Consider the following 69,085-nt stretch of genomic DNA (forward strand, 5'->3'; position numbering starts at 1 on the left):
CAGAAAGCACCGGTCTTTCTTGGTTTGATTAGAGGGATTTTCCAAAAAGGAGAAAAGGGTCTTTTGTCCAAATATCCAACTGTACTGTCTGATGAGCACTCATTTAAAAAACATATTAGAAAGAATATTGCTTATGATTAAAAGTTTTACAAAGCACAAAAGTCCTTCAGTCAGCATGAACATTAGCCAGTGACACTCAAGAATTGTTTCTGTGATATCTGCTATCTAGTTCTGGATTCTTCTTTCATTGTGTGTACTCAAACATGTGGCACTGGATTTTGGAGAGTAATTTGTTTCCTTAGAGCAAGTATTGCTGAACTGAAAAAGCAGGACAAAGGCAGAGTTTCTATAGGTGAGGCTGTAGGCCCGTTTTCAATAAATCAGTCTTGAAAGTGCTAAGGAAGAGACTTTATAAAATCATAAGATATAAGAGTTGAAACAGCCCTTAAGAATTTTAGAGTTCAACCCCTCCTTTTATAAAGGAGGAAACGAAGTCCAGAGAAAGAATGTGAATTGACCAAAGTCCTTCCCTTAGTGATGGAATTGGCACCAGAATGTGAGCCTCCATTCTCAGGCAAGTAGTAGAAGAAATTCCAAGAGTATTGACCTCAGACACCACTCAGGAAAAGTAGTCCCATCAAAGTGAAGGGAGGCAGTGGTGATGTGAGATGTAATTAATAGTTCATTTAGCCTGTGCTGACAATGAGAACTGGATGGTAATTTGCTCTGCATGTAGAAAACATGTGCATAGGATGACAGTGGTAAGGAATCAATGATTGTGGTAATTCATGAGCAAAGCACTGGAGAAAGAAAATGTAAGAAAAGAACTAAAGGCTTAATTCAGGTTATTGGTATAAAAATTAAACCTGGGATCTCTGGATTAGTATTTCCTGAGATGCTGTTTATTTCATAAATAGAACATAAGAACTAGAACAAGAACCAGAAATAGCATATAAAGAAGGCAATATTGCAAAGAAAGAGATTTAGATGCATAGAACATGCTGTGGATTTAGGGGAAGCTGCAGAAGGAAAGATAACACCTAGATAGAAAGCAATGGCTTCCCCTCTAACACTACCCTGGGATTACATTATTGGCACTAAAATAATGTAAAGTCATAGAAAAATGTTTAGGTTAGGATAAATGTTAGAAGAGTTCTCAAATGAACTCGTGTCCGGGAGGAAATATTATGGCACACATAAGAAGGGAATTGGGACTTTGGTCTCCCTATCAAATTGGAAAAGAACAGAGTCTTGAAGAATAAGACTGTATGCAAAGGATATAAAGCTAAAATTTAACTAGCTGTGATTCGATTTTTTCTAATAGGAGTCTGGAATCATAGTTAAGCTGAGTAAATGATTAAGTAAATTTTGTTCAGTAGAATATGATATGATTACTAAAGTGATACGTATGAAGACTTTGGAAATACATTAAAAATTTAAGACCTAAGGTAAGTGAAAAAAACATGTATCATAGGGTGATTGTGATAATCGATATGGAAATAATTTTAAATGATAAAGTGTATTTATACTATGTAATATATAGAAAATTTATTTTTTCATTGGGATAAAGATTAAGAATCAAATAATCAAGATTAATGTCACAGAACACATGTAGCTGTTGTTTTAAGAAGAGTGGTTTATGGGCCTAAATTTTTATAAAGTGGTTCCAATAATGGGCATTAAAAAATATGGTTAAATCAGATTCTTGGCTAAAATTGAGAACCCATGTATAAGGTAAACTTCAAAGGTTTGGTAGAAGGAACTTAATGAATAAAATATGATTTTACTATACCATAAAATCTTTACAAAGAATGATGGTTTATCAATAGGAAACACACAGGAAAAATATACACTGTAATTGTGTAATGGGCTTATTGAAAGTGAAGGAACTGTGGAATTTTTTTAGTGAAACTTCTTTAAAGTATAGTAAAAAGATCAGAGAGCACTTGACTGGGAAAACAAAGTAGACTCCCAAACTCCAAATTAGTTTGGAAAGGCTGAGAAAAGTGACAAGATGTAAAATATTGGTTTTGTATGAGATAAATGGCAACTTCCAAAATCAGGTGATCAGAATCACAAGGAAAGAAATTCATGCATGTGTGTGTTCAGTTTTGCTGAGAGAAGTCTTCCTTCCTTGTCTTCTCAGTATCCTATCACAGTAAGTGCTCAGATAGAAGTTTTTGAATAGGAAGTCCTTTCCCCATTGCTTGTTTTTGTCAGTTTTGTTAAAGATCAGATAGCTGTAAGTGTGTGGCCTTATTTCTGGGTTCTCTATTCTGTTCCATTGGTCTATGTGTCTATTTTTGTACCAGTACCACGCTGTTTTTGGTTACTGTGTTCCTGTAGTATAGTTTGAAGTCAGGTAGTATGATGCCTCCAGCTTTCTCATTTTTGCTTAGGGTTGCTTGGTGCTGGGATAACTGGCTACCCATATGCAGAAGAAGATTGAAACTGGACCCCTTCCTTACACATTATACAAAAATTAACTCAAGGTGGATTAAAGACTTAAGTGTAAAACACAAAACTATAAAAACCCTGGAAGACAACCCAGGCAATACCATTCTGGACACAGGAATGAGCAAAGATGTCAAGGCAAAGATGCTGAAACAATTGCAACAAAAGCAAAAACTGACAAATAGGATTTAAGCAAACTAAAGAGCTTTTGCACAGCAAAATAAACTATCAACAAAGTGAACAGACAGAATGGGAGAAAATTTTTGCAAACTGTGCGTCTGATAAAGGTATAATATCCAGAATTTATAAGGAACTTAAGCAAAATTACAAGAAGAAAAACAACCCCATTAAAAAGTGGGCAAAGGACGTGAACAGACACTTTGCAAAACAATGCATACATGCAGCTAACAATCATATTAAAAAAGCTCTACATGACTGATCATTAGAGAAATAGAAATCAAAACCACAATGAGATACCATCTCATGCCAGTCAGAATGGCAAATATTAAAAAGCCAAAAAACAACAGATATTGGCAAAGTGGCGGAGAAAAAAGAACACTTATATACTGTTGGTAGGCATGTAAATTGATTCAGTTATTATGGAAGACAGTGTGGCAATTCCTCGAAGATGGAAAACAGAACTACCATTCGATCCAGAAATCCCATTACTGGGTATATACCCAAAGGAATATAAATCATTCTGCCATAAAGACTCATGCACATAAATGTTCACTGCAGCACTTTTTATAGTAGCAGAGACATGGAATCAACCTAAATGCCCATCAATGGTAGGCTGGATAAAGAAAATGTGGTACATATATACTGTAGAATACTATGCACCCATGAAAAAGAACAAGAACTATGCACCCATAAAAAAGTATAAGATCATCCTTTGCAAAAACATGAATGGAGCTGGAGGCCATTGTCCTTAGCAAGATAATGCAGGAAGGAACAGAAAACCAAATACCTCATGTTATCACTTGCAAATGGTAGCTAAACAATGAGAACACATGCACACATAAAGGGCAACAATGCACAGTATTGGACCTATTGGAGGGTAGAGGGTAGGAGGAGGGAGAGGATAAGGAAAAATAACTAATGGGTACTAGGCTTAATACCTGGGTGATAAAATAATCTGTACAACAAGCCCCCATGACACAAGTTTACCTATATAACAAACTTGCCCATGAACCCATGAACTTAAAATAAAAGTAAGATTAAAAAAAAGAAGAAGAAGAAGAAGTTTTTGGGTTGTCTTTCTCGTGCTACAAAAACCCTATGCAGTTTAAACATGACTAATGACATTCTCCTTTTTAATAATATTTCTCTAAGTCACAGATATCTCAACGTTCCAAGTTTCTAAATTACCCTTACAAGCTTCTTTCATTAGCACCTATTTTGCTTTGGGCTCTCCCAGAGGCAGATCTGGGTGTAAGTAGTCTACAGGGAAGGTGATGCCAGGAAGTACTGGTAGGGCCATGTGAAAGTGAGACAGGAAAAGAAGGAAACTGACAAAGTGTGGGTGCCCATGCTGGTTACCACTGAACACAGCTGCTGGCATTTAGCCTTACTGGGGACCTCTGAGGGATGGTGAAGAATCCACCTCATACTTATCTCAAAGGAGGGGCAGAGAAGTGGGAGTATTTTGCCACCAACTTCCCATTTGCCATTAGTTGAGAACTGCTTACGGGAGCATGACTCTCCAGCAGTTCTGACTTGTCCTGTGCTGGCCCAACATGCTCCCATAGTGAGGCAGAGAGTCCTAGAGTTTTCCATAAACAGCCTTAGGTGGGTGGGTAGAGGAGAATGCCAAGGGTCACTTATTTCTATCTATAGCATCTACTGCCACAGCTCCTTTCACAGAGACCAAAGGATATGTGCCAAGACACAGTCTCTGTGCTTCTGCTTTTCTTTCTTTATGTGCATTTATCAAGAGAAGTCATTGTATCACCCATCACTTCATTTAGCTTCTCTGTGCTGAAAATTTTTAGTCTGTATTTCATATTCTGTTTTCTCCCCCAAACCGTTCTCACATTCCTGGTTGTCAGTAGCATAAGTCCACTTGGATATCTCAATGTCAACCTTCAAAATCCCAAATCGTTTCTCGTTGTTCTTGGAAAATTTCCATCATTCAACAAATATTTTTTGAGCCCTAACTAGAATGCCAGGCATTGCCTCGGTAGTAGGGATATGCCAATCAATAAACTAGATTTGCCTTTACAGATTTTAATGTCTGAAGGCACATATAGGAATATAAGCAAATAAGCAGGTAATCCTAGATCAAAAAGCCCTGGGATATGGGGCAGGCTAGAGTGCTATGGGAGACAATGGAAGGGCCTACAACCTATGCATGAGGATTCAGGAAAGCTTCTTGAAAGAAGTGAAGCCCACAGTTCACAATTGCAAATATGTGGAACCAACCCAAGTTTCCATTGACTAATGAGTGACTAAAGAAAATGTGGTATGTATACACCATAAAATACTACTCAGCCATTAAAAGGAAAGAAAGAATGTGTTTTGCAACAACTTGGATGGAGCTGGAGGTCATTATTCTAAATGAAATAACAGAGGAGGGGAAAACCAAAAACCATATGTTCACACTTATAAGTGGGATCTAAGCTATGAGTATGCAAAGGCATACAGAGTGATATAATGAACTTTGGAGACTCAGAAGGGGGAGGGTGGAAAGGGGGCCAGGGATGAAAAACTACACATTAGATACAATATATGCTATTTGGGTGACAAGTGCACTAAAATCTCAGAATTCACCACTATATAATTCATCCATGTAACAAAAAACCACTTGTACCCCAAAAGCTACTGAATTTTTTTTTAAGGCCCAGAGTGAGACCAAAAACATAAACAAATCTAGTGATGGTTACCATGGTTATCTTCCCAAGACTTAGCACAGGGCCCAGAGCAGACTCAGTTCCCAATTAATGTTTGACAAATGCATGAATAAGGAAAAAACATTTTGGACAGAGAAAAAAATAGATAGAACCTTCCTATCTATTCAAGCAATAGTTCTGCCTCAGCTTCTCGAGTAGCTGGGACCACAGGTGCCTGCCACCATGCCTGGCTAATTTTTGTATTTTTAGTAGAGACAGCGTTTCGCCATGTTGGCCAGGCTGGTCTCAAACTCCTGACCTCAAGTGATCCACTTGCCTCAGCCTTCCAAAGTGTTGGGAGTACAGGCATGAGCCACTGCACCCAGCCTTAGAAGCACTCTTGCATGGATAAGAAATTGATTAATCTTCTGGGCTGAATAACAGAGTAGAGGAGAAATATTCAGTCCAATAGATAGAAATGTGACTGCAAAGTTGTAGCATCCACTGTGCACTCCCTTCTAACTCCAGTAACATTTTGAGCAGTTAAGTAGTAAAAGCACTTATCTAGTCTTGGGGAGTAGAGAAGGATCCCCAGGAAATGTGAGATCCAAACTGAGACCTGATGGATTCAGAAGATGTCCTAAAGAGCAGTGGCGATGACAGTGGCAGACAAGGAGGTGGAAGAACATCCCGGGCAAGGAAACAGCTCATTCAGGGACGAAAGCTCGGAGACTTGGCAAGTTCAGGTGGTAACGCAAGCAATTAAGTACTTCAGCCGGAAAGATGAGGCAAGAGGCTGAAGGATCCTGATATTTAGTCTTACAGTTCATGTTAAGATATTTGGGGTACATGGAATGAGGGGATCAGGTAGAATAAAGGGTAAGATGGTGAGAAAATCAGACTGGCCAGTCACCCACACAAGATTTCTCAAGGTTAACATATGTGTCCCCATGTTCTAGGCCTCATCCCTGGCTTCACAGTTTCAGAAAGTGGCTTCCATCAGCATAAGGACCATGGATTGTTTTCTAGTGGAGAGATTCACAGAAACAAAACTCCCAAGCAACTGTTTTTATAAATTGTATGGCTTTTCCAGTGACCAGTACCTTCATGTCTCCTACATGGAGCCTCTCCTGTTTTTTCCTAACCAGTATCTAGGCATCAGAAGGCTACTTCTCAATTTGGAATCAAAGAAAAGATACAAGGAAAGTATATTGAGAGAGGTTTCGCCCAATTTCATGCAAGGCTGTGACTCTTAACCCTGGCTGTACATTAGAATCACTTGGGGAGCTTTTTAAAATCACCGATTCCCCTTTGAGACCAATGATCAGGTTGGTGCAAAAGTAATTGCGGTTTTAATTAAAAGCAGTTGCACAAACTGCAATTCCTTTTGCACCAACCTGATAGATCAGAATCTCTGAGAGTGAGCCCCAGTTTATTTCTGTGAGCCTCTTCCATGATTCTAATGCTCAGCCACTGATCTCACCAGCAAAGCTCTCTCATCAGGTTAAGGCAGGGCCCAGATCAGTAGCCAGATCAAAACCGCAATTACTTTTACACTGATAATTGGTCTTGGAAAGGAATCAGTGACTTTAAAAAGCTCCCCAAGTGATTCTAATGTACAGCCAGGGTTAAGAGTCACAGCCTTGCATGAAATTGGGTGAAACCTCTCTCAATATACTTTCCTTGTATCTTTTATTTGATTCCAAATTGAGAAGTAGCCTTCTGATGCCTAGATACTGGTTAGGAAAAAACAGGAGAGGCTCCATGTAGGAGACATGAAGGTACTGGTCACTGGAAAAGCCATACAATTTATAAGAACGGTTGCTTGGGAGTTTTGTTTCTGTGAATCTCTCCACTAGAAAACAATTCGTGGTCCTTATGCTGATGGAAGCCACTTTCTGAAACTGTGAAGTCAGGGATCAGGCTTGGAACATGAGGACACATATGTTAACCTTGAGAAATCTTGTGTGGGTGACTAGCCAACCTGGATACACAATGCCAACTTTCTTGTCTCTGGCCCCAGGTTTTCTAGTTTCTGTTGCAAACCACCTCTGTTCCATTGAAATGTTCTGTTTTATTATAAAATGTTTCAAATATACAGGAAAATCAGAAGAACAATGATCAACTATAAGCCCACTACCAAACTTTGCCACATCTCATCATCTTGTACATGTGCTTCAGAATTTTTACAATAAAATAACAGCTACAAAGCCCCTAGTCCAATCCAAGTTCCCTCCTTCTACACTTAGAGATAAGCACTATCCATAAAGTGGCAATCATCCTTTCTGTGAATGTTTTATCATTTTACCAAAAGTAGATACATTTTAAAACAAATGCATTTTGTTAAAAATGTATGCAAAACAGTACTGTTTTGTATAGCTGTAATTTTTATATAAATGGCATCATCCTTCATGTATCCTGCAATTTGCCATCTTTGCTTCAGCACGACTTTGAGCGCCATGCTAATACATGTAGCTTTAATTCAATCATTTTCACTGATAAAATCATTAAAAATTGTATAAATGCTTGAGTTTCTCTTGGGTGTGTATAGAGGTGTAATTGTTGGGTCAATACATATATACATCTTTAAATTTACTAGATACGAACAAATTATTTTCCAAAGTAGTTCCAATTTTATGAAACTCCTTGATAATTCTCAGAATTCTATAAGACTCCCCCTTCTACAATATGTGAATGCTGGCAGAAATTGTTTATAAAGCAGCATATACAGACACAGAATATTGAGACAAGGAAAGGGACTAAAAGTAAGTTAGCCATTAAAGATGTTACACTAAGAGAAATAGTGTACTACATTATTGCATGATGAAACTGGAAACTGCCTTCCAACTCAGTGGAAGCATCCTTATTTTTCCAAACAGACCTCAGCAAAGATAAGTGGGAGAATTATGACAAAATTTACTGACAATTTAATGAATTTTCAACAGTTTAACATTAAACTGAAATGAGAGAGTGATACAATGTGAGAGTAAATAATAATCCAGTAGAAGAGAGATGTAAACAAACAACAACAATAACACCTTTTACTGAGCCCTGACGAAGAGCTTCTTTGTGAGATTATGTGCTTTTCCTCTTCCTAAAAGCTAAAGTAGAGACTGAAGTCCAGTCCAAATTAGGCTTCCCAGCACTGGGCTCTTTATGCCTGGAGGGAGGGCCCTGTTCTAGAAGTTATTCAAGGTGCTACAAAGTATATCAACAAATTTTCATAACTGCTATTAAGCTTTCAAAACCACCAGACAAAGAAATAGCAATGGATTGTAAATTCCCTAGAGAAAAACTACATGTCTAACTACTTTGAGCAAATCCACATTTTATTACTTATGGTATTTCTTATGCAAACTACTTTGGAGAAGTAAAATTGTTAGGATGTATGATGGACAATATACTGGGGAATTATTACCTGCAATTTAGGATGGCTGAAAACATTCACTATGTTAAAAGAGAAATAGTTACTAATAGAAGTAGTAAATATCTTTGGATACAATGGCTTCTTAATATTTTCATGCATTGTTTAACTTTGATGTATGAACTATTTTCTAAAACTTATGAAGGAAGAAAGATTTTCTTTCCTTTGATTGGCTATATACTGGCAGTGGAACTTGAAATGTCTACTGATGACCGCTTTAAATTGTATGTTATCTGGCAAGAATTTATAGACTTTCTGGGAGGTTAACAGTTGGGGAAGGAAGCCGATCTTATGTATCTCTGCTCCTATTAATTGGAATTAAAAGTGATATTGAATATGTGTAAATGTATTTCAGTATATTGACTCACTATTGTCTTGTGATCATAAGTTACAGACCCTTTCTGGACTTTGAGCTTTTCATATATTTGCTATATTTCCAAATATTAACTGTTACTGTTCTACTTCTATTTTGTGTGTGGCATTTTTATATAAATGGCATACACACACACACACACACTCACAGACAGACAGAGAGAGAGAGAAAAAAATCTCAAATTGTTTTGTGTTACCAATGATCTAGAAAGTTTGGAACTGTTTATAAAATAAAGGTTTTGTTACGTATATTTTTGCTGTTGTTTTTATTGCTTTTAAGTTTAGAGAATTTTTTTGTCACCTTCAAATCGTGTAAGCTAAAGTGAACATACTCATTTGGAGTCTTTCCCAATGTGTTAAACTTGCTTTAATAAGTTTATCAACTTTTAATGTATATTGTTACTCCTGTAACAAAGAAACTATATTTTTAGCTTGGTTAGTTGTGTAATTTGTCACATATTAATAAGTAACTTTACAGCTTATTAATTCTGAAGAAATTCAAAAGTACTTCACTTGATTACACTGTCTTATTTCCAGTATTGAGAATAATTCTTTCTAATGCCACTTAATACCCAAATTGAACTCCAACATATGAAAATCATTTTGCTTCCTCTCAGAATACCAAGTGCTCTTGTGCTTTAAAAATGCCTCTTCAAGTTCTTACTTTGGGCTGGGCATGATGGCATGAGTTTGAGGCCAGTCTCAACAACATAGCAAGATCCCATCTCTAAAAAAATTAATTTAATTAAAAAAATAAAATTTTACTTTGCAAAATTGTAAAATTTCACTTGGTAAACTTGTATGTACATTTCAATTAACTACCAATTATCTGGATATCTTGGCAGTGCCTTTTCTCAATCTTCAGTGACGAAGTTTTTAAAAACTTGATTGCTGATAAATTAGGGAAGGGAAAGTAATTTATTTTTACTAAAATACTATTCTAAGTGTTTCAGATTTAGTTTTGTGTCACCACTAAATTACATTAAGTTACATCACTAAAGTAAATTTGTTTATTAAAGTTCTTTTTAAACTGAAGTCTCCGTAAAGAAGGTCAACTATAGGACTTCTCCACACGTCAGGGAGAAGTAGAAATAAAGATGAAGAGACATGACTAATCCTGTGTCTTCTTGAAGCCAAAGATATTTGTTTAAATGAAGATTTGGATAAACTCCAAGAGAAACAAAAGGGCTATTAAGAAAAGGTAGGGAATTCTGGAAGGAGTGTGAAAGGACACCCTCTTCCACTACTTACTGGCCCCTCACTGTTCCTCAGAATCACGGCCACCTCTGGAGGCAGACATAGGATGCCCCTGATGACAGCAATCCGTCTCTGTTCCCAAAGGGTATTCTGCATCCCTTAAAACAGTGAGGGTTCAAGTCTTTGTTTCAGTACCTCATAAACACAAAATCTGAAATAAGTAAAATATGATACGCAAATCCATGAATTTTGCAGGAAGACAGGTCCAAATGGAAGGAAAATCTTTTTCTGCTTTGACTGGAAGGAATGAAAACAGAAATGGTGATGAAATGCCTGCAAAGCATTAGGCAGTCTGGAAAGTCCCTGCAAATGTCCCTGTCCCCCATCCTCCAGACCACCCCACACCATTATCACGACTAGCAACACGACCAAGTCACAGAGATGTCTGACCATTTTTGTGGACTGCTCATTGATTAGCATTATGTGACAGAAGTACTCTGAGGCAGCTTACTGCTTACTGTAGAGGGTGCTGGTTTTCAACGAAGATAGTCAAGTGGTTTGGAAGGGGAAGGGATTATCTTAGCTGGAATCTAGACACTGATTCTACTCATTCTGATACTACATTAATTCTGCTTTGCAAAGGGGAAAGAATATTCTTCTTATGTGACTTCTGAATGAACTTCTTTCACTATTGAGGGCCCAACATCCCACACACCCCAGGCCAGTGCGGAAACCCCCTAAAGGAAGCAGTTCCTCTTCTGCTTTTTGGATAACTGACCAGATTTTCTTCCAGGAAATCTCTAGGATTGATTTTGTTTTTTTACATATGACTTTTGTGTTGTATTCAAGATACCCAAATTCTAAATAATGTAAGTTTAATTAGATTGCAAAACATTGCAACTGTTTTAAAACTCCATGTTAGTGTCATGACAGGAAACCACAAATGATTTTTAAAATACTTGAATAGGGAAAAATTAAGTCTCATGGAGAGTGATTCTCTTATCTTGCAGCCACCTGCATGGTCTCTACCATGCCCCTACCCTTGCTATGTGTTCTTGGCAATACCCCAAGAGGTTCAGACAATAGCTCATCAACACTGAGAACCACAACTTGCAGATGTGGTAGCCCCATTTACACAATGGCAGTTGCTTTGTGCTGAAGCAAAGATCTCATCCGCAACCTATGGTCTGAGGGTAACTTGTGCATAAATAGAATTCTGCTGTAAGGCAGGAGGACTAGAGATGGTTTATAATGGCTTGATATCAAACTTCTTTATAATTCACCAGAAGCTAGGAAGTTCCAAAACTGATCATAGAAACAGATAGTATCTTTGGATAAATCACAGATTGAGAAACATTTTGCTAAGGACTTCTGGTTGGTTCATTCTGGTTGCTGTTGACAGCAAACATACCCTGTCTTCTTGATCAATCTGCAGTAATGATCCCTTATACCTTTGTAATATTCATCATTACTTTTATTTTTATCCTTCTCTTTATTCTTGATCATTCTTACTAGTCATTTGTCAAATTAATTCGATTTTTTAAGAACCCAACTTGGCTCTTGTTTGTGATTTCACTGATTTTTTGTTTCTCTCTCTCTCTCTGTCTTGATGGAGTCTTGCTCTGTAGCCCAGGCTGGAGTGCAGTGGGGCCATCTCGGTTCACTGCAAGTTCTGCCTTCCCAGTTCACACCATTCTCCTGCCTCAGCCTCCCGAGTAGCGGGGACTATAGACGCCAGCCACCACGCCCGGCTAATTTTTTTATATTTTTAGTACAGACGGAGTTTCACCGTTTTGGCCAGGATGGTCTCCATCTCCTGACCTTGTGATCCGCCCACCTCAGCCTCCCAAAGTGCTGGGATTACAGGCGTGAGCCACCACGCCCAGCCCCTTTCTTCTACTTTCTTTGGATTTTTTTTTTCTGACCTCTTAAGACAAGTGATTTTCAGGTTTTCTTTTTTTCAACATATCTAATATCTCTTTCTAAAACCCACATTAGCTGTATCTCATAAATTTTAATATGTTATTTTCTCCTTTGGCTCAGTTTGAAAAACAAAAACATACTAATATATGTTCATTTCTATTATGATTTTTTTCTGCCCTACGTATAATTTAGACATGTCTATCTTAATTTCCAAACATACAGTTTTTTAAAGTATTTATAGAATATTAATTTCTAGCTCAATGGCATTGAGATCAGAGGACATATTCTGCATGATTTCAATCTTTGAAGTTTTTAGAGACTTGTCCTATGATCTAGCTTGCAATCAATTTTTGTACACTAGCTTTCTGTACCTGAAAAAAGGTATCTTCTGCATTTATCAGGTGCAGTGTTCTGTAAGTTCCCTATGCCTGGCAAGTTAATCATGTACAAATTTTCAATTTATTTGTGAATTTTGTCGACTTATTCTATCAATTATCAACAGATAAATTAAAATGTATCTGTGAGTTTAAATTTGCATTGTAAATTTGTCTGTTTCTTCTTGTATTCTGTTGAACTTTGTCTTAAATGTTTTGAAGATGCACTATTATATGCAGAAAAACTTAAATTATATCATCTGAGTGAGTTGTTCTTAAATTCTCTTTTGTCAACAATTGATATAATTACATATATCTTTTACTACTGTTTACATATTGTATCTTTTTCCATTACTGATTTTCAAGTTTTCTATATCTTTAGGGTTTTTTGAATAGTTTTATTAAACCATAATTCATATACCATACAATTCACCCATTTAAAGTATGCAATTCAATGGCTTTTAGTGTATTTACAAATACATTTAGTCATTATCAGAGTCCATTTTAGAATATTGTCATCACCTGAAGAATACTCTTTAGTGTCACCCTCTAGCCACTCCCTATTATCCATCCTTCCATTATCCTCCCCTCCACTCTAAGCAATCACTGATCTATTTCCTGTCTCTATAGGTTTTCCTGTTGTGGACTTTCACATGAATGGAATCATATAATGTGTGGACTTTTGTGACTGACTTCCTCCACTTAGCATAATGTTTTCATGTTTCATGCAAGTTGTAACATATCAGTACATTATTCCTTCTTATAGTTGTTTCCATTATATGGATGTACCACACTTTGTTTATCCATCAATCAGTTGATTGACATTTGAGTCATCTCTACATTTTGGCTGTTACAAATAATGCTGCCATGAAGCTAGTTTCTGTATATGAGGTCTTTTTCTTTTTTCTTATTAATCTATTTTTCTACTCGTTCATAAATACCACACTATCTTAAATATTAAGAATTTAGGTCTTGATACCTACTAGAACAAGTATCAGCAAGTGTCAGTTTAACCGTTTGTATCCCTTTGCTATCATATATTTTAGAATGACAGTGCCAGGTTCCTTTAAAAATGTTAAATTTTGACAAAAATTGCATTGACTACACATCTGATCAGTTTGTAGAGAGCTCATATATTTGTTAATCAAGTTGTCCTATACATGAATGTGCTTATTTATTCATTTCTTTAGGTCATATTCACTTTACCTGAATAAAATGTTATAATTTTCTCCATAAAGATTCTTCAACTATTCTGTTAGATTTATTCCTATTATGCACTTTTAGTAAGCATCTCATCTTCTTAAGATTTAAAATGAGCTTAATTTTAAAAAGATAATTCTGGTATTTTACCATAAGGAATGATATTTGCTGAGGTATTTTTTGTAAATATCTTTATAGGGCTAAGGGAGCTCTTTTCTATTTCTCTTTAGTTAAAAGGGCTTTTAAAAATCAGTTAAATTTTATTAAATCTTTTGTGAGTTTATGTTTGTGGTAGATTTTAATCTGTTGAAAATCTGTGTTTGTAATCCTAGCACTTTGGGAGGTCATGGCAGAAGGATCGCTTGAGGCCAGGAATTTGAGACTAGCCTGGGCAACAAGTGAAACCCTGTCTCTACAGAAATCTTTAAAAATAGCCATGCATGGTGGCATGTGCCTGTAGTCCCAGCTACTGGGGAGGGTGAGGCAAGAGGGTCACTTGAGCCCAGGAGTTCGAGGCTGCAGTGAGCTATGATAGTGATACTGCAACTCCAGCCTGGGCAACACAGCAAGATACTGCCTCTAACAAAACAACACAAAAAAACTGAAGGTTGCTTCCTCTGAGAAAGAATGTGTTTCCTTCTGTCGGAAGCCAGAAGATCACAACAGTACCCTTGCGGGTCACTTGGCTTAATTCAAGTATCTTAAGCCAAATTACCTACCTTGTGCAACTCCCTACATACAAAGCTTAGTCAATTGTAGTAAAAATTAACACAGAACAACCTCCTTTGTGTACAGCTACAAATTACTGCTCCAATTTTAGTTCCGTTTACCTTTTTTTAATTGTCCCCATTGGCACCAACATGTATGTACTCTGGATTTTGTTTATTATAAACAACCACAAAATCCTTTCAATGTATATCTAATGTCTTAAGCATATTACAGTATGAAAACCCTGTGCAGAATTCCCATTTTCTGATGAGATTTGTGGATTTATTCATTTAAAAAAAATTCTATGGAGTGTCTACCATGATCAGGCAATATTCATGGAACTAGGGGGTTTGAACATAGAGAAACAGACAGACAAACAATCAAAATCTTTCCTTCATGGATCTTACATTGTAAGAGAGACAAACACAAATGAGGTCATTGTAAAATATATAATGTGTTCAATGGAGCTAAGTAGTAAGAGAAGAAAAACAGACCAAAGAAGGGGATATGAATGGAAAGGGAGGTAAAAGTGTAAGAGGATATCTAGGAAAGATCTCACTGAGAAGGTGTCTTTGAGGAAAGACTAGAATGAAATGAGGGAGCTGGCCACTGGGCTATTTAGGAGAAAAACAATCTGGGAAGAGCAAACAAGACCCTCTGAGGGAAAATGACCCCAGTCAGAGTACAAAGGGTGAATACTAGAGCATCAAAGGCCACTGTGGCCAGAAGGAGAAAAGAAGGAGAAAAGGCTCGAAGATGACCTCAGAGAAGTTAAAGGAAATCAGATCACATTGGACTGAATGGATCATAGTTATGACATTGCCATCTACTTTGAATGAGATAGGAAATTATTGGAAGGTTTGGAGCAGAAAGCAGTGATTTCTTTTTTCCTGACAAGCATGTGAACAGGATCACTGCAAGATACTAGACACCAACACACTAGTCTACAGAGGAGTTGAGCTTTCGTGTTGGTGAGAAGTGTTTATTCATAAAAATGTATTTGGGAAAGTTATGAGGGCGAACAAGAATAAGCATCAAAAAAATCATGAATCTAACTGTAAAATAAATGAAACAATACAAGTGCAAGAAGAAAACATGGATGAATTATTGTGTAACTTGGGTATAGAGAATGGTTTTTAAAACCATGGCTCCTAATCCAGATGCAATAAAAGAAAAGATTTATCAACTTGACTGCATTAAAACAGACAATGCTTACAAGACAAAACGATGCCAGAAACAAAGTCAAAATACAACTGACAAACTGGGAGGAAATATTTGCAAAATACATCCAGAATAACAATCTTAATATATATAAATAAGTCTCAAACATTGAGACAGGAAAATGCAAATATACATGATAAAAATATGTTTTATGAATGTTCAGACTTACTCATAAGGAATGCAAATTAAAACTACACTGAGATAAAATGTCTCATTTATTAGATTGACTAAAATTTAAAACCATCATGACAGCACATTAGATTAATGAGGTGATCTCACAGTTTTGTAGGAATATAAATGGTACAACTTTTATTAAGGAAATTTGGCAATATCTAACAAACCTACATATGTGTTTGCCATTTGACCCAGCAATCCCACTTCTAGGAATTTGAACTGAAGACATGCTTCTAACAGCAGAAAAATAAATATTCACAAAGTTACTCTTTAGAGTATTGAAAACAACCAAACTGTCCACACAGAGAGAGATAGTTGAATAAACTATGGCATATCCACACAGTGAAGTATTGCATGCAACTGTAAAAATGAATGAGGAATATTTGAATTTGTAGGAAATAGTGGATTCCAGCATATTCGTTAAGTTAAAAAAGAAAAGTGCAAACGAATATCTATAGCATGCTTTTAAAATGTAATAAAAAAGGAGAACTAAGAAGACAAATGTGTAGCAGTTCATTTGAGCAAAACTAAAGACAAACCAGGAACTACTGAAATTGAGTACCTATGGTGGGAAGGATAGAAGTGATGGAGGGAAGTGACATTTCCCTTTTATTGTGTCTTTTTATATCAATCTGACATTTGGGACTACATTACTGTTTTATTTAAGCAAAAAAAAAAAAAATCAAAAAGATTGAGGGGAAACTAAAATAGAATACAAAGAGAAACAAATTAACAGTATTTTACAATCACACTGAAGAGGGGGAATAATCTGAGTAAGTTTTGAACACAACAATGCTGTTTTATATTTTTTGGGCTATAAGCAAAACAAAACTTTATTTTTTTATTTTTTATTTATTTATTTTATTATACTTTAAGTTCTAGGGTACATGTGCATAACGTGCAGGTTTGTTACATATGTATACTTGTGCCATGTTGGTGTGCTGCACCCATCAACTCGTCAGCACCCATCAATTCATCATTTATATCAGGTATAACTCCCAATGCAATCCCTCCCCTCTCCCCCCTCCCCATGATAGGCCCCGGTGTGTGATGTTCCCCTTCCCGAGTCCAAGTGATCTCCTTGTTCAGTTCCCACCTATGAGTGAGAACATGCGGTGTTTGGTTTTCTGTTCTTGTGATACTTTGCTAAGAATGATGGTTTCCAGCTGCATCCATGTCCCTACAAAGGATGCAAACTCATCCTTTTTTATGGCTGCATAGTATTCCATGGTGTATATGTGCCACATTTTCTTAATCCAGTCTGTCACAGATGGACATTTGGGTTGATTCCAAGTCTTTGCTATTGTGAATAGTGCCACAATAAACATACATGTGCATGTGTCTTTATAGCCGCATGATTTATAATCCTTTGGGTATATACCCAGTAGTGGGATGGCTGGGTCAAATGGTATTTCTAGTTCTAGATCCTTGAGGAATTGCCATACTGTTTTCCATAATGGTTGAACTAGTTTACAATCCCACCAACAGTGTAAAAGTGTTCACATTTCTCCACATCCTCTCCAACACCTGTTGTTTCCTGACTTTTTAATGATTGCCATTCTAACTGGTGTGAGATGGTATCTCATTGTGGTTTTGATTTGCATTTCTCTGATGGCCAGTGATGATGAGCATTTTTTCATGTGTCTGTTGGCTGTATGAATGTCTTCTTTTGAGAAATGTCTGTTCATATCCTTTGCCCACTTTTTGATGGGGTTGTTTGTTTTTTTCTTGTAAATTTGTTTGAGTTCTTTGTAGATTCTGGATATTAGCCCTTTGTCAGATGAGTAGATTGCAAAAATTTTCTCCCATTCTGTAGGTTGCCTGTCCACTCTGATGGTAGTTTCTTTTGCTGTGCAAAAGCTCTTTAGTTTAATTATATCCCATTTGTCAATTTTGGCTTTTGTTGCCGTTGCTTTTGGTGTTTTAGACATGAAGTCCTTGCCCATGCCTACGTCCTGAACGGTACTACCTAGGTTTTCTTCTAGGGTTTTTATGGCATTAGGTCTAACATTTAAGTCTCTAATCTTCGTATAAGGAGTAAGGAAAGGATCCAGTTTCAGCTTTCTACTTATGGCTAGCCAATTTTCCCAGCCCCATTTATTAAATAGGGAATCCTTTCCCCATTTCTTGTTTCTCTCAGGTTTGTCAAAGATCAGATGGCTGTAGATGTGTGGTATTATTTCTGAGGACTCTGTTCTGTTCCATTGGTCTATATCTCTGTTTTGGTACCAGTACCATGCTGTTTTGGTTACTGTAGCCTTGTAGTATAGTTTGAAGTCAGGTAGCGTGACGCCTCCAGCTCTGTCCTTTTGACTTAGGATTGTCTTGGCAATGCGGGCTCTTTTTTGGTTCCATATGAACTTTAAAGCAGTTTTTTCCAATTCTGTGAAGAAACTCATTGGTAGCTTGATGGGGATGGCATTGAATCTATAAATAACCTTGGGCAGTATGGCCATTTTCACGATATTGATTCTTCCTATCCACAAAACTTTAAAAATGAGTAGATTTGATTTCCATCATGGTATAGAGTTAGCAATTTTAAACTTCTTTCTGTGTATTCTAGGATTAAGCAAATAAGTAAATACATTGTGGATGTAGGTGTCTCACTGTTGAAGAAGGGAGTTACACATATGGAAAGACAGAAGAATAGAATGAACTCTATGCTAACAGACTGAAATTGGAAGAATTGCTATGAATTCATGACATACATAAATATAGATATGGGAATGGATATACATATATATAATACATATTCTTGCTCTGTCTGCTGACAGGGTGCAGAAGCAATGATATTCCAATAAAAACGAACACACTTAGCATCAAATTCTGGCATCTAAATGCCATTCTCTGCCAGAAAGAACCAGCATTCCTAGGAGAAACAGCAAATTCCAGTGTCAGGTCTAGAGGTGAGTCTGGAGCACCTTTTTTTGTGTGAGTGTATACCAGAAAGTAAGGAAGTGCTCAAAGAACAATAAGAACAAGTCAAAATGACACAGGAACTATTTTGAGGGCTCCCACTGGCCCAATCAGGGAGAATTTAAACATCGAAATAAATAATGGTAGCCATGAATTATGACCCATTGAGTAAATAAATAAAATTCATATTGATATAGTTTATGCTGATATAGATAAATGAATAAATAGAGAAGGGAAAACTTTTATTTACAGTAAAATGCCACCATATGAATATAGAAGTAATTATTAAATTAGTAAAAAACACCCTTTGACAACCATCATAGTAAAAATTGATTCAAGAAAAGATCATCAATAGACACTAAAATTTGTAAGTAAAAATTTGATGAAAAAATGAGGAATTTATATAGTTTTAAAGTATCTCCCTATAAAATACTTCTTAATTACAAAGGGAAAAATACTGAGTCTACACTAAGAAATATGGCAGGCACCATCTTAACTAAGTGATGAAAGTTACCACCACCAGTAATAGGACAAATAGACAACATATGCCTCCCCATAAGGACACGACATCCTTTCTGGTATGCCTGTCAAACAATTAGATTCAATAACCTGAATCTATCATGAAGAAATGATAGACAAACCCAAATTGTGGGGTGTGATCCTGTCTCCTGACATTCCCATCCACGTATACTGCCCTCCTACACTGAAAAGAGCTGATCTGTATAATCAATAGGATATTCTGGAGATAATATATTGTGATTTCTGAGGACAGGTCACAAAGGACATTGTGGCTTCTTCTTTCTTGTTCTCAGAGAAGCTAGCTGCCATATCACAAAGACACTCAACATACAAGCAGCGAGCCCTATGGCAAAATCCACTTGGTGAAGAATGAAGCTTCCAGTCAAGGGTTGGTAAGTGAGTCATCTTAAATGTGGATTCGCCTGTCCCAGTTAACCCTTCAGATGACTGCACCTCCAGCTGACATCTTAACTGCAATCTCCTGAGAGATCCCAAGCCAGAACCACCTGACCGACCCACAGAAACTGTGAGATCATAAATGTTTATTCTTGCTTTACACCACTAACTTCAGGGTATTTTTGTTATTATAATAGATAACGGACTTAAAAGTCATTCTCCAAAAATAATTGCAGTGTATTCATCAAAAATGTAAAGGTCATGCAATACCAAAAAGGCTGAGGACATTTTTCCAGATTAAAGAAGTGGGGGGGTGGGGGGGATGGCATAATGATCAAACACAATACATGATCCTGAAATGATTCTGGACCAGGAAAAACAAAGGTTGGTTTCTATTGTTGTTACTGTTTTTACCATAACGCAGGTTATTGAGATGATTGTCAAAATTAAATACAGATGGTAGCTTATAAAATAGCCTTGTGTCAATGTTAAGTTCTTATTTTTGATCACTACAGTCTAGTTATGGAACAGAAACTCCTTAGTGAACCATTTAGAGTAGGAATAAATGCTAGATGGTTCCAAAGTAATAATTACATAATTATAATTATATAAGCACATCTATGTACATATATGTCTATAGAGAAAGAATAGAGAATGGTAAAGAAAATATAGCAAAATGTTAACATGCAGAGAATCTGGATGACAAGTATATGGGAATTCTCTGCAGTACTCTTGAAACTTTTCTGTAGAGATTACTTCCAAATAAAAAGAAGAGCAGAAGTGGCTGCAGTTCCTATATTCCCTAAGTCAACTTACACTGTTTTTTCAAACTGGGAGATGAATCCACCAATAGATTTTGAAATGAGTTTGGTGGATTTCTAATATATTCTTATTAGAAATAAGAATTAGAATAGGATAGCCTAGCCTAGTCTAGCATAACACAGCATGGCACAGAAGACGAACATTGTAGTTACTAAGGGTGAGTACTAATTTGTGAAAGTTTTGTTTAAGTTCTAGAAAGAGAAACAAGTGAGTGTAGCGGGTTGCGTGGTCAAAAAAGTGGGGAAGCCACCGCAACGAGGGGCGAGTCTGAGCCAGTGTGGCTCAGAGCTCCCCGCCCACCTCGTGCCGGGCGGCCCCTCCCGCCTGTCCCACCCTCACCGGCGCCGCGTCAGCCCCCAGGCCGCCTGCAGGTGTGCGCGCAAAACTAGCAAGTGTGCCGGACAATATTTAAGGGCCCGCCTCTCCTGGCTCACAGCTGCTTGCTGCTCCAGCCCTGCCCTCGCGGAGCTGCCGGACGCTCGCGGGTCTCGGAACGCATCCCGCCGCGGGGGCTTCGGCCGTGGCATGGGCGCCGCGGGCCTGCTCGGGGTTTTCTTGGCTCTCGTCGCACCGGGGGTCCTCGGTGAGCTGGGAGGGGAAGTACGGAGGTGGGGACGCGTCCCGGGCAGGGAAGGTTATGTGCCGCTATGCAAACCAGGGGCTAAAAGCGAGACGATGGGGACAGCCCTCCACGCGTGTCCTCCTCCCGCTAGCTTTGAGGGACCCTTGCAATAAACCGCCTGGTCCTGATTGTCCCCACTGGCTCCTCCGGGAGCTGGGACCTCCAGAATTGGAGGCTGCGCCACAGAAGGGCGCTGTCTGGTCGGCCCCGTGTGGTTGGTGGTGTGCTGGTGCTCGCGGTCTCCTGGTTCCCCGCCCCCGAAATTCTGCAGGTGCTCATTGCTCTCTGGCCTGCGGTCAGCGCTACCGCTCGCCGCAGGAAATCTACCCACTGCGTGCGGCACCAACTAGCCACGTGAGGCTGTTTCTGTACACCCTGAACTGCGCTTCTGCCCAGCAAAAGCGGCAGAGCCTCGTCACTCTTCCCTAAATAAGAGTAAGACCTGGTTCGCAAGCAAGGGTCTCAGATTTTCTGAACTCTAATGTGATATTGGTAAAGAGATCCTAAACATTAACCATCCGTAGTTATTTTTGAGACATGGATTAAAACTATTGTTTTCTTCTTGTTATTAACCTTCTGTAATGATGTGGACGTCCGCAGAGGTCTCATTCACCGTTTATTATATCTTTTTTCCTCCATATTGGCTTGATTTTAATGAAAGATTATAATTAAGATTAGCATCTCTTGGCTACAGGATGGGTCTAAGTTTCTAATTATCTCCAGGGTACCATGCATTCCTAGTTGATAAGACGTTTACTGTATGCAGACCTCAATAACTGGGTGACTTTTGACAAGTCATTTAGCTCCCTGATCTTCAGTTTCTTCATCTGTAAAATGAAACTAATGATTACCTGGCCTTCCACCTCACTGAGCTGCCCTGAGTACAAATGAAACTAAGCAAAGAAAGTTGGATATTAGTTGTTACTACTAAATGTCAGTAATAAGCCTCCTGTACAAACTTGTTTTTATGGAGCCAGCATTTAGGCTAACAAGCTGGGTGTCCAATTGTTTTTATGCACATCCAGCTTGTTAAGGTGTCTGGAATACTGCACATATTGGCTTATTACAACTTACTGTTTGCTTTCCTGACATTTTACTGTCTTCTGACCCTTAAACTTTTCTCCAGACCCTTATCTTCATCTCTCTTTTCTTTTTCTGCATATTAACTCCCTTTGAACAAATGCGCATTCACAACTTTTTCTAAGAGCAGAATACAGTCCCTGACTTCTCACCTGTTTCTAAATTTCAGAGAGGATATTATCAACGGAAAATCAACTTCTTCACCAGTCCTGCCAATTCAGGGCCACAGCATCAGCATCATGTAGGTCACTTAACTGGAGACTCATGAAATACCGGGTCTACCTGTCAGCCATTCACGCTCCTGTGCTTCTGTTGTTTGTCCATTTCTCATTTTTGTACCAGTATTCCCCTCCTAAGCATTGTAATTACCTGTGTAACAACCTCATCTCTTTTAAGAGATTTTGGTTCTCATTATTGGAAAGGTTAAAGAGTGACCTATAGGTCACTTTCCAATTACAAAAACAACAAATTAAGAAATATATATATTTTTATTATTTCACTCTATTGTTCAAAAATCTAAAAGGCCTCCAGTGGAAGAAAATCTAGTTTCTTCAGCCTTTCTAGCCCTTTGGAATGGGATCTCACTGAAGCTCACACCCCCTGATTTCTCCAGCTCCCTGTCATGTATGTGCTGCTCATGGTCTTCCCCACCTGTCTGCCGTGGCTCATGCCTTACCCAGTCTCCACTGCTGACTTTTACTGCTACTGTGTGCTCTCCACAGATCATCTCTTGGCTCTTGGCCAGTTCCTGCACTTGAGTGTGCTTAAGAAACTACTAAAGTACCTTTATAAAATGTAGGTTCCTGGTTCCACCTCCCCCTCCAGAGGTTCATAGTTTTGGAGTTAGCACAGGAAAGCTGAGGTTTAACAATCACTCTAGAAGATTCTGCAGTAAGTATCTATAGGGCACACGGCTATAAGCAAAGTCAATGGGAAGCAAATTTCCTTTTTAGTGTTTCCCCATTTTTCCTTTTGTCTATTTGCATAAACAGATTCAAATTTCCCACACTTCTAAATTTTACTTAAGCCTTCACTGGCCATCTAAACTTGTCCTATGCTAAGAAAACAAAACCATGAAACAAGAATGCTCCCATTTTCTAATCAGCTACAAACCTACTAACTTACAAACTTACCTCCATCTGGGATTAGATTTTGTTCTCCACTGCAGAAAACCTGTCACATTAGAATAAAACCCATGCCCCTTATTCTCCAATCTGAGGCCTTCTGCCTCTCCCTGAAATTCTCTATACCCCGCTCACTCTCTCTGCTCCAGCTATACTGGCCTTCTCTTTATTCTTTGAGCACAGTTGCACTGGGTATTCTGTGTTTTGAAATGCTCTTCCTACCAAATTATTCCTTGCCTGGCTCCTCCTTGACATTCAAGGGTCAGCCACCTATTGTGCTTCTCTGACTCTTGTCTGAAGTATCCATATTCCAGGGCACTCTCCAATACAAAACCGTGTTCTATTTTCTACAGACCACCTATCACCATCTAAAACCTTCTTGCTTATTTATTTACCTGTTTGTTGTTTGTTCCCTCACTGGAATACAAGTTCCATGAGTGCAAGACCTTAATCTGCCTTATCTCCTGATTTGAGTTCCTATCAATAGCCTGTAACTTGGAAATTAACAAATATGAATTGAAATCTTGGTATGTTTCCTCCTATAACAATGAAAGAAGTATCCTTTCTGCTGACAATTTCAGCTCTTCTTTCTGTATTCATTATCATGTTCCATACCCTTTTGCCTTTGCAAGGACTTTACTTCTGCAGATATCTCCTGCCTTGCATCATCCATGTGCTTTTTTCTGCATGATCATCCCCACCAGCATTTAAGTATACCCAGGAAATCCTTTGTGGATCTTCTCATGACCCACTGGAACTCCATTTTCCTGTCCCTCTTCTTGTCCTTCTCAGCAAAACTTCTCATTGACTACTTACTCAAATTTCTTTATCTCCTTCTCCATTTCAGACAGGCTTCTTCCCCATCTGTCTCCTGGAGCTATTTCTTGCAATGTCACTACTGACCCTTATGCTGATAAATCTAATGGTCATTTTTCTATCTTAATCTTTCTTAGTCTTTCAGCAAAAGCTGATGATTTCCTTTCTCTTGAAACTGTTATTCTCATCTTCTAAATCAAGACACTCTTACCTGTTTTTCCATACTTCTCTGGTGACTCTTAGTCTTTTTTGTTCTATCTCTAAATATTAGAGGGTCTTAGGGCTCAGCCCTGAGCCTCTTTTGTCTTTCTTCATTTCTTCTTCCTAAAAGACCTCATCTCATCTTGTCTCATGGCTTTGAATACTATTTATATGTTGACGACTTATATTTATTATCTATAGTTCTGTCCTCTCTCCTGAGCTGCAAACTTGTACATCCATCTGCCTACTTGGCATCTTGATGTGGATGCCTAGTATGTTAGATATACCAAGTCTGAATGGAAATGATTCTGAACCAATTCCCTACCTGAAGGCCACAATACACACACACACACACACACACACACACACACACACACACACACTCCTTTTTCAGGCTTTCCATCCTCAGAACAGGATAATTCTATCAATTGTGTAGCCCAAGTCAGAAGTCTAGAAGTCAGGAATCCTCCCATTTCCTCAGCCCCACATGCAAAACAACAAAAAGTCTTGCCAATTCTATTTCTAAAATATATCCACTGCTCACTCCTTCGGTCCAAGCATCATTTTTTTTCCCCTAAACTGTACTCTTTGCTTCTAAAAGTAGCAGTTCGATCCACTCTCTACCCAGTTGTCAGAATATTCCTTTAAAAAAGTAAATCAGGCCATGTGATTCTCCTGCTTGAACTCTCCAATGACTTCTACTCAGGGTAACGTTCACATATCTGTGGCCTAAGAAGCCCTGCATGATCCCTTCTGCTGAGTTTTCTGTCTTGATCGTGTACCATTCTGCTTAGCTCATTGCATCCCAGCCACACTTGCCTTCTGTCTGTCCCTGGAGCATACCAAATTCATTCCTCCTGTTAGACCTCTGCCTAAAATACTTGTACTCAGCAATTTGCCTGGCTGCTTCCTTCTTCCTCCTTGTCCTTCAGTCACAACTTAAATGTTGCTTTTTCACAGGCCTTCCTTAACCATCATAACTGAAGTTGCATGCCACCCTGTCCCTTCTCCTTCCAGTGCATTATGTTGTGACATATCATTCTATTTCATATTTCATGTTCAGCACCTTCTTATTTATTTCCTGGTATCTACAGTCTGTCTCTTTCTGTTGGATTATACCTTCTATGAGGGTGGGAACCTTGTCTCTAATGTTCACAGATACATCTCCTGTGCTTAGGACTGAACTTTGGTTAATATGCATAACTGTTGTTAAACTAAATAACAAACAGAGAAAGACTCTCTAAAAGAAAAAGATATTTGTTTGGGAATAGAACATTGCAATGGGACTATGTGTGTGATCATGAACTGTGTGTATATTCAAGGAAGGAAAGGAAGACAAAGGTTTTTAAAGGAAAAATAATTGTTTTGGAATAATTATCCTTGGCTACAAAGACCAATAACAAGGGTGATGCCAGTTTGAGGTTATACAGACAGATGCTGGAAGGATGTTCTCATAGGGTTGCAGTGGCCTTTGTGCATGGTTGTGGTTTTTCAGTCTTTTATGATAGTTTGGGTTAACAGGCATACAAGCATGAGAAGGTTTTTATGGCCTTCCCTGGCTTTGTCAGGGTGTTTTTTTGTTTTGCTTTGTTTTTCCATTAGTGACTCTATTTTGATTCTGACAACTTTGACATCATCATTCAAAACTTGCTTATCAAATAGCCAGGAAACCCAGTATTAAGGTATTTGATTATATGAATTATCATTCTCAATAATGATTTTCCCTCCTACCTGCTTTCTAAAATTTTGGTTTTAGTTTTATTATCCTATATGTTTGTTTTTCATCCATTTCAAATGGATTTCCAAACCATTCCTGGTAAACTCCCTGGGCCCAAGTAATTAAATATATCCCTGTTGCTTTAACTCAGAAACTGCTTTGCCTGGTTGTTTTTAACATGGTACATGGTTGGATCCAGTCATGATCTCCTCTGAGTTTTATTCCTGGCTGCAGAAAGATGTGAAGAGGGTTCAGTGACCTTCAAGAGAATTTGTATTATTTGATGGCTCATGGATTAACCTTCCCTTTTCCGATATGATCTGCCTTGTGACCTGGGATTTTGGGCTTTCATTACTAATGAAGATTGATGCTCCCAAAGGAAGATGGCCCTTAAGTCTCCTTATTGGAAATGAGACTTTCCCATTCTTTCCCATCCAGAAAGTGTGATCTGTATCTCCTTTCATCATGGGAAGTTATGCTATGAAGCACCCTTCTGCTTTTGCTGTTTCCAGATCTTCATTCCATCTTCATCCAGGTCATTGCCACTGATTAAATCTTGTAAATTTAAATTGGTTTTCCAGTTTGTGGAGGATAATTTGATATTGTCCTTATTTACACTGATAATTACAGATTAAGTAACTTGACTACAGTCACTAGTACAAGTAGTATCAGGATCATGAAGTTTGTCTCCATTGAGGTCAAACCCTGATATTCCTTATAGAATTTTGTTTTTTTGCACAGAGTAAGCACTTGGAGACTTTTGTAGTTGTTAATAGAGAAAACTAAAGTAACTGAGGAAATAAATTGAAGGGGACCTATAGTGATATCTGGCTCCCAATAATGATGCCTATTCTTAGAACCAGTCTTTGCGACTTCTCCAGTAGCAATGTAGGGTCACAGCTAAGGTCTGGCTGTGTTTTGGAAGCTTTGTGTGTGACCTTGTGGCAGCTGGTTCATGTTTATGCTTTGACTTTCACCTGTACCTGTCTCAGACCTGTTTGAAACAGAAGGAGATTATAAATTTGATATTTAAATACACTGCTATTCTAGGAGGGCCTTACAACTGTGTACTTTTTTTGCCTGGACTACCATCTGATCTGGAAGAAGAGTTAACTTCTTGTTTTCTGCTTGTCAGTTTAGGGCGTTGAAACTTGAGCTTGTTCTCATACATAGAAAAATGACTTTTCCAGCTATATCCCTAAGTATATAATTGCTATAGTTTCTTACCTAGGGCCTAGAATAACTTCTATTCCATTATTAATAATAATATTGTTATTTTAAGTTACAGGAAACTGTCTTGAAATGACTATCCCTTTATCTAGTTCCCATCAGAAAGTATTTACTGAGTTCTCTTTGGCGGCATGTTACTCTAGTAGATTAACAGAATAAAATAATGAAGAATAATAAACATGTTTTCTCCTCTCTAGGCATTAAAGGTTTATTAGCTAAGATAGTTATGTAAATTCATTAAAGTAATTTTACAGGATCATATGTGTACTGAGCTTTTACAAGATCTCTTATATACTTTAGTTTCTTATGCTATCCTGGGAAAGTTTGTATTTAAAATTTTTACGTTTTTGTCCCACAAACTCACCAAATAGCATACATTAGTTACGTGCAGTTTTTTTTTTTTTTGCATACAAATAATACCTCAGTGAAACTGGGAAAACATTAATATCCATTCCCCCTACCACCCTTATAAAAAAAGTCAAAACATATGTACTCATCCTTCAAGGCCCTTGCCACGTGCCTTTCCTGTTTTCCCCAGTCTCTGACCTCACTGTGAAAAAACAAGCAAACAAACTAAAACTACTAACTTTTACTTGTAAGAGTGAAGGAGATAGAATAATTCTGAGGATTTTCTGAAATTTTATGAAAAATTACTTTCTCCATCTCTGAAGTCTACCCTAAAAATTCTCTGAACCTCTGAGCTTATTTCTATGTATATTCACCCATGCTGCAATGACATGCGTTCTTCATTCCACAAAATATTGCCCTATTTTAGACTGACATTCCAAAGATCAAAGTTCTCAGGATAATTGGTAACAAGGCAGAAGCAGAGAAGAGATTTTAGCCTCTCTTGGTTTTTATGTTTCTGTGGCCTTTGTCTCTAGGTCAGGGTAAGTTTCTGCCAAGGTTTCCTTTTGCTAAGACTAAAATTCAGATTAACCAATCTTAAGTTTGCTGTTGGGATGTCTTGCAAATACAAATGCTTTCTTGGGTATATCAAGAGGCATTCTTTTTTTTTTTTTTTTTTTTTTTGAGACGGAGTCTCGCTCTGTTGCCCAGGCTGGAGTGCAGTGGCGCAATCTCCACTCACTGCAAGCTCCGCCTCCCGGGTTCACGCCTTTTTCCTGCCTCAGCCTCCCATGTAGCTGGGACTACAGGTGCCCGCCACCATACCCCGCTAATTTTTGTATTTTTAGTAGAGACGAGGTTTCACCGTGTTAGCCAGGATGGTCTCGATCTCCTGACCTCGTGATCCACCCGCCTCGGCCTCCCAAAGTGCTGGGATTACAGGCGTGAGCCACCGTGCCCGGCCTCAAGAGGCATTCTTTATCACCTCCCTAGAGATCTTCAAGTGGTCAGATGTTCAGCAGTTCTGTAAACATGAGTAATCCTGTAATAGAGGCATCTTTGGGTCTGCCGCTTTATCTGGATGAGATAATGTGTTTTGTTTAAGATAAAAGACCAGTAAATTCACATGTCATCTCAAGTGAAGAGGGCTCCTAGGTGCTACATGCTTCCTTTTACCTTTTACTCTTAGGGGCACTGGGTGTGAGGGTTAAGTCATGATAGCTGGCCAAACCTATTCATCCTGTGATCTTTATGACTTTGATCTATGGTCTCCATACTGTGTTAGGGTGAGGTTAGAAGTTAGAGTACAAAGAATGTTAATATTACCTCATCCTCATCCCACTCAATTCAAAAAATACTTTTAAGTAACTACTAGATACGAAGCTCTAGACCGGACAGTGGGGCCTGGGAATTACATAAAAGCTAATCTGATAGTCTTTGCCTTTGAGAAACTCCTACAGTGGTTGTAAAGACTGACTCTTAAATATACGTTGTACTATGATGTAGTTCTCTTATTTATGAAGTGTTATGAGGTCATAGAGAAATAAATCATAAATGCTACCTAGAAGAATTAGAGAAATATAGGCCTTCTGGGCAGAGGAAACAGCATTTGCAAAAGCATAAGTGTGCAAGAACATAATGTCTTTGGAAAAAAATCAGTGTCATTGGCGTATAGGCTACATAGTGATGAATGGTAGTTGATTAAATGGATTGGCACTTACTTGTAAAAAATCTATGCATTTTTTCCCTATAAACAATGGTAAGTCATAGTAAATTTTTAAATGTGCAGAGTAGCATGACCACATTTGTGTTTTAGAAAGATAATATGTGCAGTGGTATAGAAGATGTACCAGCCCAAGGGAGAACAATTAGAAAAGTAAATTATGTCATTCAATGATCCAATGAGAGACTGCAATGACAAAATAGTTCGTTTGCGGTGAGATTTCTGGAGTCCAGTCACTAAACTTTGGTGACTAATTGAAGAGCAGAGAGCAGAGGATGAGTTACAAAAAGGAAATGGTTAATGTGAGTTTTTTTAAGGCAGAAGACTTGGTAGATGATACCATAGATTAACAGAATATATATAAAAATGGAAAATGAAAACTCTAAGTTATAATTGACCACAAATAAAGTTGGCGTCCATGCAGAGAAATATAGACTGTGTGCATTAAACAAGTAGTGTTCTAGAGTTGACTGATCCTTTGGAAAGTTTTGTAAATGTAAGAATTTCTGTGAGTAAACATAAGCAGGCCTGTCAGCAAGTCCAGTCAGGTTGAGATTTAACATAAAACACAAAAAGTCTCCAAAAAGTCTCCTAAATCCCAGTCTGAAATTCTGTTTGGGTTGGCTTGGTTTTCTTTTGTAGGTAAATCATGTATGATTCATAGAGTACACCTTTAGGACTCTGTGATTACACACATGGGTATTGCATTTGGGTCGACAGTGACGTATTTTTGTAATAAAGGGTGGGTTGGCAGGAGACATTTCCAGGGTACATGGATACCAGAACAGCAGTTCCAACCAACCAGAAACCGTCACTCTTCCAAAAGAGATCTGAGTAATTGCCACATACTTTTTAAAATAAATAAGGAAAAAGGAATCACCTCCCTGATCTACCCCAGAGACACTGCTTCAAGATTACCAGCTAGAGAGGATTCCTAGGAGACAAGGAAGTTTTGGCTACTCCCTTCCAATTTTAAATCTCCAGTGCTACTGCTTAGGAGCTTGAATTTCATTTGGCTTTAAATTGTATGAGTCCTTAATCTATTAACCCGTACTTGTCATAAATGATATTCTCTTCTTTGCTATTCTTTCAGTAGAGAAAGAACTAAGCTTTTCTAAAATGTAAGTCTAGCTGGGAGATCATCATTCATCTCTTTTTTATTTTTATTTTTATTTTTATTTTAAGTTCTGGGATACATGTGCAGGATGTGCAGTTTTGTTACATAGGTAAACGTGTACTGTGAGATTTCTCATCTCTTTGTGTTTAGTGACTCATCTGCTACATGTATTATCTCAGACAATATTGTAACCTGGGATAATGATTTACATTTTTAGGAATGTAAGTAAAACAATCTCTTTATTGCACCCTATTTAATTCCTCTTGTCCCCTTCCAGAGGGAAATTGGGCATCTGCACACCAAAGTGAGTAGCCAGGAGGGTTACACTTGGTTTGAGTAGCTCTAAGCACATAGCTGTGACTTACCCATCTTCCTCATGGCCCCCAATCCTACCACACTTTCCTTTGTTTACTGTCCTTTGATTATAAGTTATTTCATAGTGAATAAATGCTTACATCTAAAACATTCGAGGAGATTACACACTGCCAACTTTATTCCATGCAAAAAGTAAGCTACCCTAGGTCCCTTCTATAACAATTTGTCTGTGGTCTGGGGTGGGGACTCGTGACCAGCTCATAGCTTTTTGGTTTTTACCAGCCAGTTCCATATATCTTTTGACCTTGCTACTTCCTATTTAGAATCATCTTTGAGATCAGGATAGAGAATTTCAACAAAATGGGTAAATTGCAGGCTGAGTTGCAGTTTGGATTGCAAGAATGAAGAGAAAATTCTCAGAAAGTATAATATTCTCTCTTTCTCCACCTACTCCTTAAAAACGTATTCCTTGTAAGTCACTCCCAGCCATCCCCAATGACAGCAGCAGCAGGGAGAGAGGTTTACTGGGAAATCATCAGTGCCATATTGGATATAATAGGGAAAAGCTGTTTGACCTCTTGGTTGAGAGTCAATGCATTGCACCAGCAAAGGTAATCAAGTTGATATCTGGAGCTCTGCAGCAACCCTCCTCTTCAGTGTATTACTCTTACTTGAATGCTCAATTACAGAAGTTGAAAATGGAATTGTAGAATCTGGATTATGTTCATTTTTTAAAAATGATACAGTGATATTTAAGTGTAAGCTTGGTTTTACCATGAAAGGCAGCAATGTAATATGATGTCAACTAAACAGCAAACAGAATCCTCTACTGCCAAAGTGCTTCAGGGGTGAGTTGGGCTGAAACTTCAGGATCTAGAAATAAAACAAGGTGTTTTTGGGAAACAGATATATGGTACCTATGGAAAGAGCAGAAGGAAGATAGTATATGTGGTTGCATTTTCTAGATAAAGAGGTTTTTATTGTTGTTGTTTGTTTTTTGTTTCTGTTTTTGTTTTTTTTTTGGGATGGAGTCTCGCTCAGTCGCCCAGGCTGGAGTGCAATGGCATGATCTTGGCTCAGTGCAAACTCTACCTCCTGGGTCCAAGTGATTCTCCTGTCTCAGCCTCCCGAGTAGCTGGGATTATAGGCACCCACCATCATGCCTGACTAAATTTTGTATTTTTGTAGAGATGGGGTTTCACCATGTTGGCCAGACTGGTCTTGAACTCCTGACCTCAGATGATCCGCCTGCCTCAGCCTCCCAAAGTACTGGAATTACAGACGTGAACCACCACACCTGGCCTAGTTAAAGAGTTTAAAAGTAAACTTTGAAAGTAATATCTAAATGTTTCAGATGTGGGACTTCTTTCTCTTTTGTATTTTGGGGCAGTACTAGATCTGTGTTATTCTAGGGGAAATTAAAAGATGCTTTTTTAAAAAGCAGATAGCACCAAAGTCAATGATTAGAGATTTTGTGTGTGTGTGCGTGTGTGTGTGTGTGTGTATATATATATGACTAGATTTTATTCAAATGAAGATAAGATGAACTCTCAATTCCATTGGCTGAACTCTCAATCCCATTGGCCACACCAGTGGGGGAAATTGGCTGAGATCAGAATTTGACTCAAAATACTGTAGATGGGCACATGTCTCAGGACATCCTGAGGCTGTATCACAGGCACAAAATTAAAAATAAAAAAATACTGTGGACATTATACATTTTCATACTGAAAAATGAAGCCTTTATGAAAGAAAGCTAGTCATCAGGTTGAGTCTGCACCCTCCATACTCCCCTTCTCCTCTTCTTTTACTGGGAAGTGTCTGACTCTCTAAAAACCTGGCAACATTGAAAGCTTTGTCCACAAAGCTCAGAAACCTCATTAGCCTTGTTTTTGGAGCAGGAAGGAAGAGGTAGATTTTGGTGGTGAAAATGTGTTGCAAAAGTTTGGTTTCACTGGCTACAATATTGGTGAGAGAATGGCTCAGACCCTTTGAACTGAATGAAATGGAAAATGATGAGTAAGGTAATGTTTCCTGTCATAAATCAAGATAAAGAAAACAGTTATAAAGTTCAACATTTCTGAAAAAAATAATGCATGTCAGCTCTGCTCTATGTCACCCAAAGGACTCTCTGCCTTACCTTTAGGACGGCTTATGTGAACACCTTCATCCCATGCCTACTAACCCCAAGCTGGTGGTAGAGAAGATTGCTCTTATTTTAGAAAGAGCTTCTCTATGCTGCAGAGAAGAATGTCTTACTCTTTTCTCAGGGAATCTGCCACCTCCACATATCTACCATGATAATTATAACAAAAGAGATAAGGAAGTGTCCTACAGATATAAGCCTGGCTACACTCTCATTGGAACTAACTCTGTGCAGTGTATGTCCTTGGAAACTTGGAACCATGTAGCACTAAAATGTGCAGGTGCCCAAAGTTCTACTCCATCTAAGGAAAACTCAATGGTTCCCTGCGTATGTAACAACCTTGTCTCTTTTTTCCAAGTGAAATCATGGGATGCCACTCCAAACCAATTTCTCAATAGTTATGTAGCTCCTACTCCTAATCTTTAACATGGGACAGAGGTTTCCTTTGTGATGAGAGGTGAGTGTGAGGTGATGGGGCCTGAACTGAGACCTAGAACCCATAGTTAAACATTGTGAAGTGTGATCTCTAAAGACAGTTATTTTTTTTCTGACTTTTTCTCTCTTTTTCTTTGTCCTTTATGACTAAAAGCTCTGTCATTCACCAAGACCTCTTTAGTTTCTCCAAATGTATGTATTACGCATGGCCAGCCAAAGCTGGGAATTGTGCCTTCAGCAGTTGAAAGAGCAAAGCTTTGGATTAGAAGTGAAGGCTCCAAATATGGAGAATGAATAGATGATCCTGGGCTCAATAAGAGGGACTCTCTGGAGTAAACTTGAGGATCAAGATGTTTGATGTTTTCTTCACTAAAAAAGAGACTATTTTTTTCTAGATGGTCACAAGAATCTTGATATTTGGATGCAAAAGAGGGGAGGAAGAATGTTAAAAGGAATACGATTTTTAAGATTTTATTTTTCTATATGTTTTCACCTAGTCTGAAGTTATCATGTAGTTGGGTCGATCACAAATAACCTTGGACTTTTTCCCTGAAGTCAAAAATCTTAAAAATATAGATCCCATTAATACCATCAACTTGAGAGAAGTGACTAATTTGACTGAGAATTGGTTTGTTCTGGTGATGACTTGTTACCCTTTATTGTTTAATGTTCCAGTTAAATGGCAAATCTTCTAGTCAGTGTGTCCCAGAAGGAATGACAACACCCTGGAATAATAAATTTCTGTCTGGGGAGTGGAAAACAAAACAACCAAGTATGGATCTTGCCTTTTGATGTTTGGTGTGTTCCCACCCATATATCAATTATCACATCTTATCCATATGTGTGCTTTGAACATATATATGCCACTCTTCTCTGTCTTCTGGAATGCAGACCAAATATGTTAAGTTGATTCAGTTGAGTACATATTATATTGCAGATTCTATATATATAAAAATAACAGTTCTCAAAAGTTACCCTTACTGAAACCAAGTATAGCACTGATGTGATGAAACAGTTTGGCTATATCTTCTTATGCCAGTTCTCACTCAAGACCTCTTCTTGGAGCCAAAAGAAAGTTAACTGAAAGTTCTAGAGGTTGGCAATTTTCCCTTTATTCTGAGACTGCCTCAGAAAAGGTGTGCATAACAAAGTAACTGTAAACAATATCCTTCATGGTTATTAGGACAAGTAAATGAAGACTATGAGGCCATTATTCAAAACTTCTGTTCACTTCCTGTGGCTTTTTCAAAGTGTTCCAGCATCAAGTCATGACAAATCACCTGTAGTGAGGCTGTAGTATCTTCAGCAGCAGGACCAAATGTGGTAATCACAGCCTGTACCCCCAGTTGTGTGTTTGAAACAGCCATTGAATAATTAGTATGTTCCAAGCATTGTACTTTCTCTGTTCATGTACTTTTAGCACTGGATTCTCACTACACCTTATGAAGTAGTTTGCATTATACTATAGACTAAGAAACTGAAGCTTAAAGAGGGTAAGACTTGCTTGAGGTCACACAGCTATTGAATGACTGTGGGGATTTGAAACTAGGTCTGCTGAGCTCCAATTTCCCTAATCCATGGTACCTTCCCACGTGTAACTAACGTGCCACTAATATGTTATTTTCATGTACTAAATTTGCCTTTTATTTCATTATTAAAATTGATTAGACTCAGAACTTTTGGATACATTCTTTTCATTATCATTGTTTGATCAGGATGATTAATGTTGATCTGTTTGCTGAGGATCAAGAAAAAGGTAAGAATTTAGGAGCTTGGGAGTAAAGCAGGGAAGAAATAAACTATGTATTTTTAAGTCTGTTTCTGAAAAAGTTATATGATATATATTTGGATATTTTACCTACATTTGAATATTTTATCACCATGATCAGTATGCCTACCAAGTTCCTTTTCTATTTTCAGGAATTTCTTGTGGCTCTCCTCCTCCTATCCTAAATGGCCGGATTAGTTATCATTCTACCCCCATCGCTCTTGGTACTGTGTTAAGGTACACGTGTTCAACTGGCTTCCGCCTCATTGGAGAAAAAAATACAATTTGCATAACTAAAGACCAAGTGGTTGGAATCTGGGATAAACCTGCACCTAAATGTGAATATTTCAATAAATATTCTATTTGCCCTGAGCCCACAGTACCAGGAGGATACAAAATTAGAGGCTCTGTACCACCCTACATACATGGTGATTTTGTGACATTTGCCTGTAAAACCAACTTCTCCATGAACGGAAACAAGTCTGTTTGGTGTCAAGCAAATAATAGGTGGGGGCCGACACGACTACCAACCTGTGAAAGTGGTGAGTATGAAAAGAAAGCTGGCTTGGGAGATTGGGGTCTTGCCTTTCTGTGCAGACCACACTTTGTACCCTCCTGAAGGATAAACAGTGTGAACATGTAATGATGGGGGTGTAAGAAGAAAACAAGGGAAAAGGTGAAAGTCATGGCTTCTTCATTTTTCTTCATGGAGGAATATAACTGTTCATTCAAAAAACATCAGTTGAGCAAAGGAGTTTAAAGTACAATGGAAAAATGTAATTAAACATACCTAATAATTGAGTAGGGTAAGTTTTGCAAGGATGGGGTCTGAGTTTGTTGGGGTTGTAGGAATGGGGTGATTTTCAACTGTATATCTGTGTTACTGTTAAAATGAGAAGAAAGGTGGGATCTTATAGCAAAAATACACCCAATGGACTTGAAATTAATGTATAAGTATCTGCTAATTCAGTCTGGCACAGGTGATATCCTTCTCTCTGTAGTCTCTGTAAACATGTTTTGAAGTTATCCACTATTTCCCCAAGTCATCTTCTGAGCCATCACATTTCAAATAAATGCCTTTGAAAATAGGGACCTACTGTAAATTCTTTATTCCTTTTCTTTTGGTTTGGTTTATGTTGCTGCTGAAATATAAATCTGAATTTGAATTTCACAATTGCAAGAATTGGCAATATTTAACAAAAATTATACTATCAAATTAGGTATTTATTTTCTTAATAAAGAACAATGTTGAAAAATTTTAAGCAGATTAAAGAGCTGACAAAACTATTAAATTAGTATAAAATGGGATTGTATTTATTGTTCTATTGATAAATAGATAGAGTTGGAGAAAGGAGATCTTATGATAATCAGAAAGCTTAATGACTGTTGAAAGCAATTAAGCCTTTGTAACGATTTAGACAGACATATATGTATGGACATGGAAGGATATTGTGTACATGTTGCTAAGTAGAGAAAGTAAGGCATAGAATATGTATTTGTTATAAACACACACTATATATGTATCATGCATAGGATCCCAATAAACTATATTACTAATATCTACCAGGATAGCCCTTGAAATGATAGCATGCTACTTTTGGAACAGAGAATAAGCTTAAGGATAGGGTGAGAATATAGGTGAAAACTGACATTTTTGGTAATTGAAATTTTTCACAAGGCAAATGTAATTTGCATAGTGTAACTAAAAATGAAAAATAATGTACTATTCATGGCTATTTATGGCATAAGATGGATACACTTAAACCACACGTGTTTGATCTTTAAAAGACTAGGTTGAAAGTTAATAAAAACTGGCTACCATAGATCATGTGTTATTTATTTAGATCTGTATCCTAAGTCAGCATCTAGATCAAGCTTGTCCAACTTGCTACCTGTGGACAGCGTGTGGCCCAGGATGGCTTTGAATATGGCCCAAGAGAAATTCATAAACTTTCTTAAACCATTATGAGATTTTTTTTGCAATTTTTTTAGCTCATCAGCTATCATTATAATGTGTTAGTGTATATTATGTGTGGCCCAAGACAATTTTTCTTCTTCCAATGTGGCCCAGGGAAGCCAAAAGATTGGATCCCCTTGATTCTAGATTGTGAAGGATGCATCATCTGATGGCTTTTTTTTCTTGGTATGTGTGTGCAAAGTTTTCCCTCTGGAGTGTCCAGCACTTCCTATGATCCACAATGGACATCACACAAGCGAGAATGTCCGCTCCATTGCTCCAGGATTATCTGTGACTTACAGCTGTGAATCTGGTTACTTGCTTGTTGGAGAAAAGATCATTAACTGTTTGTCTTCGGGAAAATGGAGTGCTGTCCCCCCGACATGTGAAGGTACCCTAAATTTACAATCTATTTTAAGAATCTGGGCTGTTCTGTTATTTGCCACACATTTCTCATCTTTGGCTTGTTTTGTAGAGGCACGCTGTAAACCTCTAGGACGATTTCCCAATGGGAAGGTAAAGGAGCCTCCAATTCTCCAAGTTGGTGTAACTGCAAACTTTTTCTGTGATGAAGGGTGAGTGTCAGGATTATTTATGCGATTTAATTCATTTGGCTTGTGTGTGCGTGGTGTGGACTGTGAAACCTGCAGAAGGCTCCCCTGTGAGGATTTCTGGGCAGCCTGAGGTAGGGTTGTGAGAGGTAATGCTGATAAAAGGAACAGGTGCACACCGATTGAATGAACTTGTCTTGAACTGTAAGTAGAGGCTGCTGTTCTTCAGCACAAACTGCCTAATAGTTCTGAATGACAACCTTCTGTCTCCAGGTATCAACTGCAAGGCCCATCTTCTAGTCGGTGTGTAATTGCTGGACAGGGAGTTGCTTGGACCAAAATGCCAGTATGTAAAGGTAGGCTAGGCAACAATGGTCTGACAGCACTGCATTCTCAGCTTAACTAAAGATTTTGGTTCAGTCATTGCAAGAACACAGAACTCCTAGAGATCTTTAAGGATATGGTCTTCACCAAAGCATCCTTATATTTTGTTTCCTCAAGTAAAATAGGGTTCCTAGGCTTTCCCTCCTCTGAAAGCTATGTAGACCTTCTAAGTAGGTAGCCAGACCATGTACGTAAAGAAAATTGTATATCTGGTAAAAGAAATCAAAGGATCAGTAGAGTACATATAATCAGGAATGAAGCTTGAGAATCATACTTCTAAATTATGTTGCTTTAGCTGCCTTAATTGATTCATTATAGATTCAGATATCATTGTCCTAGGATAGTGGTATCAAGGAGCATCTGGGGCATTCTTTGTTTTCAGTACATCTATGATCTTGTCATTTCTTTCTGCAATTTCCCTAGAAATTTTTTGCCCATCACCTCCCCCTATTCTCAATGGAAGACATACAGGCAACTCACTAGCAAATGTCTCATATGGAAGCATAGTCACTTACACTTGTGACCCGGACCCAGAGGAAGGAGTGAACTTCATCCTTATTGGAGAGAACACTCTCCGTTGTACAGTTGATAGTCGGAAGACTGGGACCTGGAGTGGCCCTGCCCCACGCTGTGAACTTTCTACTTCTGCGGTTCAGTGTCCACATCCCCAGATCCTAAGAGGCCGAATAGTATCTGGGCAGAAAGATCGATATGCCTATAATGACACTGTGATATTTGCTTGCATGTTTGGCTTCACTTTGAAGGGCAGCAAGCAAATCCGATGCAATGCCCAAGGCATGTGGGAGCCATCTGCACCAGTCTGTGAAAAGGGTGAGTGTTCCGGTACTCAGAAAAGGTGCTTCTGATTTGTTTTCTTGAAAAATTAGAAGAAGGGGTTATGGGCTTTAAGTAGGGCCTTGTCCAGTTTATATTCCCCTCAAATCTACTAAATGTAATCAATATAAATTTTGTAGAGGGCATTCTTATCACCAGCCCCCCACCATTGTTTTATTTTATGGGAATATGCTTGGGAAAATAAATGTTAGGAATCACTAAGTTTCCCATATCTATAGGGGGAAAAATGAGGAGAAAAATGCTTGTTTGTCTTAATAGTGACTTCTTAAAAGAGAAGTCACGCAAGCCCTCATTCCTAGGGATATATCAGAATCTCCCGTAAAAACATACAAGGTGATTCCTTATGAAGGGAAGAGACAGGAGAGGAGTTGCAGCACCCAGTGGAAACTGAACAACATCTGCAGCAGCCTAAGTGCAGAAAACAACAACAACAACAAAAGATTGGGAAATGGTGACCTAAAATTACCCAAAGCTGGTCTGCAACATATGTTCTGTATCATACAGCGGCCACCAGAGTGGAATTGTAGCATGAATGTCAATTTCTTTGGCTCAGTTTCTTTCTGTGGTTGTTTACTTAAGCAGTTATGTTTTGTTTTGTTTTTGTCCTTTCATTTAGAATGCCAGGCCCCTCCTAACATCCTCAATGGGCAAAAAGAAGATAGACACATGGTCCGCTTTGCCCCTGGAACATCTATAAAATATAGCTGTAACCCTGGCTATGTGCTGGTGGGAGAAGAATCCATACAGTGTACCTCTGAGGGGATATGGACACACCCTGTACCCCAGTGCAAAGGTGCCAGACCTCAAATGTAGACGTTTTGTTCACTTTAAGATTACCTTGAATTAAATTCTCATCCTAGTCTCTTTTCTTAGTGGCAGCATGTGAAGCTACAGAAAAGCAACTCCTGACAAAACCTCAGCACCAATTTATTAGACCAGATGTTAACTCTTCTTGCGATGAAGGGTGAGTGAAGGTTGACTCAGCCTGACTCAAGTTTGATGTATCAGCACACACTGCAGGCTCTATGTAAGAGTTTGTGTCAGGACACACTGCAAGCTCTGTATAAGAGTTTGTCTCGGCCGGGCGCGGTGGCTCAAGCCTGTAATCCCAGCACTTTGGGAGGCCGAGACGGGCGGATCACGAGGTCAGGAGATCGAGACCATCCTGGCTAACACGGTGAAACCCCGTCTCTACTAAAAAAATACAAAAAACTAGCTGGGCGAGGTGGCGGGCGCCTGTAGTCCCAGCTACTCGGGAGGCTGAGGCAGGAGAATGGCGTGAACCCGGGAGGCGGAGCTTGCAGTGAGCTGAGATCCAGCCACTGCACTCCAGCCTGGGTGACAGAGCGAGACTCCCTCTCAAAAAAAAAAAAAAAAAAAAAAAAAAAAAAAAGAGTTTGTCTCAGGTGCTTGCCTGTCACATGGTTATGGAAGTGTCTATCATACTATTTTTCCGTGCATGGAAGTTATGCCTATGCAATGAGAGGTTGGTGCTGATGTTGGCTACATTTTTGGTGTTATTGCTCCTTGGCCTGAAAGTAGTGAGTCTGCTTGGGAGCCCATGATTCTTGCTTAACTTAGTGGTCACCTGATGGCAAAATGACATACGTGACTCTGTCTCTAGGTACAAGTTAAGTGGGAGTGTTTATCAGGAGTGTCAAGGCACAACTCCTTGGTTTATGGAGATTCGTCTTTGTAAAGGTGAGTAGCAAAAATGATACAGGAGCTGAAATAATGTGAGATCTAGACATTTCCTGGGAGATTTTTGTTTTGGGGCATGTTAGGGGAATTAGAGTATTAGATTATGTTCTATTAATTTTGCCAATAGTTATGGTTGCAGTTTTGCCATGTCTTTCTTTTGCTACCTTTTTCTTCACCAATAACTTAAATGTACTTGGTTATTGATTCTATTTTGTGATTTATGATTATGGGAATAATGACAGCAGTGATTATATGAGCCAGCATCTTACTTTGGGTATACACAGTTTAGTGTAAAGGATTGGTGTCAGATCTGAATTCACATTCTGTCTCTACTGCTTACTAGTGTGAGACCTTGAACCAATTGTACAACTCCTCTGAAACTCTAGCCTTTCTTCTGTAAAATCTGCATAAGACTACAGAGTAGGAAGTCCAGAGAATGTAAACAAAAAAGTAAAAAGGGCCAGGTGTGGTAGCTCACACCTGTAATCCCAGCACTTTGGGAGGCCGAGGGGGGCAGATCACGAGGTCAGGAGATTGAGACCATCCTGGCTAACATGGTGAAACCCTGTCTGTACTAAAAATACAAAAAATTAGCTAGGAATAGTGGCACGTGCCTGTGGTCCTAGCTACTTGGGAGGCTGAGGCAGGAGAATGACTTGAACCCAGGAGGCGGAGCCTGCAGTGAGCCGAGATCACACCACTGCACTCCAGCCTAGGCAACAGAGCGAGGCTCCATCAAAAAATAAAATAAAATAAAATAAAAATAAAATTTAAAAAAGACTACAGACTTCAAATTATTCAAATTAAATTTTACTATTGCTACTTTCTAAATGAGGAAACTGCCTATCACAAAGTAGGTGCTCATTTAACAATAAGTTTTCTCAGCTAACCATATAAATTATCATATCAACTGCACACGGTGGCTGATGCCTGTAATCCCAGCACTTTGGAGAGGCCAAGGCAGCTGGATCACAAGGTCAGGAGATCAAGACCATCCTGGTTAACACGGTGAAACCCTGTCTCTACTAAAATACGAAAAGCTAGCTGGGCATGGTGGCGCACACTTGTAGTCCCAGCTACTCGGGAGGCTGAGGCAGGAGAATAGCATGAACCCGGGAGGCGGAGCTTGCAGTGAGCCGAGATCGTGCTACTGCACTCCAGCCTGGGCGACAGAGTGAGACTCCGTCTCAAAAATAAAAGAAAAAAGAGAAAGAAAGAAAAACTATCATATCACCTCAGCCCAAAGAGAGTACTCAAGAAAGCATAATTCTATTCCCTTGTGTCTTTTATTCTCCTATTGCCTAGTTAAGAAGAATTCTTCTTTTAATTAGCAATTTACTATTGGGCCTAAACTCATAATGTGATATTAATCAACCACATTCACTTTTAATAAAGATTTTCTTTCCTATGAAATGTGTCTAAATTGAATGTTACATACTTAATAAGCTTTCACATAACTCACATCATGAAAATGTACCCATACCATCCAGGAAACAATAGATTCATAGCCAGCATCATTTCTGTTCTTTGGTGTCTAATACAGGAACTCAATTCTACAGTATCTTTTCATCTCTCTAGAAATCACCTGTCCACCACCCCCTGTTATCTACAATGGAGCATACACCGGGAGTTCCTTAGAAGATTTTCCATACGGAACCATGGTCACTTACACATGTAACCCTGGGCCAGAAGGAGAAGTGGAATTCAGCCTCATTGGAGAGAGCACCATCCGTTGTATAAGCAATGATCAAGAAAGAGGCACCTGGAGTGGCCCTGCTCCCCTATGTGAACTTTCCCTCCTTGCTGTCCAATGCTCACATGTCCATGTTGCAAATGCATACAAGATATCTGGCAAGGAAGCCCCATATTTCTACAATGACACTGTGACATTCAAGTGTTTTAATGGATTTACTCTGAAGGGCAGTAGTCAGATTCGTTGCAAAGCTAATAACACCTGGGATCCTGAAATACCAGTTTGTGAAAAAGGTAAAAACCCAATAAGGGGGAAAGAAAAGGAGAGATTTACTTAATTATTCTTGTTTATTATCTCACACCCAAAACCACATCATGGAAAGAGGCAAGAGGGGCACAGATTACTTTCCATTTCTTCCATCCTGTAATAGATGTTCTCTGTGGTGTGTGTGTTCATGCGAATGCCCCCTTGGATCTGGGATCTATTCAGGGTAGATAATGAGAGAGCCTTTTTAAAGAGCAAACAGCATTCAGTGGTGAATTTGAGCTTCATGATCTTTGGCAGCAGAGTTTCAGATTGTCTGTCCAATGTTGTACACTTAGTGTTCTTCAGTATAAATTCCTCTGTGTTGGTATTTATGTAGGGAGTTTTTCTCTTCAGGCTGCCAGCCACCTCCTGGGCTCCACCATGGTCGGCATACAGGTGGAAATACGGTCTTCTTTGTCTCTGGGATGACTGTAGACTACACTTGTGACCCTGGCTACTTGCTTGTGGGAAACAAATCCATTCACTGTATGCCTTCAGGAAATTGGAGTCCTTCTGCCCCGCGGTGTGAAGGTACTTTCAGTTCCAGAGTTGTCCTTCTCTTTGATATGAGACATCTATAAATACTGTACTTCCATCCTTGCTTCTCCAGAAACATGCCAGCCTGTGAGAGAGGATCTTCAAGAACTTCCAGTTGGTTCACATGTGAAGCTATTTAATACATCCTGCCAAGATGGGTGAGTATGAAATGGTCTGTTCTGAGAAAAGGTCCACCTCGTTTTGTGGATTAACTCGACCTTCAACTTGTCTTGGTGGAATCCTTTAGAGGCTCCTCATTGTCACATGCATGGAGAATATGAGGTTCCAATGGCCTAACTAGCAACTCTGACTCTTCAGTCCTCTCTTGACCTAGAAAGGGCTTTGCTTAACTCAAAAGTAGTTTATTATTATTTTTTTTTACTTGGAGGACCAAGAATTTCAACTCCTCTCTGCCAAAGTTCTTATTTAGAAGTCCCTTTGTGCATATGGTTTGAAGAGATGTGATATTGGGAACAGGAAATGCATTATAATCTGTCTCTCTGTAGGTATAGGTTGACTGGACATACTTATCACAAATGTCAAGATGCTGAAAATGGAATTTGGTTCAAAAAGATTCCACTTTGTAAAGGTAAGTTAGAAAAAATAAAAGCCTGACCATGGTAATGGAGGACTAGAGAGGGCAGGTTGCTGAACAACTAGTCTACCACTGCTTCGGCAGTCTTAGGGATCTCCCTCATTGGAGGTTAGGTATGAAAAATCTTATGGTGTTGTTCAGCATGGACACTGAGAAACATTGTCAAGTAGAAAGTATTTTCCATGCATCTGCTAATTTTGCTAATAACAAAGTATATAGCCCATATTCCTAGGTCATGGGAACATAACTGTATTTCTTTCTTCCTTTACACTTTATTTTCTGAATGTTTATGGAGTATATAGTACTCATATAATCACATTTAATAAAGTTGTTTTTTAAAAAAGCATAATCCTTATTCCAAAATTTAAATTATTTTTTGTTATGTGAAATATATGCAGTTGCATGTTGTCATTTGTACCTGAATGTAGACCGCTCACCTTGAGGTACTAGCTGAGGCAGAATTCCCTAAATCTCTTCCGCAGTTATTCACTGTCACCCTCCACCAGTGATTGTCAATGGGAAGCACACAGGCATGATGGCAGAAAATTTTCTATATGGAAATGAAGTCTCTTATGAATGTGACCAAGGATTCTATCTCCTGGGAGAGAAAAAATTGCAGTGCAGAAGTGATTCTAAAGGACGTGGATCTTGGAGTGGGCCTTCCCCACAGTGCTTACAATCTCCTCCTGTGACTCACTGCCCTAACCCAGAAGTCAAACACGGGTACAAGCTCAATAAAACGCTTTCTGCATATTCCCACAATGACATAGTGTATGTTGACTGCCATCCCGGCTTCATCATGAATGGTAGTCGCGTGATTAGGTGTCATACTGATAACACATGGGTGCCAGGTGTGCCAACTTGTATCAAAAAAGGTAAGATACTTGAAGAGATAAATTCTGGGATGTTGTACGGAGTAAAGAAAAAAGGTTTTGAATCTGCACTTGACATTCTGCCTAAAGAAAAGCATCTAAGAGCTAAGGCAATTATATTGTTTTACAAGATATCTGCCTTTTCCTATCTTCTCACTTGATTGTTTGTTTTCTCTTTCCTTTCTCAGTGTGTTGAGCAATAAATGGTAAATGAAAGGATAATGGCTAACTTCCAAACTGATAGAGTCTCCAAAACTGTTATTCTTATGACTTTAGTGTAAGAAAAATGCACATACATTTTTGGCAAATGATTGGCAGTAATATTGCTAATAATTTGATATTTAAGGCTATGTTGCCAGCCAGAAAGAGAACTTTGGGTGTTCTGGAGAATTAATTGGCCCTCCAACCCATTGAGTTGTCTTTCTTGTCATTGTAGTTATCAGTTGGCAGCCTTATTCCTGTCCATGACTATCTACAGCAGAGGCTGCTGATTGGCGACCCAAGAATTGGAACTCAGCTCCACAGAATGGTTGTCTTTGGCCAGCACAGTAATCTTAAGTGAAACCCATCTTCAGTTTAAGATAAATAGTCAGCTTGTGAGCCATGAGAGCCCCCTTTGCTTCCTGGCAAGGCACCAGTAACTTGAGCTGAGCAGTGGCTGCCACTTTTAGAAGGACGGGGGCTCTCTGACTTGTTGGATCTTGTGGCTTCACTTCCTAGCCCTCGTAGACATTTGAAGGTGTAACCCTGTCTGCTATTTAAAGGGAAAAGATAAGAAAACTGTTGACTGATGGATTACCATTGTGAACTGTATCCGTTAATGTTTCATTACCTTATTTTTTAACACTTTTCTTCAAATTATGCTGGCTGTCAGTAGGAAATGCAGGTCTCCGTCCAGTGTTGCTGGTCTGGGTGGAATGAATGAGTGTTTCTGGACACTCAACAAGCCAAGTTAGTTGGCTTGTTGCCTCTGGCCTTCCTGTATCGCTATCACCCAGAGATAGTGCAGGCTATGTGCTCCTCTGTGCTGAGTTAAAGACCCTTTCTTATTGATGTCTAAGCCTTCGTAGGGTGTCAGCCTCCGCCTAAGACCCCCAACGGGAACCATACTGGTGGAAACATAGCTCGGTTTTCCCCTGGAATGTCAATCCTGTACAGCTGTGACCAAGGCTACCTGCTGGTGGGAGAGGCACTCCTCCTTTGCACACATGAGGGAACCTGGAACCGACCCGCCCCTCATTGTAAAGGTGCTTTGTCTATTTTTTATTCTTATTTTTATGTCAAATTTGTGCCAAATAGATATATTCAGTTGGGTACTTTCAACTTAAAATAGCCAAATAAATGCATTAATTGCCTCATTACATTAAATGCTTTAATTAGATTAATACAGTCATTAATCTAAATATTTCAAAATAATAAAAAATGTCTCAGGCTGTAGTCTATCTGGTGAATGACCACTTATGTAGTCATTTACACATAGAAACTTGGAGTATGTCTGTAAATTAAACAACTAAAGCACGGATTGCATTTATACACTGTAGTTACAGTTATGATAAGTGTGTATTTGATAAAGTACCAATAAAAAGCACAACAATCTTTTGAGAATATTTACTGAGCATTGGTGGGATTATGGGTACATTTTTATAAAAGTTTCAGAAAGTCATTTTCATTATCATAAACAGTGCTTATGAAATATGACTAGTAAATTAGTATCTAGTATTTGTTGATCACTTTTTACTCTATGCCAGACACTGTGCACAGCACCTTACATGCATTATTTCATTTAGTCTTCATGAGAGCCACATGAGGTTGGTGCCATGATTATCCCTGTTTTATAGATGAGGTTTCAGTAGCATGGAGAGATTTGGAACTTACCCAAAGTCACACATCTAGGAAGTACTAGAGCCAGGCTTCAAATCCAAGATCTCACTGTATGAGTCCATTCTCACACTGCTAATAAAGACATATCTGATACAATATCAACCTACATGTGATGTCTATAGCAGAATTATTCATAATTGCTAAAACTTGGAAGCAACCAAGATGTCCTTTAGTAGATGGATGGATAAATAAACTGTAGTACATCCAGTAAAGGGAGCATTACTCAGTGCTAAAAAGAAATGAGCTATCAAATCATAAAAAGACATGGAAGAAACTTAAATGCATATTACTAAGTGAAAGAAGTCAATCTGAAAGGCTACATATTGTATGATTTCAACTATATGATGTTTTAGAAAAGGCAGAACTATAGAGTCAGAAAAAAAAATCAGTGGTTGCTGGGAGTTAGTGGGGAGAGAGGGATGAATAGGTGGCAGAGCGCAGAAGATTTTTAGGATAGCAAAACTATTCTGTATGAAAATACAATGGTGGATACATGTCATTATACATTCATCAAAACTGATAGAATGTACAGCTCCAAGAGTGATGTAATGTAAACTAAGGTGTCTGGATAACAATGATGTGTCAATGTAAGTTTATGGATTGTAACAAATGTACCACTCTGGTATGACTTGTTGATAGTGGGTGAGGCTATGCATGTATTGGGGCAGGAAATAGATGGGAAATCTCTGTACATTCTGCTTTATTTTGCTGTGAACTTAACATTACTTTAAAAATAAAATCTGCCAAAAAACACAAAGGAACCACACAGAATTATTTTAGCAATTAAAAAAAAAAGTGATTTGAAGATCTAGAGTTGAATGCTGGCCTGACTGGGAAGTATTGAGGTTTAGAACCCTCCAGAATAGTCTTCATTCTTTGTATGTTGAAGGGGCTCTTGATGTATATCAATAAATGGAGGTGCATAGCCCTGTAACTAGCAAAAAAAAAAAAAAAAAAAAGACATATCCAAAACTGGGTAATTTATAAAGGAAAGAGGTTTAATGGACTCACAATTCCACATGGCTGGGGAAGCCTCACAATCATGGTGGAAGGTGAAGGAGGAGCAAAGGTACATCTTACATGGTGGCAAGCAATAGAACATGTACAGGAGAACTGTCCTTTATAAACCATCAGATCTCATGAGACTTATTTCGTATCACAAAAACAGCACAGGAAAACCCACCCCCATGATCCAATGACCTCTTACCAGGTCCCTCCCATGACACGTGGAGATTATGGGAGCTACAATTCAACATGAGATTTGAGTGGAGACACAGCCAAACCGTATCACTCACACTAATGATGACTACACCGAAAAGATGAAAGAAATGAGAAAGCATATACATGTATGAGGAATTAGAGAGCAAAACTAGAAGCAGAAAAAAACCAATAATTCAGAATAATTAATAATATTACCAATTCAGCCCTCACCATTTCTCCAAGAAGCCATTAAAATTATCCATCATTATTTGGATAGAAACTGAAGCAAAAAACAAAAAATATAATCTGGCTTAAATTACCCAGAGGTTATTGAGATAGAGGGCTGACAGTAAAAGTTTGTGTCTAGGATATTGTCTTATCCTATTTCAGTGCAGCTTTCCTTACTGAGAGTGAAACAGGTTGGTTGTGTAAATCTTTCTACTAAGGGAAATCTCTGTTTTCTTGGTGAAAGACCAAAATATGACTGTGCTTGAATTAGATTTCTTTAATTTCAGAAGTAAACTGTAGCTCACCAGCAGATATGGATGGAATCCAGAAGGGGCTGGAACCGAGGAAAATGTATCAGTATGGAGCTGTTGTAACTCTGGAGTGTGAAGATGGGTATATGCTGGAAGGCAGTTCCCAGAGCCAGTGCCAGGCAGATCACCAATGGAACCCTCCCCTGGCGGTTTGCAGATCCCGTAAGTACCAAGGGCTTCACCGCCGCTTGTAACTGGCTAAAGGAGAGAAGAGAGTGAGGGTTTCCCTCAACGTGAAGAGTCCTGGGTTTTAAATTGACATAGGTTTGTGAGCAGTGGTATAATTACAGAGGAACTTGAAGTCAGTGGTCTATTCTAGAAAAAACACAGCTTGGCCAGGTGTGTGACACCTGCCTGTGATATCAGAATTTTGGGAGGCTGAGGCAGGAGGATTGCTTGAGCCTAGGAGTTTAAGACCAGCCTGGGCAATGTAGTGAGACCTGGTCTCCATAAAAAAAAAAAAAAAGCTAGGCATGGAGGTGTGCAACTGTGGCCCCAGCTACTCGGGTAGCTGAGATGGGAAGATCACTTCAGCCCAGGAGGTCGAAGCTGCAGTGAGCCGTGATTGCACCACTGCACTCTAGCCTGGGCAGCAGAGTAAGACCCTGTCAAAAAAAAAAGGAAAGGAAAGAAAAGAAGGAAAGAAAATAAGAAAGAAAAAGGAAAAGAAAAAACACAGCTTTCTTAGGAAGGGGAAAGTGAAGAAAAGAAAACAGAGACAAACACTAATTTAAAAGGAGCAAAAATGTGAAACCAAGCAACCTGACATTTTGAAAGGAGTTGCTGCATAGACCACCCTATGTGATGAATCTGAGTTAATAAGTGCTTACAATTTGACAGGAAACAGAAATAGGTTAAATAACTAGTTGTTACAGTTAATATTTGCATTCTAACCTGAGAAATCTCTGATTATAAAGTTGAGTGTTTTGGTTTTGTCATTGGTGAACTCCCCCAACCTATTTAGAGTGGGGAAAAAAAAAAAGCCCAGTGAGTTGTTACATAAAAAGCAAGTGGGTATAACTCAAGGTTCCAATACATCTTTTTTACCTGTTTGTTTTTTTAGAAATGGAGACAAGGTCTCATGATGTTGCCCAGGTTGGTCTCAAACTCCTGACCTCAAGTGATCTTCCCACCTTGGCCTCTCAAAGTACTAGGATTACAGGCATATGCCACTGTGCCTGGCTCCAATACATCTTTTAAATCGACTTGGAAGGGAGCTAGAGTGTTGATTTCTGGGACACTACCATGAAACGTGGGTCTACATTGAATTATGACACTAGACTGATAATCATTTTCATGATTTTGTATTATTTTTAGGTTCACTTGCTCCTGTCCTTTCTGGTAAGTCTTCTTAAATACTTGAAGAAAAGCTCTTATAATGTTTTTTAAAAAATTGTAATGCTAGAAGTCCTATATCCTATCTGATGATAATATTTAACTCATAGGGGATGCTCTTTTTTTGGTGTTTTAAAGATATTTCAATGTACATGTCACATTACAAAATGTTACTCTGGCATAGAGTTGGATAAATTATTTGAACAGCCAACTCTTTCTTCTTTTTAAATTGATATTTTAGTTTTTATTAACTCTGGGTCTTTGGCTTGATTTGGTCTATTGAAATAGGCAGGCTTCTTCTGCTGTAGTAAAATATATTTCACAGCTGAGAGTTCAATGTTGTTATGCAAAATTATAAGAACCTGGTGTCCTGTGCTCCTAATTTCTATTCTTGAGATTTCTCTCTTGTCACCTCAGTGACAAGATTGTTACTAATAAAACTAAAAGGAACAGAAAAACTCAATGAAAAGTTGACTGGAACCTTGTGGTCATATGCTTGGTGTTCTAGATTAAATGTGGACTGGGTCAAATCAGAAAAACCTTAAACTCAACTGTGATTATTCAGGAATTCAGTGTTTATGTCCAAGAAGGGCTAAGTATGAGTCACATAACATTTTCCCCTCCACTAGCAATAGACCCCACAATCAGTTCAGAACAATGTAGGTGATAGTCTTCTGGCATTTGATATTTGCTGGATTTTTCTTCTAGGTATTGCTGCAGGTTTGATACTTCTTATCTTCTTGATTGTTGTTACCTTACACATGATATCAAAACACAGAGAACGGTAAGTTCAGATGCAAATACATGCTTGACCAACATTCACAAATGGTTTTGGCTTCTTGTCTGAAACTAAACACAGAAGCACAAGTTATGTGAAATAAATACTGCAATGTGATAACTAAATGAAGTATCTCATGCTATACAAAAGGAAGACTTTTCTGTAGTACTTAAGAGATATCAAACACTTAGCTTATTTTATTGAATGATGTTTATTCAGACAGTATATTGTAAATAAATCTAGAGAATAGGAAAAAAATCCCAGTGGGAACAACTGCAAATATTTTGGTGTATTCCTACCTGATCTTTTTCGTATATTTTTTCTCTCTTTAAACTGAAATTTTTTCATTTTCATCTTCTGTCTTGACTTTCTCCATTTAGACTCATGTTTATATTTTTATGTCTTTAAGTCATGTTTTCAGTTACTAAATAACATGTTATTCTACTCTGTATATTTATGTGTGTTAAGTTGCTTCCAAATTTATTTTGATAATATATAAAGATATGAGTAACACCTTTGGCTAAACCTTTTTTCACATCCATTTATTTCCTTAGAATAGATTTCTAGAATTACTAAAGATAAGTGCATGAGCATTTAATATACTTGATAACTATTGTCAGATGACTTGCCAGGAAGTTTGTTCTTAGTAATAGTTAATGTACTTAAATATGTTGTGTTTCTCAACCCCTTTTCCTCCTTCATTGATTTGCCTGTTCTTCCATTACAAACCACTTTGTGTTTAATTAATACTTTTATGTTATTATATCTGGTAGGGTAAGAATTCACACTACAATTTTATCGGACTTTCCTCCTATTCTCTTCTGTTTTTTCCTATAGGTGATTTTTACAATCATTTGTAATTTCAAAAAAATTGTGATTACACTTAAGTCGATAGATTAATTTGTGAGAAATTGGCATCGTTTCCGTAATGTCTTCCCATTCAGAAACATATTAGGTCTTTCCATTTGATCAAGTAATCTTTTCTCTCCATTAGTCATTTTCATGATTACTTAAATATTAACTGTATTACTAGGTTTCTATGTTTTGGTATGTTATATTTTCTTATCCAGAAATTAGATATATTTTACATATTATTTTTAATTATTTTTAAACACCTGAATCCATTGGGAATTTATTTTATGGTATGGTAGTTGAAGTAAACCTGCTTGTACTTTTTTTCTCTATATATTCAATTTTTTCTAAACCTATTTTGAGTAAATCCATTCAACATTGGTTCATAGTTTTCTTTATCAGATAAAGCACACTTATTCAATTCTTATGTAAACTGGGGCTTATGTCAGAGATATCTGACATAGATATGCAAGATAGATCATATTCCACTGATCGGCCTGTCCTTATGAGCCAGAGCTACTCTATTAGTAAATGTAGCTTTATAATAGCTTTTTCTGAGATATGTTCCCCCTCTTTAAAACTATTTCTTCTATTTATTTTTGCAGATAGGCTATAGAATTATTTGCACCGCAACTACACCTCCCATACCCTAGAAAAATAAAATAAAATGTTAGATCATTGATAGGAAGTGCCTTAAACCTACATATTTATTTGGGAAGAACTGACCTTTTCATGATATTCACTATTTCCTTCCAGAAACACCAGATGACTAATTATTCAGATGTTTTGTTACATCTCAGTTAAAATTTAATAGACTACTTCATATAAGCTACATAGACATAAAAGTATCTTATTTTTATTGCTTTATAAATAGAATCATTTTTGGTTATGTCTTATAAGTAATTGCAAATGATATCTAGGAAAGTCTATCTTTATACAATCATTATTTCTAATAGCTTTTCAGTGAGTTACCCAATCATCTAAGTAGAAAACTATATTTTCTACCAATTATTATTATTTGTAGAAGTAATTTCTACCTCATATCTACTGATTATACATTTTCATTTATTGGTTTTTGTCTCGTTTTACTGAGAAGAATTTTCAGGAAAATCTTCAATACTACTAGGGAATATTGGCATATTTTAACCTTTATTTTTAATATAAAGCCTCCTGTGTTTTATCACTAAAAATGATACTGCATCCTTTTTTCTTTTCTATGTTACAGAAAGTGTATTTCTAGTCAAAAATGTTATTTTTCCCTATTTAAAATCACTGAAAAACCTTGTTTCCCTTCTTTAACATATCTTTTATATCACTATAAATATTTGCATATGTTTTTAAAATGCAAAAGTAAATATGCTTGTTGTAGCTAATTAAATAGTTTATAAAGAAATTGAATAGTCTCTTCCACTGCACAACTGCTGCTGCCTTCAAGTCCAACATGTTAAGTTGATGGATATCAGCAATTTACTGTAGACACTTTCATATGTTGCTCTATCTTATATATACATGCATGGCTTTTAAAACATTTGAGCAGTAATGTTAGAGAAATAGAAGTCACGTGAAAAGAGGTAATGACCATGTCCATTCTTTCTTTTCTTGCACAACAACAGCTGAGTGCCTACTATGTCTTAGCACTATACTAGGCTAGAATAACAAAGCCTAGTAGCATATGGCCTCTGTCATCAAGGAGGTCACAGCCTGGTAAAGTAGGACAAGCACGTCACTAAACAAGTACCATAAAATAATGTCGCCATGGTGGATTATATGATATTTGGTGAGGATACAAAGCAAATGGTCAATATTTGGGAGTTTTAATCAGGAAAAGTTTCAATGTGGAAGAGATGTTTCTGGTGAGCCTCAAGAGAATGTAGACAAGGAGAGAAAGGCATTCCAGACAGAAAGAGCAGTTTGAATAAAGGCCCAGAGGCTTGGCTTTCCATCATGTATTGTGAGAACTACATAACCCATTTGAAATGGCTAGGAAACTGTGTGTGTGATGGTGATTGAAGGTAAAAGTGGCATAGCTTTAGGTGGAGGCATGCCATTAAAGGAAGAAAAAAAAAAAAAAAAACTCTGACACATAAATCTTGTTGAAGCTACAGAATACTGATATGTGCAAAGGATACATTTTTAGCAAAGCATACCGTCAGGTGTTGGCCTCGGATGTTAAATGTGCATAGGTTCGTGAGTCTTTGTACATGCTAGTGTTAGGGTGGATAATCCAATGAAGTCTTACCAACTCTCAGGTAGCTCAGACTGGGGAGATGACAAAGTCATGCCACCTAAAACATGTCACCAAAAAGCTCCAGCGAAATTCATTTAGTGTGCCAAGTCCCCTGGATCTATCATTTACCCTGCCACCAGTGCCATATGATGCCATGGCTCAGTTATGTAATTCCCAGTCTAGGCTCAGACATGAAGGGGTTGCACTGAAACTATGTACTGAGGGTATCTACGAACCTGAGCAGTTTGTTCTAGGCTGGGGGCGTGAGGGTAAGGGCTGCCTATGGGGTTCTGGCTGTGCTGTACAGTTAGCGTGTACTTAGAGTGTAGAGTTTACCAGAGTGTGTGCCACACAACCCTGTTTTCATGAATGACTTCAGGAAAAAAAAAAAAAAAGGGTGTTCTATGGCAAATAAGATTTGGACATCTTATCTGTATTTTTTTTCTTGTGGAGACTCACAAGGACCATGAGGATATTTAATAAGAGGTTCTTTGCTATCAAGAGGACAGGATTTCCAGGACTTGGTGACATGCTGGATGTAGGGAGAAGGAGGCACATAGAATGGCTCACATGAAGGTGATGATGTGGACTCCCTGACTCACTAAAAGAGGAGAGGGGCAGGTTTGTGGGGGAAGATGAGGAGTTTGTTTCTGACCTGTTACTTTGAGGTACTCATGATTTAGAGCTTGGGAGAAGGGTCTGGACTCAGGTGGGTGACACTTAAATCACAATGGAAGCTGTGGGACCAAAAAGAACAGAATAAATAAAAATTGGGATGAGAACAGCCCTCAGAAGAACAGTAATGTTCAAAAGGCAGAAAGTGAAAGAAGAGAGGCAGGGGGAAAACTAGGAGAGAGTAGTGTCACAGAATTCAAGGAGAAAAGGGTCTCAAAAAAAATAGGGATGTCATTTGCAGGGCCTTCCTCATAGGAAGTCACAAGATAATTTCAGCCAAGAGTAACTAGAAGCATAAACACATAGAAAATACAGTCTCTATCTCTTTCCTTCATGCTACTGAGTTTGCTATCAGAGCATTGCATGTGTATAAAAATTTGCAAATTTGGGGAATGCTTACAAATGCAAATGATTTATAATGTTCCAGTCTAATTATTGTTTATTAATATGATTATATCATGTACTATACTTAAGTGCCTCAACTGATATGAACCAAACATACCTGTTTAACCACATTCCTAGGTGTCATTCATTTGTTTTATTTCCATTTGCTAACCCACTTCAATTGATTTTCCAATCATTGATATAGACGTTTGAGCGGCCTGAAATGCTTTTTGTAAATGAGATGAGTAATCATTTAAAAATGAATGTCTAGTGACAATATTAAATATTTTTAAAAGCCATCTAAACCTTTGAAAGATACTATGCTATTCTTTTCTAGTCATCTAAGATATTGTAACAAAGCTTAAATCTCACATTGACTTAAAAATTACTGTTTTGTAATCTTCTTAACGTATCTTCTATACACGGAACTCTTCAATATTGTAGTGAGTGACATGGTGACAGTGTCCTTAGCAGTATTCTTTCTTCCCCAGTAATTTTGTATTACCTTATTTCAGAGCTCTACATGGTAGTATAATCACATTTTATTGTCTTTTAGTAATTCTGGCAAAGTGGTTTTAGAAACACTATGAAATATGTGTACTTTCAAAGAAAGAAAGTAAAAACATTCTCTTCAAACTCGCTTAAAGCTTTTAAGTTGGACTAGAAGATTGAGTCCCAAAAGGGTAAAATTATGATCAAATTCTAAAATAAGAACGTATTTTTGCTTCTTTTCTTCACTTTGGAAGTTGTAGTTGTTAGTCATTAAGCGTCCTGGTTCTAGGGTAAAGCTGCCTAGTGTCAGCCTCTGACTTGAACACTTAGAAGCCTAGATCATTAATTTTTTATGTGCTTTTCCAAAAAAATGGAGTCACAGTGTTTATACTTCATAGGATAAAAACAATAAAAATGAAATCATCACAGAAAACCAAACACCGCATGTTCTCACTTATAAGTGGAAGTTGAACAACGAGAACATGTGAGCACAGGGAGGGGAACATCACACACTGGGGCCTTTCACGGGGTGGGGGGTCGGGGGAGAAATAGCAGTAGGAGAAATAACTAATATAGATGACAGGTTGATGGGTGCAGTAAACCACCATGGCACGTGTGTACTTATGTAACAAACCTGCACATTCTGCACATGTACCCCAGAACTTAAAGTATAATTTTAAAAAATGAAATCATCCACAAAAGTACTTACCATGTATTGGGAATTATGGAAAGCAAAAAACTGCTACATTGACTCATGGTCAATGAATAAAGATACTACTTTTTTCTTCTTCTGTTTAGCAATTATTATACAAATACAAGCCAGAAAGAACATTTTCGTTTAGAAGCACGAGAAGTACATTCTATTGATCCATACAACCCAGCAAGTTGATCAGAAGACAAACTGGTGGTATGTAATGAAATGGAAATATTATTAATTTACGTATAAAATTTCCTTCAACTTGTATTTATCAATAAGCATAGCACTCATGGTATATATACATGCTTCTTACTATTGCACAAGTCTTCAGTAATCATGCATAGCAGTTGTTAATTTACCTACTTCATATTGCCAACTAATGTTCCAATTTTTTTAATCCATTCATCCATTCAACAAATATTAAACTAAATAGCAAAACAACTAAGAATAAAATAAATAAGAAAATAAGCATTGTATAGAGACATAATAAAGTAGGCAAGGGGGATAAAGAGAACAGGGTGGTTGCAAGGGAAGCTCTTACTAAGAGAATGTCATCTGAGCAAAAACTCAAGGGAAGTACAGAGCCAGGGCCAGGCATGGTGGCTCATGCCTGTAATCCCAGCACTTTGGGAGGCTGAGGCAGGCAGGATCACTCAAGGTCAAGAGTTCGAGACCAGCCTGTTCAACACAGTAAAACCCTGTCTCTACTAAAAATACAAAAATTAGCCAAGCGTGTGCACCTGTGGTCCCAGCTACCTGGGAGGCTGAGGCAGGAGAATCACTTGAACCTAGGAGGTGGAGGTTGCAGTGATCCAAGACCGTGCCACTGCACCCCAGCCTGGACAACAGGGCAAGACTGCATCTCAAAAAAAATAATAATAATAAACTAAAATAAAAATAAAATAAAAAGCCATGTGGCCATATAGGGGAGGAGGATTCCAGAAAGAACACTAGGTGCAAAGGGCAAAGGCCATAAGGCAATGTGTGCCAGCTGTGTTGGCAGCACAGCAAGGAGGCCAGTGTGGCCTAGAGTTGTAGAGATGAAATCAGAAGGATGGAGGTGGGATGCGGGGGAGAGGATGATCGTACAAAGTCTTGCTATGTCATTGCAATGGGATGGTGGGCAGGAGCGGATGATTGTATGAAGTGTGCTAGGTCATGGTAAAGAGATTGGTTTTCATTTGGAAGCTTTTAAGGAGAGAAGCAACACATTCACCTTAACTGTTATGTTAAGAACAGACTGTAGGAAGCCACGGGTGGAAGATGGGAGTCAATGAGGAGGCTGCTGCAATCATCCAGGCAAGAAATTGTCAGTGGCTACCACCAGACTGTGAGAAGAGGCCAGATTCTGCATACATTTTTAAGACAGTGACAATAGGATTTGTTGATAGTTTGTATCAGAATATGAGAGGAAGAGAGCTATCAATAATGACAGGAGGGCTTTCGCCTAAGCAACTGGAAGAATAGAACTGCCATGAATTAACATGATTGAGAATGCAAACAGCAGGATTGGGGAGAAAAATCAGGAGTTCCACTGTGGAGATGTTAAGTGTGGGTGTCTAATAGACTTGGCAAGAAGACAGCTGATGTACAAGTCTATATTTTGGGCAATTGGTCCAGGCTGGAGATACAAATTTGGGCTTTGTCATTGTGTGGATGTACATAACAATGAGACTGAATAAGATCTCCGAGGAGAAGTCAAAGAGGCTATAGGGAAAAGAAAAGGTCCAAGTATTGAGCCCTGGATCCTCCAACGTTAGGAGTCATGGAGTGAGAAGGTGCCCACTAAGGAGTGAAGGAGCAGCCTCTGATACTATCCAGAGAAGAACCTCAAAGTCAGGTGAAGAAAGAATTTTAGGGAGAAGGGAGTGATCAACTCTGTTCAGTGTTGCTGGTAGGCCAAGAAAGATGAGCCCTGAAAACTGACCATTGAAATTCAGTAGCACAATTTTTTTTTCTTTCTTTTTTTTTTTTTTTTTGGAGACAGAGTCTCGCTCTGTCACCCAGGCTGGAGTGCAGTGGTGTGATCTCAGCTCACAGTTCCTGGGTTCAAGTGATTCTTATGCCTCAGTTTCCTGAGTAGCTGGGATCACAGGCGAGCAGCACAAAATTTGCTGGTGAACTTGACAAGACAGTTTTGGAAGAGAGGAAGGAGGCAAGAGCCAGACTGGACTGAGCTTAAGAGCGAATGAAAGGAGAGAAATTGCAGCTATCAACTAGAGACAACTTTTTCCAGGATTTTTTTCTATAAAAAGGAGCAAATAAGTAAAGTGCTAGAAAGAGCAAAATGTAAAGTCAACAGAAATATTTTTTAAGATTGGAGAAATAGCAGCTATGCTCTATTCCTACATGCTGATGGGAAGGATCTAGTAGAAAGGGAAAGAGTGACAGCGGAAAGAGAGTCAAGAATTGCTGGAGCAAGGTCTGGGTAAGCTAGGAGGAACAGACTAAGCAGAGGAGCTGACCTTAGCTGTATGGGCTTAGTAACAGGAGGGAGGGCAGAATCTGCAGGTGCAGATGAAGGCAGGTGGGGAGCTGTGATGGGAAGTGAATGTGTGGAAGTTCTCTTCCGATGATTCAGTCTTCTCAGTGAATAGAAAGCAAATTGTTCAGCTGAGAGTGAGGCTGGGAAAGGAGGTATTAGAGAGTTAAGAAGAAATAGGAAGGCATTAGATCATCAACTAATAATTGAAGACTGAATTATAGGGAGTACAGAAAGATGGACAGGCTACATGAGGTGTGCACCTGAGGTTCCCATGAGAAAATGGGGATGAACATTTGAAGGTTTACTCTGTCCAGGGATTATGCAACAGTCTTTCATGCCCTCTCTTACTTAGCCATCAGTACCACTTTGAAAGGTGGGTGTTCTCCCAAGATAATACCAAGATGAAGAAATAATATCCAAGAAAACCTAGGCTAAAAGATTATCTTGGGCAAGGTCTCAGGGTCAGTCATTGGCAAAGGTGGAATGCAAGCTCATGTCTGACTTTAAACTGTTTTCTCCTACATAATCTGTAAAATAAAGATACCAGCTGGGAGCGGTGGTTCACGTCTGTAATCCCAGCACTTTGGGAGGCTGAGGCAGGCAGATCACGAGGTCAGGAGAGCGAGACCATCTTGGCCAACATGGTGAAACCCCATCTCTACTGAACATACAAAAAATTAGCTGGGTTTGGTGGTGCGTGCCTGTAATCCCAGCTACTCTGGAGGCTGAGGCAGGAGAATTGCTTGAACCAGGGAGTTGGAGGTTACAATGAGCCGAGATCATGCCACTGCACTCCAGCCTGCCGACAGAGCGAGATTCCATCTCAAAATAAAATAAAATAAAATAAAATAAAGATACCACCTCTGTCCTCTTGGAATTTATTTTAATAAGACAAATAAGACCCATACATATCACAGGTAATAATACATACCATAAACAAGGTATAGAAAATCTGTGATGGCAGTTGAGGAAGAAAAGGTAACTTGCTGCTGGTGAGTCATGACAGGGAGACCATACTAGTGACCTCTAAATCCAAACCAGTAGGGGTGCAGAGTACAGCTAGCACATAAATATTTGTTGAATGAATATATGAAGGAGAAACATTATTACTTTCATTTCTCACTCATTTAGATTAATTCATGTTCATATGAATGTATATAAAATGTAGTTATTTGGCTGGGCATGGTGGCTCACACCTGTAATCCCAGCACTTTGGGAGGCCGAGACGGGCAGATCATGAAGTCAGGAGATCGAGACCATCCTGGCTAACACGGTGAAACCCGTCTCTACTAAAAATACAAAAAATTAGCCAGGCATGGTGGCGTGTGCCTGTAGTCCCAGCTACTCAGGAGGCTGAGGCAGGAGAATGGCATGAACCTGGGAGGCGGAGCTTGCAGTGAGCCAAGATTGTGCCACTGCACTCCAGTCTGGGTGAGAGAGGGAGACTCCATCTCAAAAAAAAAAAAAAAAAAAAAAGTAGTTATTTGTTCCAGATCATGTTATATGAAGAAAGGCCTTTCAATAGAATGATATCTTCTAATAGATTTGTTGCTTTGTTGGCTATAACAGTTGTAACTGGTATGTAAAGAGAATGTTAGCATCATTGAAACTTCGAGTTGCACTGCTGCTATTCATGCTGCCTCCTAAACAGAAATGATCTATTTCAGTGTGCCTTGTTGCTTGGAATTCAACGGACCATTGATTAGAAAGAAACTGCTCTAATAACAGCAAGTCTCTTTATATGGTCTCAAGACCAAGGAAATTATGTCGTAAGCAATCACTTCCTATATGCACTTATTCTCAAGAAGAACATCTTTATGGTAAAGATGGGAGCCCAGTTTTACTGCCATGTATTCTTCAAGGACTTTCTGAAGCCTCACTTGTGAGATGCCTGAAGCCAGGCCATGGCTATAAACAATTACATGGCTCTAAAAGTTTCGCCGTTTTTAAGGAAGGCACTAAAAAGAGCTGTCCTGGTATCTAGACCCATCTTCTTTTTGTAAAGAGCATACTCAGTGTTACTATGTGATTTTGGTTATAATGTGGTTTTAATTATCCAAATAAAGTATGAAGCATTTTCTGGGGTTATGATGGCCATACCTTTATTAGGAAGAATGGTTTTATTTTGATAGTAGCTTCCTTCTCTGGTGTTGTTAATCATTTCATTTTTACCCTCACTTGGTTTGAGTTTTTCTCACATTACTGTATATACTTTACCTTTCCATAATCACTCAGTGATTCCAATTTGCACAAGTTTTTTTTAAATTATGGGAATCAAGTTTTAATCCTAGAGATTTGGTATACAGTTCAAGCTTTGGATGTTTCCTTAGCAGTTTTGTGATAAGCTCTAGTTGCTTGTAAAATTTCACTTAATAATGTGTACATTAGCCATTCAATAAATCGTAATTGTAAAGAAAACATACAACACTTGCCTTATTTTGTTTTTTCTGGAGTCAATGAACTCTTGAGTAACAGAGAGTCTTTGGGCTTTAGAGTTCACAATTTAATAGTTATTCATTCAGGATCCCATCACTTGGTCGTTTTAGCCAAACTTTCAACCCACAAATTCAATTTCCTCACCCTCAAGACTTTCTCTTATATTTGTCCAGCCAATACCTTCCCTGGCTCACTCATCCTCTCCCACCACACCCTTGATATAGATATAGCTGTTAATTTTCTCTGTTCCAACATTTAAACTATTGAGAAAATAAAACTTTGCTCACTGGTGGCCACAAATTTACTCTTTACCTTCCCCTAGACTAAGTATGCTGTTCAGCATCTTTTTTTCTCTTTTATAAAATTGTGATTAAAAACACATAACATAAAATTTACCATCTCCACCATTTTTAAGTGTACAGTTCAGTAGAGTTAGGTACATTCACATTGTTGTAAAGCAGATCTCCACAACTCTTTTTCTCCTATAAAACTAAGACTCTGTATCTGTTATATAATAACTCCACATTCCCCCATCCCTTCAGCCCCTGGCAACTGCCATTCTGTTTTCTGTCGCAATGAATTTGACTACTCTCAGTACCTCATATAAGTGGAATCATACAGTACCTGTCCTTTTGTGACTGACTTATTTCACTTAGTATAATGTCTTCAAGGTTCATTACTGTTGTAGCATGTGTCAGAATTTCCTTTTTAAGGAAAGAAAGAAGTTCATTGGGTGTATATGCAATTTTGTTTATACATTTTGTGTGTCTATTTATCTGTCAGTAGCCATTAGATTGTGTATTAGTCTATTCTTATATTGCAATATAGAAATACCTGAGACTGAGTAATTTATAAAGAAAAAGAGTTTTAATTGGCTCATGGTTCCACAGATTGTATGAGAAGCATGATACTGGCATCTGCTCAGCTTCTGGGGAGGCCCCCAGCAAACTGACAATTATGGCAGAAGGTAAAGAGGTAAGCCAGGCATGTTTTACATGGCAGAAGCAGGAGCAAGGGAGAGAGGGGAGGTGCCACACACTAGAACAGCACCAAGGATATGGCGCTAAACCATTCATGAAGGATCCACCCTCATGATCCAATCACCTTCTACTAGGTCCCACCTCTAACAACTGGGGATTACAATTCTACATGAGATTTGGATGGGAACACAGCTTTCTTCTGAGCCCTCCATATTTTTCCAACCTCTGCCTGTTACCCAATTCCAAAGTTGCTGCCACATTTTCAGGTATCTTTATAGCAATGACCCACACCTGGGTACCAATTTTCTGTATTAGAAATACCTGAGGCTCGGTAATTTATAAACAAAAGAGGTTTAATTGGCTTATGGTTCCAGGGTCTGTACAGGAAACATGATGCTGATTTCTTCCTGCCTTCTAGGGAGGCCTTGGGAAACTCAAAACCATAGAGGAAAGCAAAGGGGGAGCAAGGCATCCCATACGGTGGGAGCAGGAGGAAGAGAGAAAGGGGGCAGGTGCAACACACTTTTAAACTACTAGATTTGGTGAGAACTCACTCCCTATACAGTACCAAGCTAATCCATTCATGAGAAATCCACCTTCATGATCCAATCACCTCCCACTAGGCCCCTCTCCAACACTGGAGATTACAGTTCGACATGATATTTGGTGGAGACACAGATCCAAATCATATCAGGTTGTTTCCACTTCTTTGCTATTGTGAATAGTGCTTCCATGAGCATGGGTGTGCAGATATCTTTTCAGACATTGCTTTCAATTCTTTTGGATCCATACCCAGAAGTGGGATGCTCTTCAGCATCTTTTATTCATGTACAGTCAGCAACACTTTCATTTCCCCTTGATGTCTGTTCACTCACCTCAAGCCATCTATTCTATATTCATTCTTTCTTCTATTAAGGGATGATGAAAATATCTGAGGGTAATTCTCTCAACTTCCTCTCCCTCCACCCTCCATCATACCTACATCCAGCTACCCTTACCATCATGTCTGTCTTACACTTTTCACAGCCTATATCTTTCTCTCCTCATCCCTTTCTGTCTTTTCCAGGACATTGTTCCTTCAGTTAGACCCTTTCTCATCACTGGCTCCTTCGTTCACCTCCAAAACTCCTGAAGCCAAGACCTGCTGAGCTGCATGTGACAGAAATCCACCTCACACTGGCTTAAACCAAAACTGAATTTTACTAAATCACATGACAGAAAAGGCCAGGCGTGTAGTTGGCTCTTGTCAAAACAGGGATAGTCAAAGCATGCCTTCAGGAATATCTTCTCCTTCTGCTTTGCCTTGCTGGCTTCATTCTCTGGAAGAAACTCCCTAAAAACCAGCAAAATATTTGCTTACCATGTGAAGTGCACATCTCATCAGCTTAGCTTTCCAGTACAAAGAGCTTCTCTTGTCCAATAAGTCTTTCAAAAGTCCCTTCAACAGCTCTCATTCTCCAAACAGGGTTACATGTCCCCAAAGGAAGCAATAACTAGGAGCAAGACAGTGAAATAAACACAGTGCAAGGCCTGAGTTGCCTGCCCAGCCTTGGAGATGGGGGTAGGGTTGGTCTACCTCATTGATTCTCAAATGGGATGATTTTGCCCTCCCAATGACATTTGGCAGTGTCTAGAGACATTTTTGGTTACTACAACTGGAGGAGGGAAGTGCTTCTGGCCTCTAGTGGGTAGAGGCCAGGGATACTGCTAAACATTCTCCAAGGCACAAGACAGCCCTCCAGAACGAAGAATTATCTGGTCCATGATGTCAATAATATGGAGGTCGAGAAACCATAGTCTTCCAGAATCACACTGAACTATGGGAAAGAGGGAATTTCCCAATGGAAAAATCTAGGGGCAAATCCCAGAGGAAGGGACACATTTAGAGCAATAGATATCCACCTTCCCCTCCATCTGAAAACAAATCTTCCCCCAAACCATCTATGTTTCTCTTTTAAACTGTCTACCACCAAATTTTCTGAAAGATTGGTTGACCTTAGCTGTCTCAACCATTGTAGTCATTCATTCAAGAAATAATTGTAGAACTCCTTCTCTGTGCTAAGCATTATTTTAGGTCATGGGATTTGGCAGTGGTAAACTGACATGTTCTCATGCAGCTTTTATTCTAGTGGGAGAGACACACAATAAGCAGATTTTCAGATGGTAATAAAATGAAAAAATGATAAGTATAATTTTTTAATCTATATAAAACAGGCAAAAAGGAAAGGAAGTTCTGAATTAATGTGCAATTTTAAATAGTGGCCAAGGAAGGCTCCATTAAGAAGGTCTCATTTGAGCCAAATAACTCAAGGAGATGAGGCAGTAGCCATGCAGACAGATATCTGGGCAAAGATCGTTCTAAGCAAAAGGAATATTAAATGGGAGGAAAAAACTGAAGAGAAAAACACACCTGCTATACTTGGAGAAATAATTTGTGTGCAAGCTGATGGTAAAAATCCAGCAGAAAGAGGGATATGGTAATGCTGGAGAAAGTGAGAATTGCTGGTTTCCTTGAGTGAGTGAGAGCAAACTGAATCTAGGGCACAAGTGGAGAGATCACCCTTAGACTTAGACTGTGGACAGTATAAATACACTAACAAGAGAGAAGGAGGTTACATGGGCCAAATACAAGAATTTTGGTGGAGTGATGGTAGAAAATTGTAGATCTATTTGATTGTTTCTATTTTCACAATAAAGAAAGAAACAAAGCTATTCACAGAGATTAAGAATGTTGGAGAAGGTGTCAGAAATAAATGTCAAAAATATGAAATAGTCATTTAGGAGAATGGGAGAACAAATGATTAGACAAACAATAGTGGAAATGTCAGGCAGCAGTACAATGGTCCATTTGAAGTTATTTGTTACTAAAGTAAGGCTAGTCATTGTATCTCTGTGTCTTTTCCAGTCACATTCAGTTTCACAGGTATGGGAGCAAAATAATGGAGAATTGATTCTAACCAGGATTGTCGTTTTGTCTAATGCCTATAATAAAGCAAGAGAAGGGTGAGGGAGCTAATGGTGGGTGCAAGATGATGATTATAATGACAGAGTATGGAATTTAACCTGGTAGTGATGAAAGTGAAGATACGAAGGAGGTGAGAGGCTGAGAGACATAGGGGTAGGATCAATGGGCTGCAGGCACTGAGACAGACAAAGATTGCTGGATTCAGTTTAATGGTAAAAGAGAAGACGAGGATTGGTGGTTAGAGAGTGGGATCACTGAAATCATTGAGGGTTGCAGTGAAAGTGACAAGTTTCAGAGCAACATGAGCATTAGTGTCAGAGGAGAGTAGAGGACAAGAAAACAGACAGAGAAGAGGTCAAGGCACTGGAAAGCCAGGGACTTGAAAATACTATTGCTGTGAATATTGAAATCACCAGGGACTATGGCAGAAGTAATAGTGGAGAAGGTGGCCATGAGCCAGGAACTAAAATCTTCAAGGAATGAGGGGAGAAGATAGCTACTAGGAGATGGATACCAGCAGAAGTGGTAAGGAGTGGCACCTTCTGATAGCATGTGATGGAAAACTGGGAAACTGAGCCTTCTCCTCTTCTCTTTTCCTAAGCCTACTTCAATCTGACTGCTTCTCCCATTACTCTGTCGAGAATAACTTGAAATGATTATAGTAAATCCTTACAAGAATGTCACTGGATGTATTAAAAAGTGTGATAAGTAATATGATCAAAGTAGACATTTCTTCCACTAGAATTTTGAGAGAAAGCCTAATGGAAACCAGTGCGCACAGAAAGACAAATCCTGTATGATACCAGTCATATGTGGACTCTAAAAAAGCTCATCTCATAGAAGTAGAGAGTAAAGTATTGGTTACCAGAGGCTGGGGAAGGGAGAGACAATGGGAGATAGAGACAGATTGGTTAAAGGGCACAGGATCACAGATAGATAGGAGGAATAAATTCATCCTTGAATATTTAACCGTCGCCCTAAATCTGTCACTCCTCCATCCATATTTCTTATTTCAATAAGTAGCACCACCATCCATTTCTAATCCTGGAAATGGATGGGGCTAACTCTTGATTGCTTTCTTCTCACCACCAACCTTAAGAAAGGAAGTAACCAATATCCAATACACAAGCAACTGTTCATTTCATCTCCAAAATCTTTGTTAATTGTCCACTTTATCCACCCAGTCAGGGCCACCATCAAACCTCACTTGGATGTCAGCAAAACTCCCTGACTGGTCTCCCCTCTCCATTATTGCCCTATTCTAATCTACCTTCCATACTATACACAGATTTACATTTTTAAAATGTATATCTGATCGTCCCTCCCTTTTTAAAAATCTTACAATGGCATGACATCTCAATTCACGATAAGGAAATAGATTCTTCACATTCTCCGTACACTGTACACATCGCCTGCAATTGCCTTTCAACACAGAGACCAGGCATTTCATTAGCTGACCTTCCCGCACACATTCTTGCAAAGAGGAATAGTCAAGCAGGGTGTTTGGAGGCGAGCTGCCATCCACCACCTTTGTCTGTAAGCGCAGAGCCTCGCACGCGGGATCCATCGGAAGCCCAAGCATTGTCAAGCTCTGCTGCTGCACCTGGGTGCGCAAGGTGGGCTCTGCCAGCGAAACCCGTTTAAAACAATGCAAATGGGGAGTAAACATGGCCTCGCCCATGAAGAGGAAGCTGTGGTCAAAAGCATTTTGTCCCGGAACCCTGCAGCCCTCCCCATACCCTGGGCGCGGAGCACAAGGATTGGCCACTCCTCCTTGTACTGCTCTTTTCCTCTTATTTCAGTTTTCTTCGAGAACAAATCTGGTTTGTAGATGTGCTTGGGGGAGAATGGGGACCTCTTCTCCAAGAAGCCCGGAGCCTGTTGGGCCGCCGGCGCCCCGTCTCCTCTTCTGCTGCGGAGGATCCCTGCTGGCGGTTTTGGTGCTGCTCGCGCTGCCGGTGGCCTGGGGTGAGACGCGGGCGGGCGTGGGGAGGCGCCTGGGCGGACGAGGCACCCGGGGTCCCGCAGAGAACTCGCGTGCCTCGCTGGACTGCGCTGCGCTGCGCGCCCTGGTCCGAAGGCAGTGCAATGGGTGGGCTGAGCGCGCGACCCGGCAGGCCGGCGGGTCTGGGATCCTTCTGCGCACTGGAGACCCTCGCTGCTCCTGGGTAAGCGTGGAGTCCCCATGTGCATGGGTCTTAAGTAGTGACCAGCGCAGAGGAAGGCGCAGATGCTGAGCAGGTGTCGCTCGAAATTCCTTGCATTTGTGTATTCACAGTCTAGGCTGGCTATAGCGGAGCATGGCGTTGATCCTAGCGAAAGGGTACTTGGGGATCCGACAAACCTGAGTTCTGGTCCTAGAAACTTAACTATGAGACAACTTAGCACACCCAAGTCTGTTTGATCTTCTGTAAAATGGGGACATTGATATCTGTGCATTGTGGAGTTGCTGCCTCAGTGGCATAAAGCCTGTCGAGTGTCTAACACAGGGCCTGTCCCTGAGTCCATTTCTATCCCCCCAACCATTACCTCTGCACTTTGCTCCTAATGGTGTTTAGACAAGCAGTCCTAGGGATGCAGGTATTACCTCACAACTGCCCCGCATAGAACTGTCCTCGTCCCCCACCCCAAGCCACCACCGCCATCATCACCATGCACTTGATAGACAGCATACTTTAAGACATATGCATGCCCGGCACTTGGGGATTAGAGGAGTAAGGGCAGTCCCAGAACATGCAGTGTAACCGCTGCAGGTAGAAGGGACAGTAGATATGTTTACAGTTCGCATTTTAGTGATGTGTTTAGTACAAAATAAAGCCTATTATAATTACTATGGAAATTTTGAGGCCACATCTCTTCCTTTTTCTTAACTTCACATAGGTAAACATCTTCAATTAGAACCCTTCTATTATTATTTTTGGGCTCCCCAGAAGTCTTCTTGTTTGCCTAGACTCACTGGCAACATCTCAATTGAAGTGACAGTCTTGGTTGCTCTTGTCCAGCCTCTTCTGACAACTCCAGGTTCGCCCTTTTCTGCTACTAGACATTTTGCATTCTTTATTTGAGTGTTCCTTCTTCTCTAAAAGAGTAAAAAATAAAATAAATTAAAACCAAGTTCCCGCAAGAGTTGTTATTAATATTTGATCTCCTTAGGCACCAGAAAGTAACCTGTCAGGTGAAGAGATATGATAAAACTTACAATTTTACTTTTAGGAGAGAAGCATGCCCAGTAAGTTAAGCAATCTGTTGTCAATACTTAAGAATTTGTGTCATCCTTGTGAGTACTGACCCTCTTCTTACTAGAATGTTGTTTTAGTTTGCCTATGTTGATTAAGTTACTGTTATAAACAATCCCAGACACTATTAATTGCAAAAAAAAATTTACTGAAGTTATCACAATAACCTCCAAATGTGAAACAGCCTAAACTATACTACCTAAACATTTTCTTGCTGATATAATTTAAATTTTAAAATGCTGATGGATGTTTCCAGTGTGCACGGTCCTTTAGAATTTTAAAGAAGTATAAGAGCTATGCACCCAAGGCGTATGCATGTAGAAGTAGGTGGTGGAGTTTTATGAAATCTACTTATTAGGAAGTCAGTGTTCGGCTTTTTCCAGCATCTGCTACTTACCAGCTGGGGTCTTGGACCCGGTAAGTTAAGTCACATCACTGACCTTCAGTGTCCACAAGTATAAAATGAGCATAACTGACATCCTGATCTCTGAAAGAGGTATTTTGAAAATCAGATGGTATAGTGCGTGTGACAGTGTTTTGTAATCTGAAAACCCCCATGTATTTTTGAAAAATCATGACTAAGAAGTCGTGCAAGACTGCAGGATCACCGAAAAGGGAGAAGTCTTAGCTCCTATGATCAGGAAAGTGTGAGTGAAAGGTGTATGGATTTACTAGCACTTAAAGAGTGAATCCAGAAACAGGTTGCATAGGACAGTTTATGGGGATATTTGTTTCTATACAAAACATAGCAGAGGAACAAGGATTGTTTTGTTATTATGATTAACTCACAGTACCCGTGAAGTGGTATAGCGCTATTTGAAAGAGGACTTAGATTAGCTGCAAATAGATATTGCAAATATAGGACAACCACTGAAAAAAGTGAAAAAAAGAACGATAATTATATATGAATAAGGAAGAGAAAATTGCATCATATAAAATGCTCAGTTAAAACAATAAAGAGGGCCGGGAACGGTGGCTCATGCCCATAATCCCAGCACTTTGGGAGGTTGAGGTGGGCGGATCACCTGAGGTCAGGAGTTCAAGACCAGCCTGGCCAACATAGTGAAACCCTGTCTCTACAAAAATACAAAAATTACCGAGGCATGATGGCGGGTGCCTGTAGTCCCAGCTACTCAGGAGGCTGAGGCATGAGGCATGAGAATCACTTGAACCTGGGAGGCAGAGGTTGCAGTGAGCCGAGATCATGCCATTGCACTCTAGCCTGGGTGACAGAGCACAACTCCATATCAAAAGAGAAGGAAGGAAGGAAGGAAGGAAGGAAGGAAGGAAGGAAGGAAGGAA

General features: G+C 38.9%; 2 protein-coding genes across 3 annotated transcripts in view; both read left to right on the forward strand.

Moving 5' to 3' along the window:
• Positions 1-20,868: 20,868 nt before the first annotated feature.
• Positions 20,869-60,591, forward strand: CR2 (complement C3d receptor 2). Of its 2 annotated transcripts, XM_023186926.2 has the most exons (20): positions 20,869-21,111; positions 35,323-35,712; positions 37,330-37,518; positions 37,603-37,702; positions 37,952-38,034; positions 38,486-38,893; positions 39,534-39,710; positions 39,791-39,881; positions 40,542-40,618; positions 42,197-42,604; positions 42,972-43,148; positions 43,228-43,312; positions 43,661-43,743; positions 44,232-44,624; positions 45,683-45,868; positions 48,218-48,403; positions 49,559-49,582; positions 50,285-50,360; positions 55,783-55,891; positions 59,834-60,591. In XM_023186926.2, exons 1-19 carry the CDS (start codon positions 21,054-21,056, stop codon positions 55,871-55,873), a joined length of 3,282 nt encoding a protein of 1,093 aa, XP_023042694.1. In that variant the 5' UTR covers positions 20,869-21,053; the 3' UTR covers positions 55,874-55,891; positions 59,834-60,591. The 2 variants fall into 2 exon arrangements, with proteins under 2 accessions (XP_023042694.1, XP_023042695.1); XM_023186927.2 differs by lacking the exon at positions 42,972-43,148 and having other exon boundaries at positions 20,871-21,111; positions 59,834-60,588.
• A 5,687-nt stretch (positions 60,592-66,278) lies between these two features.
• Positions 66,279-69,085, forward strand: part of CR1 (complement C3b/C4b receptor 1 (Knops blood group)) — a 186,767-nt gene continuing 183,960 nt past the window's right edge. The window contains exon 1 of the mRNA XM_031935120.1: positions 66,279-66,515. Within this exon, the coding sequence (XP_031790980.1) occupies positions 66,395-66,515 (121 nt within the window). The 5' untranslated portion in view covers positions 66,279-66,394. The remainder of the gene's footprint in view (positions 66,516-69,085) is intronic.

This window comes from Piliocolobus tephrosceles, chromosome 1 (assembly GCF_002776525.5).
Source record: "Piliocolobus tephrosceles isolate RC106 chromosome 1, ASM277652v3, whole genome shotgun sequence".
In the NCBI taxonomy this organism is placed as follows: Eukaryota; Metazoa; Chordata; class Mammalia; order Primates; family Cercopithecidae; genus Piliocolobus; species Piliocolobus tephrosceles.

Bases quoted from the DNA above. Each gene is read 5' to 3' on its own strand.
- CR2 (XM_023186926.2), top strand. From the start codon at position 21,054: ATGGGCGCCGCGGGCCTGCTCGGGGTTTTCTTGGCTCTCGTCGCACCG. The intron at 44,625-45,682 runs GTAAGATACTTG...TTGATGTCTAAG, and splicing joins GCCAACTTGTATCAAAAAAG to CCTTCGTAGGGTGTCAGCCT. The intron at 45,869-48,217 runs GTGCTTTGTCTA...CTTTAATTTCAG, and splicing joins ACCCGCCCCTCATTGTAAAG to AAGTAAACTGTAGCTCACCA.